General features: G+C 38.2%; 1 protein-coding gene across 1 annotated transcript; it reads left to right on the top strand.

The window, feature by feature from the left end:
- Positions 1–42,555: 42,555 nt before the first annotated feature.
- On the top strand, positions 42,556–71,416 carry LOC126714175 (myosin-17-like). Its single transcript, XM_050414201.1, has 39 exons — positions 42,556–42,917; positions 44,465–44,593; positions 44,875–45,018; positions 45,591–45,736; positions 45,808–45,964; positions 46,102–46,160; positions 46,666–46,825; positions 46,934–47,083; positions 47,165–47,301; positions 47,397–47,543; positions 47,748–47,849; positions 47,922–47,979; positions 48,072–48,173; positions 48,368–48,405; positions 48,677–48,803; positions 48,885–49,055; positions 63,269–63,400; positions 63,535–63,644; positions 63,793–63,853; positions 64,575–64,752; positions 65,354–65,559; positions 65,731–65,850; positions 65,959–66,057; positions 66,182–66,403; positions 67,095–67,234; positions 67,747–67,864; positions 67,956–68,006; positions 68,101–68,181; positions 68,282–68,452; positions 68,609–68,764; positions 68,860–69,069; positions 69,575–69,712; positions 69,797–69,867; positions 69,989–70,088; positions 70,168–70,224; positions 70,329–70,385; positions 70,488–70,568; positions 70,661–70,743; positions 70,850–71,416. The coding sequence occupies exons 1-39, from the start codon at positions 42,915–42,917 to the stop codon at positions 70,971–70,973; spliced, it is 4,596 nt and encodes a 1,531-aa protein (XP_050270158.1). The 5' UTR covers positions 42,556–42,914; the 3' UTR covers positions 70,974–71,416.
- The last annotated feature ends 673 nt before the right edge of the window (positions 71,417–72,089 follow it).

Below are 72,089 nucleotides of genomic sequence, written 5' to 3'. Positions count from 1 at the left end.
TCTCTTCTCTGCACCTCTTCTTCTGCTTCTTCCTCTCTCCTTTGTATCTTTTCTTTTTGTTTATGTGGTTAGCCTTTAGTATAGGCTTATTTGAGCTCCTTCATTGTACGTTGTACGTTGCACCATTTCTTTGTCTTAATAAAAGATAATTATGTTTCATTCTAAATATTTTTCTTTTCTACAGTAATTACTTTGTGAATGGATGTATTTCATGTATATTTTTCTTTAATAATGCTTAGGGCAGGAAACCTTGTAACAAAAAGATATTAATCTGAACTTATTGAGACTATCAAATATAATAATACCAACAGATAGGGAATTAAACTTATGAGACTAACCGAGACAACAGCTGAGTGTTTTATAATGCGCGTAAGGTAGTCATCCGAGAATGAGAAACCCAAAATAAACCATCCAAGAAGGTTGCCGAGTAGTGGGGAACTTTGGCTGTATTTTTTATAACACCTGGTCTCTGATTCGAGAACTGAGGTACGGTTGTACCGGGCCCCAACACATTCGCATTAGCTCCCTTGGTATTGAGGATCCGAGGATAGACCGGGACTTCCATTCGGTCTAGGGATTAACCCAATTATCAATGGGTAATCCTTTCATGGGACAGAGCCCGTAGGCCATACAACGTCCGGGTGGTGTCCAAAAATCAGTATTTTCCTTCAAAGTAGTTTTTCTTTGAAGTAGTATTTCCCTTGGTTCTGTCCAAAACTTGTAGTTTTTCTTTTAAGTAGTTGGTTTCCCCATAGGCTTGAGTCCGAGGACCATACAAGGCCTTGGTTTTGTCCAAAACTTGTAGTTTTTCTTCTAAGTAGTTGGTTTCCCCATAGGCTTGAGTCCGAGGACCATACAAGGCCTTGGTTCTGTCCAAAACTTGTAGTTTTTCTTCTAAGTAGTTGGTTTCCCCATAGGCTTGAGTCCGAGGACCATAAAGGTCTTGATTCTATCCAAAACTCGTAGTTTTTCTTCTAAGTAGTTGGTTTCCCCATAGGCTTGAGTCCGAGGATCATACAAGGCCTTGGTTCTGTCCAAAACTTATAGTTTTTCTTTTAATTAGTTGGTTTCCCCATAGGCTTGAGTCCGAGGACCATACAAGGCCTTAGTTCTATCCAAAACTTGTAGTTTTTCTTTTAAGTAGTTGGTTTCCCCATAGGCTTAAGTCCGAGGACCATACAAGGCCTTGGTTCTGTCCAAAACTTGTAGTTTTTCTTTTAAGTAGTTGGTTTCCCCATAGGCTTGAGTCCGAGGACCATACAAGGCCTTGGTTCTGTCCAAAACTTGTAGTTTTTCTTCTAAGTAGTTGGTTTCCCCATAGGCTTGAGTCCGAGGACCATACAAGGTCTTGGTTCTGTCCAAAACTTGTAGTTTTTCTTTTAAGTAGTTGGTTTCCCCATAGGCTTGAGTCCGAGGACCATACAAGGCCTTGGTTCTATCCAAAACTTGTATTTTTTCTTTTATATCATTTTTTTTTTTTTTTGAAGATTAGTCCCTCGACCAAGGTGGGGGGCGTTAGCTTGATATTGGAAGCCCCTAGAGCTGCCCATGCCATTGACACTGCGAGGCGTAGCCCCTAGCGAAAATTTATGTCGGGACAACAACAGCGTGTTGCTGGAAATGGAGGAGCTTTCGCAGACCCTTGTTTAACAGAGGCTTGACTCCGCCACCACCTATGCCAACGCGCGAGCCTTCCCACAGACAACGCCAATTGTGGGGACACGATTATTCACGACCCAAGAATGACATTGGGCTCGTATGTAAAGGGCCCGAACAATATAATTTGTAGAGTGTGGGCTTGAAAGGCTGGACCTTGGTCACTGGACAGCGGTTTAGTCGTGGTTTTTATGGAAGCTCATATGAGGGTGGACCTGGCTTGACTGGCAAAACTTTTCTTCAATGCGACCTATGGGGTTTTTGTCCTCGGACCCTATCCGAGGAGCTTAGTGTTCTTCTTATTACCCCTATTTTAGGACCTTTTCCTCTGGGCCGTCCCCCTCCCCCCTGGTTCTTCTTCCCTTTTATACTAGTAGTTACTTCCCTTTCAATGTCCACGTGTAAGTTTTACTTTCTGGAATGGAGACCTGTCCTATCAGCCCATACCTAAAGTGGTTGGGAGTAGACGTAAAAGTTGAATAGCATGGTGAAGAGCATGGGCCTGTCAGACGCAGAGTTCTTTATTACAGTATTGGCAGCTTTTTCACTTGTCCTGTCCCTGCATTAAACTCGTCCTTTTTCTTTAGGTGTCTTGTGAGATGCTAAGCGTGAGATCATCCTCGGTCACATCCTTGGGCCTTTTTGGGGCTTTCATTATGCGTCCTCGGTAATAAGTCTCCTCAACCTGAGTCTTGGGCCCTTAATGTAAAGTGGGCCGGGACCACAAATTCCCCAACCCCACAACAACAATTCTACTAAATGACAAAACCCTACAATTTTGCATAGAGGTAGTTTTTCACCAAAAATAAATTGCGTTATAAAGAAACAAAAGAATTGTATCTAATTAGTTTAGGATTTCCAAATAATCTCTTTCAATGTTAATTTTATATATAGCCATCGCCTACTAGGTCCAAATTTCTAAGAATAATCAAAATATAATATGCTATTACTTGTAATAACGGTCCCACATTATACTACAACAACAACAAGAACAACATCTCTGTATTAAGATGTTTTAAGGATACTCGTTAAGTGTAGGGACAATCATTTTCTATCACTGAAGTGGACAAAACTCAAGCAATTTGTGATTTGTTTTTATATAATGAGCACCTGCCCGCGATGACCCATTGTCACTAGACTCACAAGCAGCACCAAATTTTAGTTTCGATGGTCTTGATGTTGAAGGTTTATGAGAAATTTTGCACAGTTTCTTGTAGTAAAACTAACAGATTTAACCCAAATATTATTACAATATTGCATTTATGCCTTTTTTTTCTTCATAATTTATAAAAAAAATAAAATAAATAAATAAATAAATAAAAACTTAATAAGCTACCAGGTCCACAAAAAAAAGGTTATTAGGTAAACTTCTGTTTTTTTAATTACACATTTGGTCTTCAACCGTGATCTTATGTTTTAAAATGGTATTAACCTTTCTAATGTTTCAATTTAATCCTTAATTTTTTAAATGAGAGTAACAAAGGTCCCTTGAAAAGTAAGATGTGACAAATAAAACACTAAAATCAAGCACAAATATGAAAGTGAATCCAATGGCAGCTGATGAAAGCACTAATGTCTTTTTTTTTTCTTATAACTCAATGTAGATGTTCACATTGATGCTCTTAAAATGCTAAAAAAATAAAAACAACAAAAACTAAGCTTTATCAATGATGCTATAGTTAAAAAAAAAATTAAACAAACTTTTTTTTTTTTTTTTTTCATTCCAACACCTCCCTCTCAATTGAACCAAACACTCCCAAAGCCTTTCTTCTCTTCACTCTCGCCTATGGGTTCGTTGAGATCATCATTTGGGTGGGTGGGTTCATGGTGGTGGGTCGGTGTGGGTCAATCTTGGGGTGAGTCGTTGCTAGAGTGGGTTTGTTGGTCCATGGTGGTGATGGTGGTGGGTCAGTGTGGGTCGTTGAGGTTGTCATAGGTCATTTTGGGTTGAGATTAGGTTGTAGGGTGGTGTTGCTCCATGGTGGTGGTGGATCGTTGATGGAGTGGGTTGTTTAGTCCATGGTGGTGGTGGGTTGTTGGGGTGGGTTTGTTGGTCCATGTTGGTGGTGGTGGGTTGTTGTTGGGATGGCTTGTTGGTCCATGGTGGTGGTGGTGGGGGGTTGAAATCAGGTTGCTAGCTATGGATGTTTATGGTAGTGGCCGGAGCTAGTTGTGAGAGAGAAAGAGACATAGATGAAGTAAAAAGAATAAAAAAAATATAAAGAAAGAATATTTAAATGAGAATATTAAAAAAATAGAACTATTGATGTTGTATTTATGGTAAAACAATGTGTTAAAATAGAGAAAGTAGCTTTTTAAATTGTTAAAAGTTAATTTTTTTAATATCACTGTTGTTAATGCTCTAAACATGTTACTTTAATAGTGTGTCTAAATATATTTATTTATATATTTGTTTTTGAACCATCACTTAGCATTAGCGTTTGATTTTAGCATTTTGACTTGCCACGTCATACTTTTCCATTCACTAGTAGATGGCAGAGATCATACCCACATTTAAATGGTTAATGAATAATGACTAAATTGAAATATTTGAAAAGCTCAATATCATTTTGAGACATGGGACAAGGGTTGAGAACCAAATTAAATACTTTTTGAAAGTAAATTTTGATTTGGAAGAACTAGGCAGTTTGAACAATTCAATGAAGTCATCTTGCTCCTGTCTTTGTGCTTTATTTAAGGGTAATTTATGTGTAAATTTTATTATTATTTTTTTAATATATATATATATAGCAATCCTCCATTTTTTATTTAAAAGAAAAGAGAGAGAGCAATCCTTCAATTTTTTATTTGAAAGAAAAATGGGTTTGAGAGGATGGGGATATGACTTGGATAGAAGCGACCAAAAAGGGAGAGAAAAAGAAAAGGGGGGGCTTCAATTGACAAAGATCATGTTATGGAGAATCTCATGGTTCCAATAGGAAATTAAGGATCACACTGTGCTTCTAAAGTCCTCCCTATTCTGCTATTTAGTATTTACAACAAAATGTGGGAGACAAAAGAAGAAAAAAGTAATAAATAATAATATAAAATGATATAACATAAGGTAATGAAACTTAAAATGAAAGAGATTAGGGGGTAAAAATTGTAATTCTAGTTTATCTATCTGTTACAAAAATATGAACTAGTTAATGTGTGATGTGTCCAAACCAATTTGTGCTCGGTGATGATGTTGTCATCGCTGATGTTGGACATGGAAAACAGATTATGTGGGCCTCATATCTCATTTGAAACACTAGTCTTCACGCCGAGCCTGCACTGCACCTTCCTCCACCCTTCATTCCCTTCAACTCGTGTGTGAAACTAGAATGGTAACACTACCTCATTCTCCAAATCTTTTTCTTCTCTCTCAATGGTCGATGGATAAAAGATATAAGGTAGACCCTCACATATTGTTGTAGACTAGAATATTAATACATCGGTTAGCTTATGCTATGCTTATGTAGTTATATACAATGAAATGAATGAAAAGAAATATCAGTTGTGTCGTGTGTGACTCCCGTTAAATACGAAAGTATAGCTTGGGCAACCTCCAACCTGTTTCCTCTTCTTTTATATATTAGAAAGTGTGGACCCAGCTGAAGAAGGCCTTCTATTTTGTATGTCCAAAACTATATAGAAAGGGAAGGGTGTGTGTTTGCAGAGAACAAATTAACGAGAGGAGAAACAATGATGAGGAAGCAGAACCCAGGTGATCAATCGGTGGTGTACACCAAGATGGATGAGCCAGAGAAGGTCAAGGTGGTGAAGCTGAGCCCAAGTGAAGAACTTGCCTCGTTTCAATTCAGGTTCAACAAACCAAAACATGCCGTTGCCAGTGTCATTCCAGCCAAGAGGAGGTCTGTGAAGAGAATGATGTTTGATGACTTTGTCCAATTTATTGCCAATGCTCTCTGTCCTCGCAATGGGCCCAATGGTAGCTCCTTCAAGAAGACTAAGACTAAGATTGTATACCCACACAAAACATAGCAGCTTGGATTAATTGTCCATGGTTTCTCTCTTAGAACCTGGGCAATTTGTGTTTTTGAGGCCCCCCCATATATATATAGAGGTATAAATAATGTTTTTGTGATTGGATACTCTTCTATATCTATCTTATTATAATATAGTATACAAGATTTGTGGCATTTATTACATGAAATGAATTATCTATGATTCTATGGGGCACACTGTTCACCTTTCTATTTTGAATTTTTTCCTGATTCGTTAAGTGGGGTCTTTTGTAAGTTCACGTTTTCAAAGCCGTCTATGGATCATGCGAGTTATTGTTGTTGGTGAAAGAGGTACACCAGAGGGACCTTTGTTTGGTTCCTGGGTTTTGGTAAAACGGTTGAGGATACCATTTTCAGAGAGAGAGAGAGAGAGAGCTAGCCGTAGAGTTTTTGAAGGTATTTGAAGGGCTAGTGGGTTGTCTGTTTTTCAACTGTCAATAATTAGGAAATTACATTTTCTTTTGGGTTGGAGAGGTTCTGTTTGAAATTGGAAGGATTCAAGCTTATTACTTTAAATTTGCATACTATTTACTTGATTCTGATTCTGGAGTTGTATGTATACTTTAATTTCCAAAATTGAAATTCCAAAATTATTATCAATCATTATCAGTTTAACTAGGACCAATATTTACGCAAAGTTACTAATGTTGCAGCGAAGGTGGATGCAGTTAATAATGGTTGATGTATAAGAGTTTTCTCGTTTGCCATACTAAAATCAAAATTAACAACAGTTAAATTGTCATCAAAAAGACTCAAAACGTATACATCACATGCTGTGGTCGTCAAGAGAACTTTTTAAAAGTAATTATTGAAGGGGATGCCAAAAAAGTTAATATAGATGGAGTTTAGATGGGAGATAAAGAAAATAGTTACCATTAAGTTCTTTTTAGCTTGAGTTAATACTTAATTAGTTAATAGTTAATAAGGACAAGAATAAGGTGGATGAGTGGATCACTTTTAGTTAGGTGGGGCTTTCCATTGTAATGTACAGTTCAGCTCGGCCTTGACCGCTTCTTAGTGATGAAGGCCATCCTTGAAAATCAATCCTATTATTTGGCTTGTATGCTTTATATGTTTTGGGTTAATGGAATTTTTCTTCAGAACTATTTAAAAAGAAAAAAATGTTATTGATGTTGAAGGCAGAAGATTTTAAAAGAATGATCCAAAAAGTTAAGAAGAAGAAGAAGGAAAGGATTGTAAAAGAAATCAACTACCCCCCTAGTTTTCCATCAATCTTGGTCAGGGTGTCCGTTTCACCAGTTGAAACCCCCTCCATGGCCGCACTAGATTGATAAATCTCTAACACCTCATCCCTTCTTCCAACATTTCCATTCTTTTTTCTCCTCTCAATGTTGTGAAATTATCATGCGTTTGGACATGCTTATTTTTGTAAGTTTTTTTTGGTCAAACAAGATTTTTTATTTTCTGAGAAACAAAAACACACACACAATGGAGGATTTATGAAGTTCTAACATAAAGAAATACCACAAATTTCATTCAAAATTTAGATACAAATTTTTAGATGCTATACATTAAGTCTCTTATTAAACTGAATCATGTTGTTACATTTACCTACACACACAAAAAAAATGTTTATTTTTTTCTAAAAATAATTAAATTTAACCATGTTATTCATTTATCAGTAAAATTGCATAGTTAAACTTAATTAAAGCACTCTTCTAAAAATTTAAAATTAAAACACCTAACGAAATGTATCTAAGACTTAAAAAATGTTAATACCATAAAAAGCTATAGCTTCTCTTTTGAGATACCCACGGCCACAAGTAAGACAATTGTTCCTTCACACACACAAGTAAGACCATTGTTGGATTTATATGCTTAGAGCATTCCCATCAAAACTCCTAAAATTTTTAGCATTTAGCATCTAAAAAACCAACTTTGTAACATATAACACATCACTTTAGAATATTATCATCAGATGTGTCAAATGCCAAATAACGCGTTAACTGGAATCAATCGTTCTGTATCAATCTTTATCTGCTGAAACGCTGGGTAGTAAAAGAAGTCAGCAGAGCTCCCATTATCCACAAGGACTCGATGAGTGTTGTAGTCCCCCGCCCGTATACTAACCACGAGCGCATCATTGTGTGGGTGGTGGAGACGCTTGGCATCTTCCTCTGTGAACCCAATGACACGGTTGTTGATCCATGCCATCTTTGGGACGAAGCTCATCAACTGGACGTTCTGAACCACCCGTAGGTAGGCTTTGCATGCCTTCTTGGACAAGTCGGATGCTATGGTTCCCCCTACGATCATTCTTATGTCTCCTATTGGGGGTCCGAGATGCTCGTTTTCTCTCTAGGCAGGTTGTCCTTAGGGCTGGTCCGTCCTTTCCTTACCAATAAACCTTTGCAACTTCCTTTGCCTGATAAGAGCTTCTATTTGCTGCTTTAAGTCATAGTAGTCGAATGTATCACGACCGTGGTCGCGGTGGAAACGACAGTACTTGTCTCTGGACCTCTTACTAAGGTTCAGCTGGGTGAAGCTTGCGAATCTTCCGATGGGAGGCTTAGAGCGTCTATCTCCTGTCCTTGCTATCTTTCACCCACTGTCCTGTCATGATTCCTCATGTCCTTCTCTTTTCTTAGGCTTCTATTTGCGAGCCAGTAGTGTGTCTTCCACGTTCAAGTACTTAGTAGTTCTGTAGAGTACATCCAACATAGTCTTTGGGTCGTTTTTGTATAAAGAAAACAGAAACTTATTCTTCCGTAGCCCATTGGTGAATGCGGCCACAAGTATCTTGTCATCGATTTCGTCAATCGAAAGCGCCTCCTTATTAAAGCATATTATGTAAGATATCAACGTCTCCTCCTCCCGCTGCTTGATGTTCATCACGCATGTAGTGGACTTCTTATACCTATGCCCCCTATAAAGTGTGAAGCAAACTGTGCGCTCAGCTCCTTGAAGATACTAATAGAGTTAGGTGTCAGTCTGCTAAACCATACCCTTGCAGGGCCTTTTAACGTAGTTGGGAAGGCTCAACACATGATCTCATCCGCCACGCCCTGCAAGTGCATGAGGGTTTTGAATGACTCCAGGTGGTCTAAAGGATCCTTTGATCCGTTGTAGACTTTTACCTATGGTATACGGAACTTCGGTGGTAGGGGGAATGAAGTGACAAGTGCGGTAAAGGGCGAGTCCGTCCTATGGACTAATTTGTCAAGGTCGCTTAACACCCATCCTTTAAAGGCATTCATCATGAAGTTCATCCTCTCATTCATCATCTGCATCTCTGCGACTATGTGTGGTGGCACTGTTTTTGTGACAACGGCTGGTATCTTGTTGCTCCTATCTGCTTGAGGCGTGGCTGCCTTCCAGTCCCTATCGGTCCTTTCTTTCGGCACTGGAGCCCTCTTGCTCCTCTTCGTGATTGTTAGGCCTCGCATCCCTTTGGCGCAACTGCTCCTCTAGGTCATGGTTCTGCTTAGTGAGGTGTTCTCCTGCCGCAGCTAGTGTCTACACTTGTCTTTCAAGGGCAACGACATGTGGTTCTTTGTTATTGTTGGTTGCCATTGAACGAGTAAGTACCATGCAGCTTTTTCTCTTGGAAGCGTTAGCAATCTAATCTCTTTCCCACAGACAGCGCCAACTAATGATGTTGAAATTCGTCAGCAAGCTGCGCAGTCCTTACGTGCTCTAGAAAAAACCTACACAACAAAGAAGAAAAGAAAAACCCTACAGAGAGCACCGGTGTGGTATCGGCCAAATACCATTTGAAGGTCAAGTTAGAGAATGTTCACAACTCTATAGTGCTAGAGCTGGGGAAATTATGCATACCTCGGTTTCTGGGGGTTTTGGGTTTTTATAGTAGTGTAGAACCGACCTTGGTTTTCTTGGGCAAAAGGATGTTTTCCTTACGGGGAAGATCCTAATAAATGTACGTATTTCATGGGATTCTTCCCATATAAGGATTCCATTGACTAGAGTCAATCGTAGGGCGCAAGATATTTCCCTTTAGAACTCCTTCGAGCTTACTCAAGCTGTGTTGGTGTCACGTGGCCTTACTATCCGTCAGTCCCGTGTCCGTATACCAAAGATCCATCCACTATGGGGAACCGTCCATCGTGTGAACTCTCCGTCCGACACCTCAGTTTTATGCGTTTTAAAAACCCATTATCTTAGCACCGTCGCCTATGGCAAACTTGTTTGGATGAATCCATCTACCTCGATTTTACCCTCTTCAACGCTGTTAGTCTAACAGTGACAGACACCTTTTATTGGCGGAGATGAAAGGGCACTAAAGCTAAAGTGGAATGCCTGACACGGCTTCAGTGAATATGGTTGTTCAATACTTCGTTGCCTTCGGTGCAATTTCAATCTCTATAAAAGACGTGTCAGATGCCAAATCCACTAAAATGTAAATTCAGTTAACGACACTTAGAGCCTGTTTGGGTAAGGTGTTTCCGTAACTCAATTCTCAGTTTCCATAACGCATAACTCAAAAATGGTGGGACCCATAGCAAAAAGGTTGTTTGGCCAAACGATAACTCTGTTTCCATAACTCTGTTTCCATCACTCAATTCTCTGATTTTTGAGTTATGAGTTATGGAAACTGAAAACAACAAAAGGCTGTTTTCAGTTTCCATAACTCATAACTCAATGGCATTTCCGTAAATAAACACACATGAGGGACCCACAGCCGCAACTTTTGACCACCTTTTGACTTTTTTTTTTTTTTTTTTTTCCTTTTTCTTTTTCTTTTCTGGGTTGGCGTTGGCTGTTTGTTTTGTTTGTCTTTTTTTTCTTTTTTTTTTTTTCTTTTCTGGGTTGGCGTTGGCTTTTTTTTTTTCCTTTTTCTTTTTCTTTTCTGGGTTGGCGTTGGCTGTTTGTTTTGTTTGTCTTTTTTTTTTTTTTTTTTTCTTTTCTGGGTTGGCGTTGGCCTTTTTTTTTTTTTTTTTTTTTTTTTTTTTTTTTTTTTTTTTTTTTTTTTTTTTTTTTTTTCTGGGTTGGCGTTGGTTTTTTTTTTTTTTTTTAAGTACCTAGACTCACCAAACTTAGTGAGAAAAAAAAAAAAAAAAAATCCCAGACCGAACAGCCAACCCAGGAGGGAAAAAAAAAAAAAAGAAGCTGCTAGTGAAAAAAAAAAAAAAAACACTGTACCGTGACAGGTGTGGGCCCTCCAAATAGTGTGAAAAATAGTGAGTGATGAAAACTGAGTGATGAAGGTAAACGGATGTGAAAAATTGAGTGATGAGTGATGAGTGATGAGTTATGAGTGATGAGTGATGGAAATTGAGTGATGGAAATTGAGTGATGAAAAATCCTTACCCAAACAGGCCCTTAAGTTCTTGTCAAAGGACTCAACATGTATGCATCACATGCGGCAGTGTCGTTAAAGAGAATTTTTCAAAAGTAATTTTTTTTTTTTTGGATAAGTTAAGAGAATTTTTCAAAAGTAATTATTGAATGGGATACAAAAAAAAGTTATATATTAGATTAGGTGGAAGATAAATAAAGCAAATAGTTGATAATAACGTCACTTGATCCCCATTGATATATTGTAATTGATAATAAAGCAAATAGTTCTATTGAATTTTTCTCGTGATGTATTGTAATTGTTTGGTTTTTCTGCTTTCATTAATAAAGTTTTGGGCCTTTTGGCCCCCAGGGCGGTTATCTCCCAAAAAAAAAAAAAAAAAACGTCACTTGGTCCTCCCCTTACCATTTAATTCTTTTTTGTTTGAGTTATTAGGGACAAGAATAAAGTGTCCAGCTTAGTAATGTAAGCTTATAATTAAGTTGGCATATAAAGATAATTGAAAATATAGTAAAATTGGTTTGGTTGGTATTTAATGGTCTACTGGGATGAATTTGACTTTAGTTTGTCCTCTCCCATCCTTGGATTAATGGGCAAGTACTTATATGTTCAATAATAATAACAACATTAATTGAAATAAAAATAAATAAAAAGAGAAGAAGGAAAAAAAATAGAGTAAGGTGTCTCAACTTTTAGTTAGTTGGGCATTTTGATTATAATGTTGATGTTTCAGTTTCGCCTCAACTTTTTCTTTTTAAGCACTAAGAGCATCCACAGTAGTGGAGCTAAATATTTAGTTATTTAACTCCACCAAAAATTACTTTATCTATTTTACCTATACATATACTGCAACAGTGGATCTATTTTAGCTTTCAACAAAATAAAATAATATAAATATCACAATAAAATATTATAACCACTGCAATAAAATAATAAATTCCACTACCCAAAAAAACCAACCACAACCACCTCTACCATCAGCCACTGCCACAACCACCACCACCACCACCACCACCAGGAAGAAAGAAAAAAAAAAAAAAAAAAAACCAAATCACCAATCTTTTTCCATTGCCACAACCACCACCAACACCAGCAGTCCATAGCAGGGAAAAAAAAACCCAAATCTCCAATCTTTTTTGTCAGCCACGACCACAACCACAACCACCACCACCACCACCAGTCCACAACAAAAAAAAAATTATAAAATAAAAATTATAAAGTTCTTGCCCATGCTAACAATTATACTCACACACACAAAGCTGAGAGAAAATTTAATTAAATTTTAATTAGAATCTATTTTTGCGCCATGTATCTCATCTAAGTTATATATATATATATATATATATATATATTTTGGTCAAATGAGTTAATTCGATATAGAAAACAAGGAATACAATATAAATAAATCATACATGATCAAAGATCTAACTCTATATATAAGATTAGAAAAAAGAGAAAGTTTTAATGATTTTACTTTTATGAGTAACTTAAAATAATTCAAATTTATAAATCATTTAAGTAATACTATGAATATGTACAATTCGCTACTAACTAGGTAAAAACACATATATTATATATGTGTGTATATGTGCATTAACTACAATTGTTTTTAATTGTACTCATTCATATGCACAAATTATAAACTAGTTCTACTAAAAGACAAAACCCAACAATTTAGCAAAGGAGGTAGTTTTTCACCAAAGATTAATTGCATTATAAAGACAATATCAAACCTATAAAAACTATTGCACTTATCAAAAAATACATAAAAAATCGAGATTGACACTGAAGGTAATGGTTCCTAACATTATGTTTAGTATTTAGTAACTGAAAAAAAAAATAGTATCTAATTAGTTTAGGATTTCTAAATTATCTCTTTCAATGTTTTAGAGCCATTGTTTCTCAACAAAAAAAAAATAATAATAATAATGTTTTATAGCCATCGCCTTCTAGGTCCAAAATTGTGAGCTAGAATAATCCAAATATAATATGCTATTACTAGAAATAACGGTCCCACATTGTACAAGAAGAAGAAGAAGAAGAAGAAGAACGTCTCTATTTTAAGATGTTCCAAGGACACTCATTAAGAGTACGGACAATGCATTTTCTATCAATCAGTGAAGTGGACAAAACTCAAGCAATTTGTGGTTGTTTTTATATAATGAGCACCTGTCTGCAATGACCCGCTGTCACTACCAGCACCAAATCTTAGTTTCGATGGTATTGAAGTTGAAGGTTGAGAAATTTTGCACAGTTTGTAGTAGTAAAACTAACAAATTTACCCCAACTATTATTACAATATTGAGTTTATGCCTTTTTTTTTCTTTAAAAAAAAAAAACCAGTAATAAGCGCTTCCATGCCCACAAAAAAAGGCTATTAGGTAAACTTTTGTTTTGTTTTTTTTTTTTTTAGGTAAACGAACCTTTGTATTTTTAATTACACATTTGGTCTTCAACCGTGATCTTATGTTCTAAAATGGTATTAACCTTTCAAATGTTTCAGTTTAATCTTTTTAACTTTTTAAATTAGAGTAACAAAGGTCCCTCGAAAAGTATGATGTGAGTATGTGACAAATAAAACACTTGAATCATGCACAAATATGGAAGTGAAGCCCGAGTGGCAGTTGATGATGGCACTAATGTCTTCCTTTTTTTAACTCAATGCAAATGTTAAGAAGGTTTCTAATGTGTTACATAGTGTCATAGTGTGTGTCTATATATATATATATATTGATAACCTTCAATATATTTCAAAAGCAACAAGAAAAAGACAAAGCATGAACATCTTCCTTACAAGCTGAAGCCACTGAGGCTGGAAGATTGCCCGGATAGAAAGAAAACGAAGAACAGGACAGCTGTGTGTACTTTGCCGCTTCATGAGCAGCAGCTGCGTTTCCACTTCTTTTAACCCAAAAAATCAACTAAATGTTAGACACCAAAGAAGTGGAAATGCTGCTGCTGCTCATGAAGCGGCAAAGTACACACAGCTGTCCTGTTCTTCGTTTTCTTTCTATCCGGGCAGTTTTCCAGCCTCAGTGGCTTCAGCTTGTAAGGAAGATGCTCATGCTTTGTCTTTTTCTTGTTGCTTTTGAAATATATTGAAGGTTATCAATATATATATATATTTATTTATTTATTTAACTGTCACTGATGCTCCTTGTTAGCATTACTGTTTGATTTTATTATTTTTGTTTGCCATATGGCCCATATCATACTTTTCTTTTAGTGAGCATTTTTACTGACATTTAAATGGTTAATGACTTGAGTTGAAATATTTGAAAAGCTAAATACCTTCTTGAAATATGGGGTGGTAAAGGTTGAGAACCAACTTAAATATTTAATTGAATATTTTTTTTAAGTAAATTTTGATTTAGTAGAACTATGCAGTTTGCACGATTCAATGTAGTCATCCTGCTCCTGCCTTTGTGTTTTATATAAGGGTATTTATTTGTAAATATTTTTATTTAAACCAAAAAAAAAAAAAAAACTATAGCAATCCTTCAATTTTTTAATGAAAAGAAGAATGAGTTAGATAGGATGGGGATATGAGTTGGATAGAAGTGTCCAAAAAGGAGAGAAAAAGGGAAGAGGAGGGCTTCAATTGACATAAAGATAAGGGTAAAATACTATTTTACCCTAAAGATAATGTAAAGGGGTCTCATCTCTCATTGTTGATGGTTCCAAATTTCCAATAGGAAAGGATCACATTTTGCTTTTAAAGTCCTATCTATTCTGCCATTTACAAATTACAACAAAATGTGGGAGATAAAAGAAGAAATAAGTAATAAGTAATAATATAAAATTATATAACAAAAGGTAATGAAACTTAAAATGAAAGAGATTAGTGGTAAAAATTGTAATTCTAGTTTATCTATCTATTACAAAAATATACAACAATCAACAGCCCTCTTAGTTTTTTCCTCCAATATTGGACATGGAAAGCATATTTGTGGGCCTAATCTCATTTGAAACACTAGTCTTCACGCCACGCCTGCAACTTCTTGCACCCTTCCTTCCCTTCTATTTGTGTGTGAAAAAATTGTTAACACTACCTCTTTTCCACCATTTTTTTCCTTCTCTCTTAAAGACTAGTGGTACATAAGTTGCTTAGTACAATGAAATATGTTTCAGTTTGTGGTGACGTGTGAGACGCCTGTTAAATTCAAATATAACTTGGGTCCGGTTAATGTATGTCCTTAGGGTACACATTGAGCAATCTATTTTTGGATACATTTTCTCAGAAATTAAAAAAGTTGTCAATACTTTTTCAATTCCTGAAAAAAAAAATTTCCAAAAAAGGAAATTATTGTATGCTCTTAGGCCACACATTAGCAAAATCCATATAACTTTCGCACCCTCTCACCCTTTTCCTCCCTCTTTCCTCTTCTTACCTATCTTTTTTATTCTCTCCGTCATGCTTAGCAAAAAAAAATACATATCTTTTCGTCATTGTGACGCGGCTTGTTGGCCTTCTATTTATATGTCCCAATAAGACTTGTGAGTGTGTTTGTAGTGAACAAATTAACGAGAGGAGATCGAGGCAATGATGAGGAAGCAGAAACCAGGTGAGTCGGTGGTGAAGCTGAGCCCAAGTGAAGAACCTGCCTCGGTTCAATTCAGGTTCAACAGACCAAAACATGCCAGTGTCTTTCCAGCCAAGAGGAGGTCTGTGAAGCGAATGATGTTTGATGACTTTGTCCAATTCATTGCCAATGCTCTCTGTCCTCGCAATGAGCCCAATTGTATCTCCTTCAAGAAGACTAAGACTAAGACTGTATACCCACACAACCCGTAGAAGCTTGGATTAATTGTCCATCTGGGCAATTTGTGTTTTTTGAGGCCCCCCCAATATTTACCGCTAGGTATAATAAAGCTTTTGTGGTTGGATATGGTTAATAGTTAATACTTGGTGATGACGTCGAAAACCGTCACCAATGGGTCACACCGTACTCGCGACTCGAATCGAACCTGCACGACGAAACAAACCAAAGAATCCTTCAGAGAAGCACCGGTGTGGTGCCGGCCGAAGGCTCTCCGACGGTCAAGTTAGAATTCCTTTGTTTTTACTTTGTGCGTTAGAGAGGGTTCATAAAAGCATACCTCGATTTCTGTGGGTATTACGCCTTTTATAGTGATAAGGGGTTGACTTTCCCTTTTTGGTTCCCACATCTTTTCAATGTGGGACTCTATTCCCAATTCTTCCAAACGTGGTGAGCAAGGATTCTCATTACCGGACCATGGGCCCTTGCTGCATCAGTAGTGATGGGCCTTCAAAGCTGGGACCATACTTACGCAGGCCCAAGAGACCCAATCCGTCAGGCCCATTAGGGTAAGCCCATCATGCCCAATATTTTATCATCTTCAGTTGCCCCCTTCACCCCAATGATCCGTCACCTTTAAGGTCAAAGGATCAGTGGGGTGACGGTCCTTACATATGGCTATGACGGATTCATGCAAAATAGAACGACGGTCCCAGCTGGATCAACCCGTCAAAGGAAGAATCATCAAGTTGACGGATACATGGCGGGTACAAATCTGTTGGTACGTACTGGCAGGTTGTCAGCATTTATTAAGCATGCCACGTGTCACTCTCTGAATGGTCGTTGTATAGGATCGAAGCGTCGCTTCGTCTTCCGTGCACTTCCTATATATATAAGGCGCCTTACTCTTTCATTTTTCAATTTTCACTCAGAAAACACTTGTCAGAGCGAAGTCGTCAACCCTGTCAGAGCAAAGCCGTCAACCTTATCAGTGCACTCCATCGAGGACGAATACTTGCTGATTACACCAACCGTCACCTATCCTCTGCCGAGTTCGGTAAGTGCTTCTATTTTACTATAGTCAAGTTACATTTTCGTCAATGCATTGTTGTTAGGCTTTCCATACCCGTCAACACTTTCAAACCCGTCGGTCTTAGGTTTTATTGTCAACTGTAGGAAATGTCTAGTGCGTCAAGTAACCAGTCGGTGGTTCGTGATGGGACGGAATACGAGGATGTATACCCGTCCGGTCATAAAGACCAAGAGAGCCCCGGCGAAGATAGGAGTCCGTCTGCCTCCTCTTCGTCCTCAACAAATGAGGATGTGGAGATAGTCGAAGTAGAGGGTTCCGATGATGACGGGGATCGACCACTGGAGTCCGTCGTAGGCGCTGATGGACTAAGGCAGTTCATCATGTTGCCAGAGTGGACTGTGCATAGGTTTACATCCGTCATCAGGGAGAAACATTTCAGCACCTTCAGGACCAACTTCCAAATCCCAGACTATGTCTCCATCCGTCTACCATACGGGTCGGAGAAGTGTTATTACGAAGGGGTAGACGGTGTAGGAGTGTACGAGCAGGCATTGAAGGCTGGACTTCGATTCCCGCTTTCTACACTTCATAGGGAACTCTTGCAGTATCTGGGGTTGTCCGTCACCCAGATATCCCCTAACGCCTGGAGGGTCTTCATAGCCATGGAGATCCTTTACAGTGCAATGTCAAACGGGGAAAGGAAGTTGACGGTCCGTGAATTTCTTCACTGTTACCGTCCAGACGAGATCTCGGGATCAAGGGGGATGTACAGTTTTGCCAGTCGGAGCCCCTTGCTGAAGGTGATCTTTGAGACCCCAGACTCAAATAGAGACTGGAAGAGTCGGTACTTTTTCCTGGAGGGTGACAGATGGATGAACCATCCAGGGGAGACGGATTACATGCCCGTCGACACAACTTGGGCAGTTATAAATCAGACACGTATGCCTCCGTCTAAATTTTGTACTGCCTTTCACATCCGTCCAGTTATATGTGTATATCTTGATCATTTTTTCTTTGCAGGTAGACGGCGCCCTCAAGTCAGCCTCGAGGAGTTTAGCTTTCTTGAAAAGGTTTGCAAGAAGACTACGCCGGAGGAAAGGACTTGGGCTAAGTTGGTGAATCCGAGGACCATTCACTAGTACTGCGACGGTCCTGAGCCCACCCCAGAAGCAATAAGATACGACGAGCGCGTTCATAAACGTAAGCCCGTCGACTTTACTTTGCCATTTACTTAGCTTTATTTTGTTTTAATTTCATCCGTCATTATTTGCAGAGATGGAGGACTCAAAAAGGAGAGCTCTGATCAAATCCCAAGCCGTCAAGAAGAGGGAATCCGGCGAGGTGGTTCCTAAGGTGTCGGCTTCAGCACCTAAGAGGAAACCAACATCAAAATCTGACCGTCCATTCAAGCAACCAAAGGTCTCACTTGAACCTGTGGTTGGTTTAATGGCTGAGGGTGTCAAGACCGTCACTCCAGCTAAGAAGGGGACGGGTAAAGGACTGATGACGGCCCCAGAGGGTAAGCAAGAGAGACCTCCTTCCCTTCTCCGCGACGACTCCAAGTATGCATTGGAGAAGCTGTCGTCCATCATCACGGCAGAAGACTACGAAGATCTGGGAAACCATTCGACGGAGGCCATGGGGGAGACGGGCCTCTTTGCCGTCGCTCAGGTTGGCTATGTCAAATAAGTTTTTACACTTCTTTTTTCTCTTTTTTTTTATTTACATTATGTGACGGTCTCTTTTCTACTCGCAATCCTTGGTCATGATGAAGGGTCTACTGGACCGGTGTCTCAACCGTGAGAGTGCCTTGGACCGGGTTCGCGCAAAGGCAGAGCAGACGGAGGAGGAGCTCGGACAACTCCATCAATGGAGGTCCAAGATGGAGAGGAAGCTGGAGCTTTCTGAGAAGGTGAGGAAGGAGCTGGAGGAGAAGACGGCCACTGCGCTGACGGCCATAGAGAATAAAGAGGCGGAGATCAAACAACTTAAAGTTGAGATCCGTCAGGCGAAAGAGGCAGCCGTCGAGGAGTATCGATGCTCGGAAACCTGTTTGGGCGAGCTGTCGGACTCCTTCCTTCAAGGCTTTGATGACTCTCTCCGTCAAGTCAAGAAGGCTTATCCAGAGCTGGATTTGACGATGGTCAAACTTGAAGATCAAGCCCAGACTTCTGCCCTCCCCGTCGCCTCAGAAAATACGGAGGACCTTTTTGGCGACGGTGCTACTCAAGGAGACGGAGATTCCGCCCCGTCGAAGGATGTCCCGGTTACTGAAGAAAAGAAAGATTGATGCATATGTACTTTATTTTGTGAACAATCCGTCCTTCCTTTTTATTCATTTTTTAAGACAATCCGTCCTTTTTAATTGTATTAAACATTTGCCTTTGGGGGCTTTTTGCTTAATGTTCAGATATGCTTTTTACAATTGTTTGGTATTTTGTCTAAAGCTCCGTCTCCCTTCTTGAGGAAGGATTTTTTGTGAGAATATTTCTGTGACAATCCGTCCGCATTGTAGACTTATTTATCTTGTGTTGATTGAGCATTTACATCGTTTAGAATTTTCCTTCTCCGTCTGTTTTGAGAGGTTTATTAGTAGAACCGTCCACTTTGTGGCGTTGTACATCAATTTTAAATAAATCGCGTATTTGATGGACTTGTAAAAAATTTTAACGTAGTTAACTTCCGTCCACTTTGCGAGCACGCTCGTCTATTTTTTCAATATCTTAGTGATCTGTCCACTTTGTGCACTAATTTCATCACCTTAGTGATCCGTCCACCTTGTGGACTCAATTTTGCGTCCGTCCATACTGTGGCATCCGTGTAGGGTGATCCGTCCACCTTGTGGACTTAGGGTGATCGCCTCTGTGGGATGATCCGTCCATCTTGTGGACCTCATATTGTATCCGTCCGTCTTGTGGACTTAAGGTTATCATCCCTGTAAGATGATCCGTCCACTTTGTGGACTTCATATTGTATCCGTCCATCTTGTGGACTTAAGATTAACATCCCTGTAGGATGATCCGTCCACTTTGTGGACTTCATATTGTATCCGTCCATCTTGTGGACTTAAGATTATCATCCTGGTGGGATGATCCGTCCATCTTGTGGACTTCATATTGTATCCGTCCCTCTTGTGGAATTAAGGTTATCATCCCGGTGGGATGATCCGTCCACTTTGTGGACTTCATATTGTATCCGTCCCTCTTGTGGACTTAAGGTTATCATCCTGGTGGGATGATCCGTCCACTTTGTGGACTTCATATTGTATCCGTCCATCTTGTGGACTTAAGATTAACATCCCTGTAGGATGATCCGTCCACTTTGTGGACTTCATATTGTATCCGTCCATCTTGTGGACTTAAGATTATCATCCTGGTGGGATGATCCGTCCATCTTGTGGACTTCATATTGTATCCGTCCCTCTTGTGGAATTAAGGTTATCATCCCGGTGGGATGATCCGTCCACTTTGTGGACTTCATATTGTATCCGTCCATCTTGTGGACTTGAGATTAACATCCCTGTAGGATGATCCGTCCACTTTGTGGACTTCATATTGTATCCGTCCATCTTGTGGACTTAAGATTAACATCCCTGTAGGATGATCCGTCCACTTTGTGGACTTCATATTGTATCCGTCCATCTTGTGGACTTAAGATTATCATCCTGGTGGGATGATCCGTCCATCTTGTGGACTTCATATTGTATCCGTCCCTCTTGTGGAATTAAGGTTATCATCCCGGTGGGATGATCCGTCCACTTTGTGGACTTCATATTGTATCCGTCCATCTTGTGGACTTGAGATTAACATCCCTGTAGGATGATCCGTCCACTTTGTGGACTTCATATTGTATCCGTCCATCTTGTAGACAATTGCAATGACAGACATTCGAGTAGAAGATCAAAATTGCATCTGATTATAAAATGCGTAAAGGAAAAGTGCCTGCCCCCTTGGGCTTAAAAAAGGCACGACAATATTGTAGCAAAAATTGTTAAACCGTGCCAATAAAAGTTAATAATGCCAAAAAGTCTTAAAAGAGAAACTGGTTGTCGTGTCGCTATCACTGGTAGTATTTCCTCAAGTGCTCGGCATTCCACGGATGTGGTAGCTTTTCTCCGTCTATTGTCTCCAGGTGGTATGTCCCTTTCCTTTTCCACGACGTAATTCTGTAGGGTCCTTCCCAATTGGGGCCGAGTTTTCCCTGTGTAGGGTCTCTAGTTGTACCCATGACCCTCCTGAGTACGAGGTCTCCAACTTGGAAGCTTCTTTGTCGGACCCGGGAGTTGAAATGTCTGGACATGCGATCCTGGTATCTAGCGATCCTCTGTTCTGCTGCCGACCTGACCTCATCTATAAGGTCCAGTTGTAGCCTCATGGATTCGTCATTCCTTCCCTCGTCGTGGTTGTGAACCCTGTAGCTTGTGAGCCCAACTTCCGCTGGGATGACTGCCTCGCTCCCGTAGGTCAGTCGAAACGGTGTCTCTCCTGTCGGAGTCCTCGCCGTTGTCCTATACGCCCACAGTATGCTTGGCAATTCTTCTGGCCATATGCCCTTTGCCCCCTCGAGCCGAGTCTTGATAATCTTTAGCAGGGATCGGTTTGTGACCTCAACCTGACCGTTAGCCTGAGGATGGGCGGGTGATGAGTAGTGGTTTTTTATTCCTAGCTGTGTGCAGAAATCACGGAAGGGGCCGTTATCGAACTGCCTCCCGTTATCTGAGACAAGGACTCTAGGAATACCAAACCTACATATTATGTTCCGCCAGACAAAACTTCTAATGTTCTTTTCTGTAATGGTGGCCAAGGCTTCTGCTTCTACCCATTTCGTGAAGTAGTCAATACCCACTACCAAGAACTTCAACTGCCTTATCGCCGTTGGGAAAGGTCCCATGATGTCCAATCCCCACTGAGCGAACGGCCATGGAGCCGTTATGGGGGTTAGCTCTACAGCTGGCTGTCCGATAAAATGGCTGAACCTCTGGCATTTGTCGCATCTTTTAACGTAGGACTCAGCATCCTTTTGCATGGTCGGCCAGTAATACCCAGCTCGTAGCAGTTTGTGCACCAACGACCGCGATCCAGAATGATTCCCGCATATTCCTTCGTGTACTTCCCTCATCACGTAGTCTGCCTCTTCAACCCCGAGACATCTTAGGTAAGGACGGGAGAAACCTCTCTTGTAAAGAATGTCTTTTATCAAGACGAACCTTGCCGCTCGGACTTTTAACTTTCTTGCTGCCTCCTTCTCTTCAGGCAATATCCCGTCCTTTAGGTATGAAGTTATCTGCGTAGTCCAGTTTCTTTCGGAGCGTATCTCCTGCATATTGTCGGGGTCTATTAGCGGAAAGATTTGAACAAAGGAAAGCACATTACCCGGTGTTATCATATGTTCTGCTGAAGCGGCTTTGGCTAGCCGATCAGCGGGCTCATTGTCTCCCCTGGGGATCTGGACGAATATCGCTTTCAGCCCGTCGACTCTAGCCCTCACTTGATCAAGATATCTCTTCAACCTTTCCCCTTTGCATTCATAATCTCCGTTTACTTGGTTGGTCACGACTTGAGAGTCGCAATGTACGACCACACTTTCAGCTCCGGCGGCTTTGACTAGGTCAAGTCCTGCTGCTACCGCTTCGTATTCTGCTTCGTTGTTGGTAATGGGGAAGTCGAGACGGACCATAGATTCAATCTCGTCTCCTTCAGGTGACAGCAATATTATGCCGGCTCCTCCAACTCGCTTATTGGATGATCCGTCGGTGTAGATGTTCCACTGGGGGGGTTCTTCTGCCCCCTTGTCCGCGTCATGCGTAAACTCTGCTATGAAGTCGGCTACAGCTTGTCCTTTAATGGCCACACGTGGACGGTATTTGATGTCAAACTCACTCAATTCTATTGCCCACAGCGTCAGTCGACCTGCGGCCTCAGGATTACTTAGTGCCCTTCGCAAGGGCTTGTCGGTCATTACGTTCACGGTATGGGCTTGAAAGTAGGGCTTGAGCTTGCGAGCCGCCGTGACCAACGCAAAAGCGAGTTTCTCCATAGGTTGGTATCTTTCCTCGGCACCGCGGAGCGCCCGGCTGGCGTAGTACACGGGCTTCTGTGCCCTGTCCTCCTCTCTGATTAAGGCCGCGCTGACGGCCACAGTGGAGACGGCCAAATAGAGGAAGAGCTCTTCACCTGGCTGCGAGGGGCTCAGTAGAGGAGGTGAAGATAGATAGGTTTTTAACTCCTCGAATGCTCGTTGACACTCGTCCGTCCACTCGAATGACTTTTTCAATGTTCGGAAGAAAGGTAAACATTTGTCCGTCGCTCTCGACACGAATCTATTCAATGCCGCTACCTTGCCGTTAAGGCTCTGTACTTCCTTCACGTTTCTCGGGGGGGCCATCTCCATTATGGCTCGGATTTTGTCCGGGTTAGCTTCAATCCCCCTTTGAGATACCATGAATCCTAGGAATTTTCCTGCCGTTACACCAAACGCGCACTTTCCTGGATTGAGCTTCATGTTGTAGGATCGGAGTGTGCCGAATGTTTCCTTGAGATCTTCCAAATGGTCTTCCTCCTTCCGGCTCTTCACCAGCATGTCGTCGACATAAACTTGGACGTTCCTCCCGATTTGCTGTGCGAACATCTTGTTCATTAGTCTCTGGTATGTTGCCCCTGCATTCTTCAGACCGAATGGCATTACTTTGTAACAGAAGAGACCTTGACTGGTTACAAACGAAGTCTTCTCCTGGTCGTCCTCGTGCATGCGGATCTGGTTATAACCCGAGAAAGCATCCATGAAGCTTAGCAATTGGTGTTGAGCCGTCGAGTCCACTAGGATGTCGACCCTTGGAAGGGGATAGCTATCTTTGGGGCATGCTTTGTTAAGATCGGTGAAGTCCACGCACATCCGCCATTTGCCACTCGTTTTCTTCACCATTACCACATTCGCCAGCCAATCGGGGTAGTAGACTTCCCTGATGAAGCTTGCATCTTGGAGTTTGCGGACCTCTTCCGCTATTGCTTGGTCTCGTTCCGGGGCGAATACTCTCTTCTTTTGTCGGACGGGTGGAAACGAGGGCAACACGTTCAACTTATGTACCATGACCGAGGGATCGATTCCTGGCATATCGTCATGGCTCCAGGCGAACACATCCTTATTGCTTCTCAAGAAGGCCACGAGCTCTTGGCGGATTGCGGGTTTTGCAAGCGTTCCGATCCTGGTGGTTCGGTCTGGATTGGAACCGTCGAGAGTTATCTCCTCTAGCTTCTCTGTAGGTTCTGTCGTCGTTCGGTGCTCTTCTATGTTCAAAGCCTGGATCTGGTCTTCCACCTCCATCATAGCTACGTAGCATTCTCGTGCGGCAATTTGACTTCCGCGTAGCTCTCCTACCCCATACTCTGTTGGGAACTTGATCATTAGGTGGTATGTTGATGTTGCTGCCTTCCACGAGTTGAGCGTGGGTCGCCCGATAATAGCATTGTAGGCTGACGAGCAATCGACCACCAAGAATGTTACGTTCTTGGTGATTTGTTGTGGGTAATCTCCTACCGTCACCGATAACGTGACTGCGCCCAAAGGGAAGATTCTACTCCCTCCGAAACCAACGAGCGGGGCGTTTGTTGGTATCAGCAGCTCCCTATCAATCCTCATTTGTTGGAACGCCGGATAATACAAGATGTCGGCCGAACTACCGTTGTCGACCAACACTCGGTGGATGTTGTAATCGCCTGCCCGCAAGGTGACGACGAGGGCATCGTCGTGTGGATGGTGTAGGCGCCTTGCATCCTCTTCCGAGAACCCGATAATAGGGCCTCCCCTTCTTGCCATCTTTGGCACTGTGCCTGCTAATTGGACATTCTGTACCATCCGAAGATATGTTTTGCGAGCCTTTTTTGACGATCCGGCCGCACCTGTTCCTCCAATTATCATCCTTATGTCCCCCAATGGGGGCCTTGGTCGCTCGTTCTCTCGGCGGGGTTGTTGTTCTTGTGGGGGTTGATCCGTTCTCTCCTTACTGACGAACTTCTTCAATTTCCCTTGTCGGATAAGGGTTTCGATTTGTTGCTTCAAATCATAGCAGTCGGCCGTGTCGTGACCATGGTCACGGTGGAAGCGGCAGTATTTGTCTCTGGACCTTTTGTTGGGATCACTCTTCAGCTTTCCCGGAAACGTCAAGGATCCTTCGTCCTTAATCTGCATTAGGACTTGGTCTATCGAGGCGGTCAACGGAGTGAAACTTGTGAACCTTCCGCCCATTGGTTTTGGGCGTCTCTCCTCCCTTCGATCTCCCATCCGTCCTCTCTTTCGCCCCTGGTCCTGTCGGGGGTCCTCTTGTCTGTCCCTTTTCTTGGGTCTGTCTTCACGGGCTAACAATGCGTCTTCAGCGTTCATGTACTTGGTGGCCCTGTAAAGCACCTCTGACATGGTCTTTGGGTCGTTTTTGTATAGGGAGAACAAAAACTTACCCCCCTTCAGCCCGTTCGTGAATGCTGCCACCAATATCTTGTCGTCGGCTTCGTCGATCGTGAGCGCTTCTTTATTGAAGCGTGATATGTAGGCCCGTAACGTCTCCTCCTCTCTCTGCTTGATGTTCATCAGACAAGCCGTGGATTTCTTGTACCGATGTCCTCCAATGAAGTGTGTAGTGAACTGAGCGCTCAGCTCCCTGAAGGTGCCGATGGAGTTTGGTGTCAGCCGGCTGAACCAAATCCTTGCCGCGCCCTTCAGGGTTGTAAGGAATGCCCTACACATAATTGCGTCCGCCACTCCCTGGAGGTGCATCAGGGTCTTGAAGGTCTCTAGGTGATCGAGGGGGTCCTTGACTCCGTCATAACTGTCCATGCTCGGCATGCGGAACTTACTCGGCAGGGGGAAGGAGTTGACGGACGCCGTAAATGGCGAGTCAGTCCGGTTGACAAGGTCGTCAAGATCGCTAGACACTCGCCCCTTGAGAGCGTTCATCAGGACTTCCATCTGTTCCTTCATCGCCTGCATCTCTGCGATGATGGGTTGTGGAGCTGTGTCCGTCACTGAGGGGATGCTAGCGTCCCGTCGCACTTGTTTGCTCGGGGCGTTACTCTCCTGTGGTCCGTCATTATTTCTCCTTTCCTCACTGTTCCCTTCTTGATCTTCTCCTTGGCTATTCACGGCTGCACTCTTTTGATTCAGCTGTTCCGTCAGGTCGTGGTTTTGTTTGGTGAGACGCTCCACAGCTGCGGCGAGCGTCTTGACCTGTCTCTCAAGGGCAGTCGTAGGAGCTTCTTCTTGGACGTCATTTGTGGTTGCCATCGAGCGCGTGAGTACCATGTAACTCCTTTATCTAGGAAATGTTACCGTACCCGGTCGTAGTTCCCACAGACGGCGCCAACTGATGACGTCGAAAACCGTCACCAATGGGTCACACCGTACTCGCGACTCGAATCGAACCTGCACGACGAAACAAACCAAAGAATCCTTCAGAGAAGCACCGGTGTGGTGCCGGCCGAAGGCTCTCCGACGGTCAAGTTAGAATTCCTTTGTTTTTACTTTGTGCGTTAGAGAGGGTTCATAAAAGCATACCTCGATTTCTGTGGGTATTACGCCTTTTATAGTGATAAGGGGTTGACTTTCCCTTTTTGGTTCCCACATCTTTTCAATGTGGGACTCTATTCCCAATTCTTCCAAACGTGGTGAGCAAGGATTCTCATTACCGGACCATGGGCCCTTGCTGCATCAGTAGTGATGGGCCTTCAAAGCTGGGACCATACTTACGCAGGCCCAAGAGACCCAATCCGTCAGGCCCATTAGGGTAAGCCCATCATGCCCAATATTTTATCATCTTCACTTGGTATTCTTCTATGTCATTTCTTATAATAATATAGTATACAAGATTTGTGGCATTTACATGAATTGGATGATCTATGATTCTATGGGGCACACTGCTCACCTTTCTATTTTGAATTTTTTCCTGATTCGTTTTGTACTTAAGTGGGTGCTCCAGAGGGATGGTGTTTGGTTCCTGGGTTTTGGTAAAACGGTTGAAGATACCATTTTCAGAGAGAGAAAGAGAGAGCCGTAGAGATTGGCAGTCATGGCATTTGGAGGTATTTGAAGGGCTAGTGGGTAGTCTGTTTGTCAACTGTCAATAATTAGGAAATTACATTTTCTTGTTTGTGACCTTCTTATGATGTTGTTCATGAAGAGTTTTTGTTTGAATTTGGAAGGATTCAAGCTTATTACTTTAAATTGGCATACTATTTACTTGATTCTGATGCTGGAGTTGTATACTTTAATTTCCAAAATTATTATCAATACTACCATTATCAGTTTAACTAGGACCAATATTAAGGCAAAGTTAGTAATGTTGCAGTGAAGGTGGATACAGTTAGTGGTTGATGTATAAGATGTTTCTGTGGTTGGCTTGGTTGCAGAGGGTTTGCCACACTAAAAAAGTTGATTAATACTAAAATTAAAATTAACAACACTTAGGGTGTGTTTAGATAGAACTTATTTTGCTGAAACTGAAAACTGAAAACCGAAAACACTGTAGCAAAATAATTTTTAAATGTGTGAATAGTACTATGGGACTCATTTTTAATGAAAAAATTGATAAAAAATGAAATTTGTGGGTCCGTGAACAGTGCATATGTGCACTGTTCACTGCAGAATGTCAACTTTTGCGGTTACTGTTCATTGAACAGTAACCGCAATACTCAAGACGCGTGAAAAAAAAAGGGAGCAAAACGCAGCTTGGAAACGCAGAAGCTGAATACAAACACACACTTAAATTGTCGTCAAAACACTCAAAAACGTATACATCACATGTTGTGGTCGTTAAAGAGAATTTTTTAAAAGTAATTATTGAAAGGGGATGCCAAAAAAAGTTAATATAGATGGAGTTTAGATGGGAGATAAAGCAAATAGTTGATGATAATGTGTGGATTAGTCCACCCCCACCGTATCATTAAGCTCTTTTTAGCTTGAGTTAATACTTAATTAATTAGTTAATAGGGAAAACAAGAATTAATAAGGTGGATCACCTTTTAGTTAGGTGGGCCTTTTGACTGTAATATTGATGGTTCAGTTCGGCTTGACCTTTCCTCTTAGTGGTGAAGGCCATCCATGAAAATCAATCCTATAATTTGGCTTGTATGCTTTCTATGTTTTGGGTTAATGGAATTTTCTTCAAAATATTTAAAAATAAAATAAAAATGTAATTGATATTGAAGGCAGAAGATTTTAAAAGAATGATCCAAAAAATTAAAAAGAACAAGAAAAGGATTGTAACAGAAATCTAACATCAATCTTGGTCAGGGTGTCCATTTCATCAGTTGAAAGTTGAAACCCCCTCCACGGCCGCACCTTCTTCCAATATGCCTCCTCATCGTCTCATTGCTAGATTTGCAAAACACCTCATCCTTTCTTCCAACATTTCCATTTGTTTTCTCCTCTCAGTGTTGTGAAATCATCATTCATCCAAACGTTTATTTTCGGAAGTTTATTTTATTATATTAAATTTAGATACAATTTCTTATTATATGTTATGGAGTTATATATTAGGGCTCTTATTAAATTGAATCATGTTATTGCATTTACTAACACATACACAAAAAATAATTAAATTTAACCATATGATTTATTTATTAATAAAATTGGATGGTTAGATTTAATTAAAGCACTCTTCTCAAAACCAAATTTAATTTAAAATTAAAACACCTAAAGAAATGTATCTAAAACTTGAAAAATGAAATATAGTAAAAAACTATATATCTTCTCTTTTGAGATGAGTAGAACTCATGTACGGTTACCCACTATAAAATTAACAAATGATTGAAATATTTGGTATGTGGTAGTTTTTAACTAACGTGACATCCCCGTTGGGTATAATAAACTCGTGCACTTTTCATGACTCTAACAAATAAATTATATTCTCTCTCTTATCCTATTCACCATCTCCAAGGCTCCAATCTTCCTACTCACCAACTTTCCCTCAAGGTTGAGTAAATAATGAATTGGAAAGTGTAGACATAGGACCCTTCTGTTCTCACACTCATCCCCGAATATAGGTTCAATAAACCAAAGAGAAATACTTGTTTAAAATCAATCGGGTCTTCAACTCACGGTTTAAATTGTTTTCACACTTGTGTTCATGTACACACTTATATGCAACAATCACCTCTCTAAACCATTTAAAGCATGAAAGCCAGTGATGGATTGTCCAATCCACTATGTTCTTTGTCCTTGCAATAAGGACAATAGTAGCCCCTTCAAGAAGACTAATAGCAACAACAGATTGTGTCCACGGTTTCTATTTTAATTAGTAACTACCTAGCTAGGCACTGTGTTTTTTTTAGGCCCCACAATATTATATATAATGTTCTTGTGATTAGACATGGTTAATGGTTAAGTAGTCTGTCCTCTTCTATGTCTTTCTAGTAATGTAGCATACCTTTATGGCATTTAAATAAAATGAATCATCATATATGGCCAATGGGGCACACTGGACACCTTTCGATTTTGATTTTTTGCCTTGATTCGTTAATAAGTACTAAATTATGGGTCAGTCATGTGTAAAGCTCACGTTTTCAAAGCCGTCATTGGAGAAAGAGTTGTTGCTGCCTAGGTGAGCACGATTGACGCGACAAAACAGGTGACGGTTTTCGGTTTTCGGTTCCATTGTTTTTGGTAAAGCTGTTTGGGGTGCGTGTTTGAAGGGCTAGCTGTATTGGCATATTGCCTTTGTTTTTACTTTTTATATTATGAATAAATCTCGTGCCACGTGAAGTAGCATAACAAATATCACAATTTATTAATATGCCAAGTTGTAATTGATAGAAAGTTGTTCCCACATAGACCCATTATCAGCCCTCCACCAATAACAACTCAACACATAGACAAGTTGTGTGACATTTGTTGTGTCATTTTATGTGGCACAAAACTTATTCTTATATTATAGGCAGGCAATTTTTTTCAACTGTCAAAAATCACGAAATTACATCTATTCTTGACAGTTGGAAATCATCATGGTTTCCTCCCCATTGTCCCATTCTTACTACTTACTAGCTCCTCCAAATTTGATGATTTTGAAAAGTTACAAATCATTTTGGGTGTTTTTGAAAGTTAAATGTGAAATCTTGAACAACCGGCTCTCTTAGTAACTCAACTGTTTGACTACTTATAATGAGTATTTCAGGTATTGGGCTCGAGAGCTGGTGAGAGAGAGAGTGTAAAATTCAAGACTCTCTCTCTAAATAGAAACTGATTTCATTGATCTCAAAAAGAGTACAATCCAATGAATATAAATTACTACCTCTACCCCTATATATACAATTCAGAAGAAGCTAAAAGAGAAAAATAACCAACTCCTAATTTGGTGGAAAACTCTGTTACAAGCTTAACTCTCTCTCTAATTAATACACGTGCAATAACCACTCTCTAACTAACTAATCCAGCTGGCAACATTTCTTGAATTGAATGTACAAAATGATCATAATAAGGCACTGATTCAATCAAGTCCCTCAGTTCCTTGTTCTCCAATTCTGATTCTGCAGTAGCTATATCAGTACTGCTACTCTGCCTAGCATGTGGCAGCTTCCCCTGATGTAGACAACACCTTTGCTTGTTATTTTCAACAGACAGAAAGAGAGATATGAAAATGAGAAATCTCGAACTGGGTCACTTTTGTTGAATAATTCTTGTCACATTTATTAATACTACCATTGTGAGTTAAACTATGATCAATATTATGGCAAAGTTAGTAATGAATAATGATGAAGCGAAGGTGGAGTGCAGCAACGCTTGTAATTGTTACAGTGAAATTAACAACACTTCATTCTGGTCAAAAGGTATACATCACATGCTGTGGTCGTCAGGAGAAAGTATTCATTGAAGTTTGAAAGGGATGAAAGAAATTATGAATAGAGTGGAGTTATAAAGGCTTTTAAAAGTCTTAGATGGGAGATAAAGCAAATAGCTGACAATAATGTGGATTGGTCCACCGTGTAGGGACAAAATCAGGATTCAAACTTACGGGGCCAAAGTTGACCAATTCTTTATTCTATCCACATTATAAGTTTTTTTTTAGAAATCTATTTATTCTTTTCACATAATTCTATACCTAATAACTTCATAATGCTATATGTGAGGGAGGATTTTGTTCCACACCCCGCAAGCTGTTTGTCCTCTTTGGGGAGCCAAGCCCGCAAGGTTTTGTTCTCAGTACCAAGTGTGGGGTTTGAGATTTTTGGGGTGCTTTGGACCCTGTGACACCCTAGTCCCACATCGGCACTAGGGTGTCATAGGGTCAAAAGCACCCCAAAAATCCCAAACCCCACACTTGGTACTGAGAACAAAACTTTGCGGGCTTGGCTCCCCAAAGAGGACAAAAAGCTTGCGGGGTGTGAAACAAAATCCTCCCCCACACTATATATAAAAGATTCTAAAAAAAAAATACAAAAATTGTAGTTAAAAGTTTAGATCCATGTTTAGTATTACATTAATAAAACAACTAAAATAATGGTTAATCAACATCATGCACTAATATTCAGCGAAAAAAAGGCTAAGACAATTATTGGTGTCTTGGTTAAGGATTTTTTTTTTTTTTTTTTTTATAATTACTTGGTTAAGGTTGAGGTAGCATAAAAATGTGAGATCTTTTCCTTTTAAAAATTGTCATTTTGAAAAAGTAGTAAAAAAAGAAAAGAAAAAGAGATCTGTTAAACAATCACGTGATAATGAACGGTAACTTTGAATCTTCAATTACTTAAATAATAAAGTTTTTCCCATCACTACATTAATTTAGCTAAGGCACAAAGTTTATTACTTATAGACTAATCACACACATGCTCTGGTGGCAGTTTAGGTAAGGCACAAAATAATAAATTGTTGTTGTTTCACACGTGTATTACATTTATGCATGCATGACAAGTGTGTCCCAAAGTTAATAAAACATTAAAAATTAATAAAATTCTATCATTTAAAAAAAAAAATCTATAGGTTGTGTTAAAGAGTAACAGCTCTTTAAAAAAATAATATTTTTTTTCATGGATTGAGTTAAAGACACCAACTGATCCAAGTTGCTTGTGACACTAATTGGTGTATGGATGGAGTAATTAGCAGCATAGGAGTTGTCTCTGTAACTATGGTGGAGTTATTTGAGAGGGACAAAAAGCTCTTAAATGAGAGGTAGAAATTTGGTATAGATTATTGGGTTTTTGTGATTTGTTTTGCTAGGATTTATAATTGATTTGTTATATATATATATATATATATATATATATTTTTTTTTTTTTTTTTTTTTACTTAGACCGTGTCCAAAGATTTTTTTTATTATTTGAATATGTGAATTGTTTTATAGATCTTCCTTGTTGTCTGAATTTGTAAATTGTCCAAATGTTTAGCTAAAAGTTTTTCTTGATATTCTTGGGACAACCAATCAAGGGATGATTTGATAATTTTTTTCATTTTTTGTTTCATGGGTCAGCTTGTAAATTGTTTGGAAGAGGAGGGTCAAGTATATTAATTTTAGAGCCAAAAAAAATTTTTTTTTTATGCTAATATATATATGTAGGGGTAAAGGTCCAAAATCATATATTGGGCTTTGGGCTTCACCCAGGGCAATTGACAAATCCGAGGAGAGGCAAATGGTTGTTAAAGGGACTCCCAGTTAAAGCCTCATAAACAGGAAATACATGAAAGATGATCCGAGGAGGAATACCTCCTCGAATGCGATGGATGTAGCTCAAATGCGTACTCTAGCAATTAGAGGACCCCTCCGAAAGGCTCTAGCGATAGGAATGTGCCTTATAAACATATGGGGAAGAAGGAAATACAAAATATCTAAGGAAAAGCTGCTACCACCGCATTAAATGCATTGCAGCTACTTTTCTGGCTGCATTTATGTGGAGAGGACCTCTGAACAGTGCTGTCTTGGCTATCACAACTCACAGAAGGCTGAAGAGGGGTGTCTGATGGGACGGGCACTCAAGTAGGGACTCAAATGATCAACAAGTGTAGGATCAAGATGGCTCAAAAAGGGCTATATAATGTGAGAGACCCCCATGAGATGGGAAGGGGGGAAAAAGAGAGAGAAAACACTGTAGCAACCTAAATTGTCTCAATATCCGACTGTAATCAACATATACAATTGTAACCTTCTCGGACTGAAAGTCCATTGACATCAATATCTCTTATTTGTGCTTTGCTGTCATTTAATTCAGGACTTGCCATTGTAAAACTCATTAGGCCCTAGTTCTTCAATCCATTCTCTACAAATTCATTGTATCGGGCCCCTTAGACCAAGACTCCATATTTTGGGCTTGGGCCTCAAATTGTGTCCCTACAATATACTGGATAATTTTTTTTCAAAGGTTTAGGGGGGGGGGGGGGGGGGGGGGGGATGGCCCCCTCAGCCCCAAGGTAGTTCCGTCCTTGGGTCCACCCTCACCTTACCATTCAATTCCTTTTTCGTGGAAAAATCATGTATAGGTCGGTTCCATGAGTCTCATGTTTTACTGACATGTGAGTCTCACATATGTATGCACCAATCACTTGAGATATTTTCTCATTTTTTGCAAGGTTTAATGGGGACAAGAATAGGGAGGCTGGCTCACCTCTTAGCTACGTGGGCTCTTTTTGGTTGTAATCTGTTCAGTTTGGCCTCGTTAATTAGGTGGTGAAGGCCATCCATATATGAAGATAGACATGTTTGGTTTGTCTGCTTTCTCTGTTTTGGGTTAGTGGAATTTTTCTTTAGAAACATAAAAAAATGTAATCCATGTCGAAGTTAGAATATTTTAAAAGAATGATCCAGAAAATCAAAAAGAAAAGGAAAAGGGTTATATATAAGAGATGGTTTTCCTTAAAAAAAAAAAAAATTGTTGGAGAATTTTTATGCCTCTTGGGTTAGAAAGGGAATTGCAAGGTAAAAGTAAAACTTCATTTGTTAAATGAAATGTTGAAACATTGATGTGAGATGAAAATGTACATGAAATATTAAATTATGATAACGACAACGATGGTGATTCTTTATAATAGATAACTCAGCTAAAACTTATGAGTTGTAATGTATCAGGTATTCACCTACATATTTCCTCCCATTCCAAATAAAAATGCAAACAGTTGATCTAAAAGCATGCATAGTAATATAGTATAGCTTTACAATTTAATTTAATTTTTTTTTATTTTTTTTTTTTTTTGGTGGGGGGAGGGGGGTAAACGTTAAAAGCTCCTAAAAATAAAATACATTAAAACAAAATCGGCTCAAATTGACAACCAACCATTAAAATATGTTCAAATCTTAATTCGATTTAATGAGGTGAATCCAATCACCTCTACAAATACAAAGTGCACTCGGAAGACATTTTCAGAATGCCTAGGTGCTTGATGTGTCATACTTATACCATCAATTTTTATATACAGTAATAGTCACCTTATTAAACTTAAAATTGTCTATACAAGTTTTAAAGAAATTTTTTCTTTCATATCTTTATTCTTCTACATCATATATTACTTTTATAGTTGCAGATCTAAAAAAATCATATGAAATTGGGGGGATGGGGATTTCACTTCAAGCATACAACTAAGTGCCAATGAAAGTCATTTCAGAGAGAATTGAGAATAGAGGGTAAGGGGAGAAGGAGAGGGGAGGGTAATAGTTATCTCTTTCCCTTATTTTTAAATGGTTTAAAATTTAAGAATGGGAATTATAATAATAATAAGTGTGAGAAAAGGGACTTGATATCAATTCCCTTTGTTTTTAAGAGCATTCTCATTTGATAATGATAATGACTAAACACCCATAAATGCATCGCACATCAAGCTCAACACTTTAACATTCACAAATAGCAAATGAATAGTAATTCAATACCTCCATTGAGTTACTGTTCATCAACAAAGTTATATATATATATATATATATATCAATTTTCATTCTCTCTCTTGATCATCTTGATGTATTTTTTGTATATGCTTGTTCGATATGGTTTTGATCTGTCACCGACAAGTTTTATGGATATGGTTGGGTTTGTTTGATGTGGAATTAAAAGTATATATATTTGGAGATTAAAAAAATAATATTTAAATGAAATAGAAATAGAGTATTAAAACTAGTGTAGTTGTTTATGAATAGTAAAATAACAAAAGTAGAGTTGTTTTTAAGTCAATCTAGCTAAAATTGCATTGAGCCTAATGCTAATGTTGATGTTTTAAAATTACATTAGTGGAGGATAGGGAAAGTGAAGGGTCATATACATTGACAATTATGATCCTTGTTTGCTATTATTATAGAAATAGATATCTCTCGCATCTTCCTCCAAATTCCCTCAATTTTCTTAAACCCTTCCCCCTCTCCTTTAGAAAAATCCAAACTATTTCATTAAACCCTCCAAATCATCTTCCCTTTACTCCCCCCCCCCCCCCCCTCCTTCATCCAAGACACTCTTAAGTTTCAAATAAAACTCATTAAACCGATAAGTTTACATTTACGAAAGTCAAAAAGTGGATTAGGCCTGAGTGTTTTTTTTTTTTTTTTTTTTGGTAGTTTTGTAGTTTTTTCATGAAACTAGCATTACTTATGTTAAGACGATTATATAACCTTAACAAACTTAGCTCTAAAGCTACTTAAAATTAAAATCGCAATTTTTAAACGTTTTCAAATATATCTTTTTACCTAGGGTCCGTATATATTTGCAAATTTGATTATATTGCGTTTAACCCTGTGTTTAGATGGAGAGAGATGAGTGAAAAAAAATAAAAGTGGTTAGAATATGCTTAAAATTAGTATATGTCGGACACCTTCCCCTCTCACCTTACCTCATTTTCCTCAATTTCAAACAGACCCAAGAATAAATCCTTAAACCTTGAAATTCTAAAACAGGCCTTAACCATAAACTTCAAACACTAAACCCTTTCTCAATAAAATGACAGTAAAGGCACTTTCTTCATTGATTGATGCTCACCTCATTATGCTTGCATGAATATTGAGAGTTGGATTTAAGGTTGATGTCATAGGTTGCTATTGAATCCTATTAAGTTTTAAGCAATCTGTTGGCCAAAGGCCACGAGAAATGCTTCTCTTAAAAAAAATGGTTTGCCTAATTTGTTGAATTTAAGCATTTATAAAAATCAACATTAAATGATGTTTGAGTCTTTATTGGAAGCTGAGATTTGTGCAAGGTATATGTGTCGGTTTAACATTTTTAGGCTTTTCATACTTATTTTTGCACCGTGCACTTAACATGAGCTCATTGGTCCCTCTTGTGTCCCAAGCCCATTTGATAGACTAAATTAGCCCAAGATTAGTGCGAAATGACAACTGTACCCTCCAGTTCACATCTCCCTATTATAGTATTATCCCATGTGTTGGGTCTTTCCTCTTACGTATGAGCTTGGTCCGTAGTCCACACAGCAGAAGGAAAAAGGTATTGCATAATTCTTGGATTAAATTTTAATGCTCCGTTTGTAAAATATTTTCAAGTATTTGGAATGATAAGTAAAAAATTTTCAAACAAACCACCAAAATCGGTGGCTCATCCACCAAAGATGCTAGTGCCAAAAGTCCAATGAGTTAGTGACCGAACTGCCGGAATGGTGGCTCCAACAACCATTGTCGGAGCGGTGTCTTCGATGGCTGGACAACCATCACCAGTGGTCAAAACGGTGTCTTTGGCCATCGGACTGCCAACATCAATGGCTAGAATAGTGGCTTCAGTTATCAAATCTCTGACATCGGTTGTCGGAGTGATGGCTCAAGTTAATAGACTGCTGACATTAGTTGCCCAACCCATCGAATTGATGACTTATTAGCCATAGATAGAGAGGAGAAGTTAAAGATAAAACTTTTTATATAAAAAATTACGGTCAAAATAAAATATTTTACAAGTTTGACCACACTTTACATGCAAATAAAAAAAATTACTCCAAACCTCAATTAAATTGTGGTGGCCGTGGGCCTTATGGGCCTGACAAGGCCACTTTTCCTAGTTAAGCCTCACCACCTGAATTATTTGATCTTTGGGCTGGGCCATGTGGGCCCTCAATTATGCCATTCTTGTGTGTTGCAGAGGCCAAACTCAAAGTCATGGGCTAGAATTTTTCTGAGCCCATTTTTTGAGTTAATCTCATAAACCACCTTGTCGGGTCTGGTTATAACTTGGACTGGATTTTGTCAAAGATTGCTCTGGTGGGCCTTGGGCTTTTTTGCATTGTTTCCACCCAAAAAAAAACCCTTTAACAATGTGTCCTCCACCTTTCGGGTCTTTACTCTGCTGTATTCAAGAACCAATTGTTCTTTGAGCCAAAAATTTTCCATCATACCATATTGAATTAAACAATATGTATAGCTCAGACACCTAGCCTGCCTATTCATTCTAATTCTGATCCCTAGTTTTCTTGTGGTTTATGTTTAGAGGCTAATTTTAATGTATTTAGTTTTCATAAAACTTGGTCTGAGCTCGATTATTTTGGAAGGTTATGCCCTGTGGCTTCAACATGAACTATTAATTTCAAGATCTCTATTGTCTAGTACTTTAGTTGGGGTCTGTAGAAAGGTCAACACTCAACATGGTATCTGTGCAATATTCTACTACATTGAACTTAACACAATATAAGCACATGCTCAAAATTTGTTACATGTCCACAACTCCACATTGTGTTAGGTTCAATGCAAACGAGCACTGAATCCAAACCTTGTTCATCATAGAAGACATCAATTTCCAACTAGGTAGTTTATTAGTAGATTGGTAGGTGTCCTCTTGGGCAAATTAACTGGCGAGCACTCCAGCACATTATGTTGGTAAGGGCACAACTTTAGGAGAAAGAGTCCTCTTTTTCTTATATCGGGAAAAATTTGTACTATCTTTAAATCACTTAAAACAAAAACAAAAAAACTTACAATCACTTTACCATTCCTTATGAAACAAACATTTTACCAAAATATTGAAATGAATTTGTGTCTGTTTAATAACAATTTATTTTGTTTTTTACTAGAAACTTTTTGTTAAAAATACTGTAAATAAAATACAACAATTAAATAAAATAAATAGGTGACTCACGTAATGTGGGACCCTAAAAAAAAAAGTAATATATTGGTTTATAAGTGCATTCCAAATGAGATTGTGTCTAACTTATTTAACTAGGTTTTAACTTTTAGTTGTTATGTATAACTTTTTAAAATCCTACTTTTTTTTTTTTTTTTTTTTTTTTTAAGTACATTTTAGCACATTTTGGCCACGAAGAAAAGAAAAGGAAAAAACTAAATAAACTGATTTCAAAACCGTCAGGCACACTGAACACACGTTAGCAAAGTGGACTTGCTCAGCTTATAAAGTCCAACTTGGTTAAAGTTAAAACCTCAACAAATCTAAACAATGGGGTGGCGCCACGTATTGTTTTGCCGTCGAATTTTCGTTAGTAATAAGATATGCCTTGCTGTCTGTGAGAGGAACTAGGGATGATTCTGTCATTTTCGTGATATCCGAATCAATTGTCTGTGCCGACCACCGCCCACATGCGCCGAACCTCGTATTCTCTGTTGCTTTTGTGTTTTTTTAGTGCGTGTTCATATATTAATAAAAAATAAAAATTATTTTACTATTCAGTTTATTTTTATTATTATTCATAGACCCTATTGTATTTATTGGTATTATTTATGGGTCTAGCTATACTATTTCAACTAACTTTTACCTTTATTTATAGTACTTTCAGCAATAAGTTTTCAGTTTCAGCAAAATAAGCAGTATCCAAACAGATCCTTATTTAAGATTCCATGGTAATAAAAAGTCATTGCATCTAATCACTCGAACCCAAATGTAAACGACTCTAATTTTTCGTTTTCTTCTTCTTTACTATTATTATTATTTTTTTAAGTTATTAATAATAATATTTCAAGATTTCTTACTGTGGGGGCCGGTTAGTTGCTAAAATTATTAAAGTCAAGTTAATTGGGCCTGTGGCCCATCCGAGGACGTAAAATTGTCCGAGGAGACCCATATCAGGTTGCAGGGGTAAACAATCGAAAGGAAGAGTAGATATCACGTAAGGTGAGTTCAGTATTCGTCCGAGGACAAAATCCTTCTCGGCAATATGAGTCCGAGGACGACCAGAATGTCACCTTGTTGCAAACGTACTTCGGAGCTACGTTACCACTAAAAGTGTGATATGGGACCAAGGGTAAGAAAGAGAAGGCAAACAAATATCTATAACAACAGCTGTCTCCGCATTAATTGCCTCTCAACCAACTCTCTGGCCGCATTAATGTGGAGGTGATGCCAAAACAATAATGAAGCAGCCTTACAGCTGCTAGTTGGAGGTTCCAAAAGATGTTAGATGGGACAGAAAGAAATCCCCTGAACCCAATTTACACGTGTGTGGTGAAGATGATATGAAGAAAGCAGTATATAACATGAAAGAAAGCATTGAGGAGAAGGATCGGAACATCAAAAAGATAAAGAGTACTTAGAAGAAAGCCTGAAGAACAAAAGAACTGAACTTGTTTCAAAGGAAAAATTAATTGTTATATCAGTGCTAATCCATCTATAAACGTGTGATTTAATCATTTTTCTTTTAGAGTTTACCTAGTTCTTGGACACCCACGCTTTACAAATTTTATTGTTTGGGCCTTTAACGTTCGAACTCAACAAACCAATTTGGGGTCGCTACAAATTGAGTCTTTACACTTACCTATTCAAGCTATTAGAACTCTACCACACCACACCCTTAATACAATAATCACTCTACAAGTATAAGTGCTTGTGAAGTGTGGGGACAAGAGTTAAGGTTTAAATCTCTAAGAGGGAGCTTCACATACATAGAATTTCTATCTTTCATTAAAAAAAAAAAAAAAAAAAAAAAAAAAAAAAAAAACCCTCTAAAAAAAATTGCAGTATTTACATTAAATGTGTTACAAATTTTAGCTTTTACTAACTCAAAAAATTACTTTATCTATTTTAAATATCTCATTTTACAATACACTAAACATCAAATACTATTCTTTTACTACTTCATTTAAATATTCTTTCTTTTATCACTCAAGTCTCTCTTCCTCTCCTTCTCAAAAAAAAAAAAAAAAGTCTCTCTTCCTCTAACTTTAATTTAAATAATATTTGTTGTGTGTAGTTTACCATAGTTAGGTGTTAAAAATTGTAATTTTTGACGCATTTGATGTAGTGAGTATTTTAGTGTTTTAGCTATTCTAGCACATTTGATATGAAGGCTTACAAACAAAGCCATTATGGAGTTTGATCCCCATCAGCTCCATGGAACATCCATAAGAAATGCCATTAGATCCGACGGTTCCAAATCAAAGCATATGAACTCCTTTTTACAGTTCAGGTTATGATTAATTTGGACCCACCCATATGAAATTTAACTCTCATAAACTCATAAGCAATCTATGTGGTTTGATTTGCACGATCTTTCTAATTGGATTTTGATCTTGACATGATAGTGAGATTGACAAACTAAGGGCGTAGTGTTGCTTTGGCATAATCATTTTATTCGTTTGTTTTACTTAAAATATACACTATGCCAAAGTGTTTTTTTTTTTTTAAATAATTTTTAGAATCATGCAAAAGTGTACTTTTACAGTAAAAAAATTATTTTTTAATAAAAATTATACATAAATAAGCTAAATAAATTAAAATGAACAAGTGGATTATTGGCTCCACTGATAGAATCTTTTATAGTTAAAAAAATTGAAATTCTATAAATTAAAAAAAAAGTTAAAAAAAAAAAAAAAGCACTTAATAAATGTGGTCTGAGCGTATACACAGGAAGTCTCTTGCGGCCAAATATTCAGCTAAAAAAATTTAGGCGCCAGCGAATCGTGGGGGATATCAGATTGTAATGTCTCCAAAAATTATTGCTATTTCTTTCTTCTTCTTCTTCTTCTTCTTTTTTTTTTTTTGGATCGGAAGTATTTTATGGTCTCAATGTTTTCCCAGCTTCAGAAATGACCTCCTGAATCAATATATTTACAGATACGCCCCATACACTTGAAGAGTCTGATAAATCAAATCAGCAAGGGAAAAAAAGAGAGGAAGGTGAATAGATGGTTAAAAATTAATAATAATTAATGGATGGATAGTTTCTATATTGTACGTAATTCTTAGGTACTTCCGGATCACAAAAAATAATGTTTCCTCTTCTCACATTCATGATGGAGTCCACTTATTAAATTCATAGTAGGGTCCATTATGAATGTAAGAAGAAGGAGTACCGTTTCTCTATACTTCGAAAGTACCTAAGAATTTTCTCTGTATTGTTAATGACTTTTCCTGGTTATAGAAGATTGATTAAATAGAGAGAAAATGACACAAATAAAGAAAGAAAAATGATTAAGCAAGGATTATATTAAAAAAATAAACACGAAAAAAAAAAAGAGCCTCGATTGCAATGAGAGAGAAAATAAAGAAAGAAAACCTTGAGGCTTGTGTGCCCCTTCATTAAGTTGCTAAGGTCATGACTTTATACGTTAGAATTTGACAAAGCTGCTCAAAGTGGTCTAATCAAATTAAACAATCACGATACAATAAAATACTAGTAAAAACATTCATTAAAAAAAAATACTAATAAAAAGGATACCTAAAATTACAAATAAAATACAGCAACTTACTTGATTCAACCTTTACAAAAAAAAAAAAAAAAGTGATATAGAATAGAATCGTGTCCCCTACAAATAATATAAGGATAGTAAGGGGATTATGCATCGCTCATATATTGTAATTCTCTATACATTAAAAAAAAAAAAAAAAATTCATTAGTTTCATATTGAAGTATGATATTCTAAGATTTGAATGCTAATCCTATGCTTCTCCTTCTTTTGATCATCATGTCCCCCCTTTTTTAGGTCATCATTTGTTTGTGATGCACCCATTTTTTCAACCCACCTTTTATATTGATAAAACCATCGTGCCCTATAATGTGAATTGTGAAATTCAAATACAACCCTAAATGGATAAACTTTTTTTTTAATCTCATTCTTTTAAGGTACAACTATATTTTATTTTATTTAAAGCAAAATACTAATTGAAATGCACTGATAGAATAAATGAGGATTAGAATTCAAGCAATTTGTGTGAAGGAGGTTAAACAATATCATTGAAACACGACAAAACTAAGCTGTGTTTGGTTAGACTGAGATTGATTTTTGGAAAATATTTTTGCATTTACGAGTGTTTGGGGCGACTAAAAATGTTGTTTAATCTAAAATTGTTTTTTGACCGACCACAAAATAAAGACATTTATGTTGGAAATTGGTTTATGCTTTTATTTTCCACTTTCCACTTCACCCAAAACTCATCAACCAAAACTCCACCTCTCACCCCTCACTAACACTCCTGGTCTCTAATGGCCAACCATCACCGCTGACCATCAATCCTCAATCACGATTTTTTTAAATTTAAAATTTTAGTTTTTTTCTTATATATGTGCTTGGGAGATGATAAATATGTTTTTTCATAGCATTTTTAAGATTATAACCAAACATTTGAAAATATTTTTTGTCGAACCAAACACAGTTTTAGCTTTTTAGGCAATTACCTATCTTTTTTTAAAAAAATTTTATGAAAAGGCAGTTATCTATCTTCCTCTTTAAGAATGAAAAAGGAAAGGACAACCACGTAAATAATAGCAAAGGTTAGGCTCAAAACACAACCAAAACACAAGAAAAGCACATTTTAGTACCTATATACAATTACCTCATTAATGTCGGTTTAGGACAACATAGAGTCATAGACCAAGGTTTGTGGAGACCACGAATGTCCAACCAGACCCACCACCCTTCCTCCCCTCTAACTCAGAAAATAAAATAAAAAAATTTAAAAAGTAGGAAAAAATTTTAGAGAGAGAAAGACACAATAGCTAGCAACAACTTTAGAGAGAGAGAGAGAAAGAAAGAAAGAAGGAAAGAAGGACAGAGACAGAGAAGCTCAAACTTGCTTTTCACATATATATATATAAGCATCCAAACCTTCATTTCTTGAAGAGAGAGAAAACATAAAAAGCTTTTGAGAACAGGGCTAAGAAAATCAAAAACAAAAATTTTCTCTTGAACTTTGTATTCTTCTGATTATCGTTTTCTTTTTCTTCTTCAGCTTACGTTGTAGTTTTTGAAAGTTACAAGTCCGATCTGACTCACTGAGTTCAGTTCTGTGTTCGACTCGGTCCTGCCTCGGATGAGTTAGAAAGGAAGATCGCTTTCTTACAAATCGATATCCATGGTAACTAAACAATATATATATATATATATCTGATTTTTGTTTCGTTTTTGCTGATTGGTTTTGTTTCTATGACTCATTGATTGGCTGAGTTGAATCGGAACTTAAGCTTGTAGTTGAAGTTATTGATGTTATTATTATTATTATTATTATTTTTTTGTTAATTTTGTTGTGATTTAGAACTTTGATAATTCTAGTAAGTATATAGTTTAGGATTTCTTTTAATGGTTTTTTAAAAAATGAAAAATAAAAAAAGGGCAATGTATGACTAAAACTATGTTGAAAAGTCATTCCTGTTTCATCACCTGCATTGTCTAATTATAGGTTTTATACATACTTAGTCAAATTTGAGTACATAGCAATTACAGTAGAAAAAAATCCCATCAAAGAATTGAAGAAAACACACTCTAATTATAGAAAATGAAGTGATTGAATCACCAAAGGAGTTTATAAATGGTTGGTTGGAGTATAATTTGGTGATTGTTATAGTGTCTAGTGATTGGCACAAGTTCGAGGTATTGAATTTGTAGTGAATGCTTGTGAGTTCAGCTTTGCCGTTGGCACACGAGATTTGTTGAACTAAAAATCAGGGAGAAAACAGTTTTAGGACTGGAGATAATTTGCTTAAAGAAAATATGGGGTGGTGATGGTTGTGTGATAGTGTAAGGATTTTGAGTTCAAGTTGTTTCCTTTTGTAGCAATTTTTGATAATTGATAGTAGGATTGCCACTTTTTTTTTGCTGAATTGTTGGATTGCCACTGAACAAATAATTGCAACTTAAGACATGGAACCCTTGGGGAGTGGCGGGTAGTTGGTGATAATGTGAATGTGAGTTTGGCTTCATGGTACTGTGTCAGTGGTGGAAAATGAAATAGGGGATGCCACCGCGGTTACTGTGATAAGGTTGCTACATTAGTGAGTGTGGCGATTGTGACCGGTGTTGCTAGTGGCTTGCCTTTCCATGTAATCTGGGTCTTTTAGATTGTGAGTGTAATACTGTCAATTTATTTTGGTTGTCTCACTTCCTTAATGTGTTGCAAGCCTGATGGAACATTGTAGCAATTAGAGAGTTGTTTATTGACAAACAAGGTCAAGTATTCATGGACTTCCAGACCATCTTTCTCATTGATGTAGAGCCTGACCTAAATATTGATATATGCTGGGGAAATTCTTTTGTCATTAATAAGTTCTTCATGTGATCCTTCTATGCATGTTCATAGATTTGTGATATTGTTCATCAATTATTAAGTACTTTTTTAAAGTACTTTATAAGTTTATCTTAGCCATATTAACCAGTTTCCACTATGGATACATTTAGATTTCAATTCAAACATTTTAGGGGATTAATTTTTGCTCTTTTGCAAAGAATGATATGTCAAGGATTGGTTGATAATTTAGAACTCCAGTTCATGTTGCTTGTGTCGACTCTTTCTTTATGCATGTACATTGCATAACAATTTTATTTTATTTATTTATTTAAAAATTTTCTTTCAACTATTGTTCCTGTTGGATTGATGTTCCTTACATCTATGCCGTGCTGTTTTTGTAGGCTGGACCAGATAACATCATTGTAGGTTCTCATGTATGGGTTGAAGATCCATCACTGGCATGGATTGATGGAGAAGTCCTCCGAATCAATGGTGAAGAAGTTCATGCACAGACCACAAATGGGAAAAAAGTGAGTCAGACAAGCTTATCTGTTTCATAAATCTGTGTTACTTAACTTTGGGTTACAAGTTTGTGCAAGGCATCTGTTCCATAAGTTGAATATTGCATGGTTAGCGTCAAATTTACTGGTTTCTAAGGCAAATGGTACCCATTAATTTTTAATCTTGTGGTTCGTCTATAACTTAAGTTGCAATCTGATATGATGTTTGTCTTCATATAATTTGATATTGCATAAAACAAAATATTATATAGTGTTTTGTATTTTTCACTAACTGGAAAAGATGATTGCAGGTTGTCGCAAATATTTCAAAAGTGTTTCCAAAGGATGCCGAGGCTCCTCCTGGAGGTGTAGATGACATGACAAAGCTTTCCTATTTGCATGAACCCGGAGTACTGCATAACTTGGCAACCAGATATGAACTTAATGAAATATATGTAAGATATTTAAGATCCCCCACCCCCTTTTGTATGCTAATGTACTTGCTAGAATTATAGTTAGGTGATTAAACTCACCATTTCTTGAGAGATTAGGCTTTTCGGACAAACGGTAATTTAACATAGTATCAGAGCATATAATTCTAAGTTTGATCCTTGTTTCCTCCACTTTACCTCCCATTGAAATTCCAACGTGAGGGAGAAGTGTTAGAAGTACGTGGTTAAATGATTAAATTTACCATATCCCAAAAGCTTAAACTTTTGGGACAATCAGTAATTTAACATGGTATCAGAGTAGGAGATCTTGAGTTCGATCCCTGTCTTCACTCTACCTCCCATTTAAAATGTTAAATTCCCACTTGTTGAACCCCCACTTATTAAGGGGAAGTTTAGGCCTACAAGTGAGGAGGAAAGTTAGAATTATGGTTAAGTGATTAAATTCACAATTTCCTGAGAGCTTAAGCTTTTGGGACAAATGGTAATTTAACAATACTAAAGTAGATTTTGAGTCAAATGAAAGAAGAAAGTTGCAGATAGTCTATTTATACTATTTTTTAAACTATCTTTTCCAGACATACACCGGAAATATCCTGATTGCTGTAAACCCATTTCAAAGATTACCACATTTGTATGATACTCACATGATGGAACAATATAAAGGAGCTGCATTTGGAGAGCTAAGCCCTCATGTTTTTGCAGTTGCAGATGTTGCATACAGGTACTTCACATATTTTCTTATATACGACCTTTTTTCTTGCTGCTATTGCCTTTTATACTTACATTTAACAGGGCAATGATCAACGAGGGAAAGAGCAACTCAATTTTAGTTAGTGGAGAGAGTGGTGCTGGTAAGACTGAGACAACAAAGATGCTTATGCGGTATCTTGCTCACCTTGGGGGTCGATCTGGAGTAGAAGGGCGGACGGTGGAACAACAAGTTCTAGAAGTAAGAATACAATTTTTTATTTATTTTTTGGTTACAATTTTAGTTCCTAAAACTGAAAGCTTTGATAAATTTCCATTAATTTGTAAAGGATGGAAATATTTCCTCACTTGGTGTTTTTGATTGTTTATCTTTTGCAGTCCAATCCAGTTCTTGAAGCATTTGGTAATGCCAAAACGGTTAGGAACAACAACTCAAGGTGGGTAATTGCTGTGTAAGACTTGTCAAGATAATCATTGCTTTAATACACGTTCCTTGCTCACCAGTTTACTTCCGTGCAAATGCTGTCGAAAGTGGGATAACTAAAAATACAATTATAATAAAATAATATATATTAAAAGTCAATGCAAAGTCAGAGGTGCACTTCATTACATTAGTATGTGAGATCAGAGTAAGGCTTAGATAAAAAAAGTCTATATACATCTGTCTTCCGCCCACCCCCCAACCAACCTCTTTTTCCCTGAAACAGTGCTTGGTGAAAACATTGGTGGTTGAATCAAATGGATTGAGGGTCAGTTCATGATTCAATTGTTCTCACTGGCTGGTCTGTTTGAGTTCTGGTGATATTCTGCACTGCTTATTATTTTGAAACATTGTCCTAATTGAGTTATAGTACATTATTGTTCATGAATGTCGGTTGTTTGAGTTTTAACTTGTCCGGAGGAGCTTATATTCCTTGTGTTCACCCTGGTATCACAATGCAGTCGTTTTGGTAAATTTGTTGAGATCCAATTTGACAAGAGTGGAAGGATATCTGGGGCAGCCGTACGAACTTATTTGCTCGAAAGATCTCGTGTTTGCCAAATTTCAGATCCTGAAAGAAACTACCACTGCTTTTACCTTCTCTGTGCAGCACCACCGGAGGTACTCATGTTTTGTTTTGGGAATGTGCTCATGTTCTCAAATCAAGTCTTGAGCATATGTTAGCCCATGCCCGTATTTATAAGCTAATGTCATTGCCTTAATTTATAGGACAGAGAGAAGTATAAGTTGGGAGACCCTAAATCATTCCATTACTTGAATCAATCCAACTGTTATGCACTGGATGGAGTGGATGATGGCCATGAATATCTAGAAACCAGAAGGGCTATGGATATAGTTGGAATCAGTGAGGAAGAGCAGGTCAGTCTTCCCACTAGTTCTAAGAAGTATTTTGTGCTTGCTATTGCATTCATTTGATTTGTAATAATTTTTTCTATTCAGGTGGCAATTTTTAGAGTTGTTGCTGCAATTCTGCATCTTGGAAATATAGAATTTGCAAAGGGACAGGAGATTGATTCTTCTGTCATTAAAGATGAAAAGTCTAGATTCCATCTTAATATGACAGCTGAACTGCTTGAGTATGCCCTGTTTAATCTATTTCTTCATTTGTGATTTATATTAGTGATTGTTTTTTGGGAGTCCTACACCTTTATTGACTTTTGTTGTATGGTAGGTGTGATGCCAAGAGCTTGGAAGATGCACTGATTAAGCGTGTAATGGTGACACCAGAAGAGGTTATAACAAGAACTCTTGATCCTGTTGCTGCATTGGGTAGCAGGGATGCCTTAGCTAAAACCATCTATTCTCGTTTGTTTGATTGGTAATGGGATTTCCCTAGCATTGCCTCTGTGTGTGTGTGCGGGTGTGTGCGCACGCATGAGTGTGCACGTGCCCCTGCATAACATGATATAGTTGTCAACAGGAGTACATGAAATTCACATGTTAAAAAGGAAAAAAAAGAAGTGTTTTGACTCCTGTTTGCCCACAATTTGAGTTCTAACAAGTTTTTCATCATCATCTACAGGATTGTGGACACGATTAACAATTCAATTGGGCAAGATCCAAACTCAAAATCCTTAATTGGTGTTCTTGATATATATGGGTTTGAGAGTTTTAAGCATAATAGGTAAGCCACTAAATTTAAATATTTCTTGCAATGGATATATCTTCACATCTGACAAATTACTCTATCGAATAGTTTTGAGCAGTTCTGTATCAACTTTACAAATGAGAAACTGCAACAACATTTCAATCAGGTTTGATAATTCTTGGCATTGTTCATGATTCTTATTTTGGATTCGATTTCAATTCTTGCTTAATATAGATTGTGGTAATTGCATATTTGTAGCATGTCTTCAAAATGGAACAAGAAGAATATACAAAAGAAGAAATCAATTGGAGTTACATAGAGTTTGTTGATAACCAAGATGTTTTGGATCTGATTGAGAAGGTACATTATCGTCTTCTAGCTGCATTGTGTTAGTTTGTGTCATTTATACTCATATGAAGAATATCATTTGCTTGACACAATTTGTTTGTTTCTCATACTTGCTATCAATTGCACTATGTTTCTTTACAACCATATTTCACATTTATCTGGTTCTTTTGAAACATTGCATAACTAGGTTCTTCAATCTTTTGCAGAAACCTGGAGGAATTATTGCACTTCTGGATGAAGCCTGGTAAGCAGCTAATTATTTCAATTTACTTTAGCCATCATTGCTTTTAAGTTCAGTGGGCCTGATATACTGCCTGTGTATAATTTTTGTTGTTGGGGGGGGGGGGGGGGGGGGGGACGGGGGCGCATTGATTTTCTTTATTTTCAATACAATTTTATTTACTTAACTATCACTTCTTAAGAATTAGGTGAAATCTGAACACACTTCTAGTAACGTTTGCATAATTCAAATTCATTCTTTTTGTTCTCAACGTTTCTTTGATTGCTTCACACAGCATGTTTCCTAAATCCACGCATGAAACATTTGCTCAGAAGTTGTACCAGACATTCAAAAACAACAAGCGCTTTATCAAACCTAAGCTTTCTCGTACTAGTTTTACCATATCTCACTATGCAGGGGAGGTAAACATATTTTCTCTGTTATAAATGTTCTATTCTCTGTACTGCAATATAAAGTTCACTGAAATATTTCAAATTTTCCAGGTAACTTATCTGGCTGATCTGTTTCTTGATAAAAACAAAGACTATGTGGTGGCAGAACATCAGGATCTGTTGACGGCATCAAAGTGCTCCTTTGTGGCAGGTCTATTTCCTCCACTTCCAGAAGAATCATCAAAGTCTTCCAAATTTTCTTCCATTGGTTCTCGCTTTAAGGTATCATTATTCTATTCCTTTCTGAGCAACTAGATCAAGAGAACATGTGAAGTGTTGGTTAACTTATTCTGCCAAAGTATAAGTGCCTTATGGTCGATCCCATTTCAGGGTTACATTGAATCAAATTGTGATCCATAGACAAAGAAGAAAAATGACTAATGACCCTGAAATGGAAGTCTATGCTATTTGACAAGTAATTCAGCTAGCCCAAAGGTAAAGATAATTTGAGTGCAGAAGAACATGGGCTAGCAACTCGGGCTCTATACAGACATTAGAACAATGCCAAACTAAATAGAAAGTCATATTCAATCCCTGTCCAAATGATTATTTCACAGATTAGAACCTCTGCCTCTGGAAGTATATAGAATTTAATAATACTAGCAATAAGCCCATTCAATGCACGTTATTTTATTTTATTTTATTTTATTTTTTTAAGAATAATACAATGTGCAGTTTAATTGGCAATATTATGTAAACTAAATAAACTGTTTGAATGATATAATTGAAATTGAGAAATAGAATAGACAATAAAAATCAAAGAAAAAAATTTATTTTAAATTAGATGGCAAAAACAGTGTAAGACTGAGTATTTGTCAAAACCAAAAATTATGAGAGATAATTAAAATTAAAATTTAAACAATGAAACTTACTGTCAGTAATTAAGTTTGAATCCGTGTACCATTTGAAAGTAGTTGGAACTTTGTTAATAAAATTTTACTTCGAGCAAACTATGTTAATAATTTTAAGGCGTAAATGCATTTTTAGTTCCTATATTTTGGCTTTTTTCCATTTTAGTCCCTACATTTTAATTTTACCACTTGTAGTCCCTAAGCCAATTAACGCGTGACATTTTAAGTCCTTACCGTCACCCAACTAACAGAAAAAGCTAACATGGCTGACGGCACATTAAAATAATAATTAAAAAATCTATTTTGGCATTAAAAAATGCCACATCAGCATCTAAATTAAAAAAATTAATTTATTAATTTTAATTAAATTTAACACAAGAACATCAAACCCAAAAATAAACCTAGCAACGACATCAAACCCAGAATCAAGGAGCAAACCCAAAATAAAAGAACATGAACATCAAACCTACAAGGAAAAAAAAAAAAAATGAACATCACCAAATCAAAGAGCATGAACAAGAGCAAACACAGGAAAACCCACATGAAACCACACCCAAACCAAACCATCCAAATAATAGAAACCCAGCAAAGCACCCAACTCATCCACCCCAAACCAAACCATAATCAAAGAAATTTTGAATACCACAAGAAGTTAGTTGGATGATGTTTGGACAAAAATCTAGTTTCTAGTGTTAAGGTACATTGTGCTTCTGTTAAATTGTGCTTCTGTTAACTTTCTGCATGGGGGGGGTTCGTAGTTTCATCATTGAGTCCAAATTTTTTCAGTTAGTAGTAGAGGAAGGGGGTCGTTATTTCTTGTTAAGGATTTTTGAGAGGGGTAAATTCTTTATGAGATCTGTTTTTATGGGCAAGAATGCAGCACAATGGTTGATGTTTAACATTGAACACCTTGTCGTTGGGGAGAACTCCAAACAGTTTTTTACTTTTAGAGAAGGTGGCACTGCTTTTACTCTTCAATGGAGCTCTAACTCCTCTGGTCAGTTCTTGCTGTTGACTGAACTCAAAGCTGGTGGGCCTAGGAGGTCGCTTATTATTCCGGAAGGCAAAGAGAGAAATGGTTGGAGGGCTTTTGGTCTGGAACTAAGAAAATTGTTGAACCCTTCTCATTATGCGGTGGGTGGAAAAGGTCTTCCTAAGTTCATTCCTCAGGTGCGGAGGCATAACTTGGAGGATCAATATTCTAGAACCTTTGCTGAAGTTGTGCAAGGTTTTCACGGAAGAACAGAGGTAAGAAAGAATCTAAAGCAACTAGGATTCACAGCTAAGGGGAAGGTTACTCATTTAGGAGAGGAGAAAATGGAGTTGAATCTGAGAATTGCAGGGGCAAAAGCAGGGGCTTTTCCGGTGGGTAAGTCTGATAAGAAGGAGGTGGTGGGAGGGGTGAGGATGGAGCAACGTATTAATGAGGTGGTAGAGGTAGGTGAGCAAAATCTGGCAGATAGGATACGTTTCCCAAGTCCAAGTCTGTGTTTGAATTCAAAAGATTATGAAAAGGGGAGGAGGAGTGAAGTTAGGAGATCTTGCTGGACAGGGAGAGGTCTTGTCGTGGAGGTTGATGTGACAGGGAGGAGGCGGGTTTTCTGGGTTAGAAAGAAAAGAGGAGATATGAAGATCAGAGGGGATGTACGGGCAGGAGATTGGAAATGCAATGAAGAAGCTTCTAAGACCCTTAAATGGGTTCCACGGGGTACAAACCAGGCTGCAATTAACCCAGCTTTAGGCCTAGGTACAAGCCCAGTGGTGACCGAAGCTGGTGTGGGCCACTTTCAGTCAGTTTTCTCAGGCCCAAGTCTTTTTGAAGTGGGTGAGACCTCTCTGACTGGAAAAGGATTATCAGCCCAGCCCCCATGGACACTGGCGCACCCCAAGATCTTCTCCCAGTCTTTCGATCTCGAGCCAGTAGAGCCGGTCCAGTGCGCAGCAGTCCCGTTGGTGGCCGACGGCCCATTTTCCGCCGGCACCAGCTCCGACGAGCCTTGGTTACCCAGTACCAGCTCCGACGAGCCTTGGTTACCCGGTACCAGCTCCGACGAGCCTTCGGTTATGGCCGATGGCTCCTCCGCTGCCGGAACTAGCGCCGTCGTGCCTTCGCTACCACCGGGCAAGGCCGCCGGAACCTTTTTCGTTGGAAATAGCTCCGATGATCCCATGGTGACACCGGGTAAGTCAATCAAGGGGTTTTCCCGGCCACCGGTTGAATGCTTTTTAGCTGATTTCTTCTTGAGCTTATACCGGGCTGGGCTTGTGGTATTGGGTAACAATGAGGGGGATAAAGGTGGCTGGGAGAGTTATGCCATTGTTAGGACGGAAGCTATCCTTGATCTTGAGAAACCCAGTCTGGCAGTGATACCCTCAAAGACAGTGAGTGTTGTCCCTGGGGTGAGTGCTTTGGCAGTGGAAGGTTTGATTAGTCCAGACATGGGTTTGGGAGGAGAGGAAAGTTTATCTATACCTCTGTTGTCTAACACTCCCTTTGGATTACCTTCGTCAGCTGTATTGAATTGTGGTAATGAGACTGTGGAGTGTGAGAATATGTTGGATATTTCTAGATGGGTAAAGAACAGGCTCCCTAGTTTCAGTAAATTGGTGGGGCTGCCTTTGAGCCGACATGAGGATTTATGCATTGCTTTGTTACAAAAGATTGAGAGGGAGACAGAGGCTGCCAAAGTGTTGAACAGGAAAGTAACAGCTTCTAGAAAAGTTGTCATCTATAAGGATAAGGGGAAGAGAGAGCTGAGGAATTTGCAATCTTCGGTTAATTATGATGGCAGGTAGTGTGCTGGCTGCTGAGCTAATTTATCAGTTGGGGAATTTATGTCTTTATGAATTTAAAAATTCTTTCTTGGAATGTTAGGGGTCTAAATGACTTTCGGAAACGTTCGATAGTGAAAAATTTATTGCGTGAGTGGAAGTGTGATGTAATCTGCCTTCAAGAAACTAAGCTTTCTGGTCTGGACAGACAGATGGTTGGCAGCCTGTGGAGTTGTCCTTTTGTGGATTGGGTGGCTTTAGATGCAGTCCAGACGGCCGGTGGGGTGTTGTTGATGTGGGATAGTAGGGTTTTAGAGAGGTTGGAGGTTTTGGTGGGTTCTTTTTCTGTGTCTGTTCGGTGGCAAGGGTTGGGAGACGGCTTCATTTGGGCGTGTTCTGGGGTCTATGGCCCAGTTGATAACAATGCGAGGGGGCTAATGTGGGACGAGTTGGTAGTTGTTCACCATTTCTGGAGCGTCCCTTGGTGTTGTATCGGGGATTTTAATATTGTTCGTTTCCCTAGTGAACGGTTGGGAAATTCTCGTCTTACTCCGGCTATGGAATTGTTTTCAGAGTTCATTGAGGATCTTAATTTGATAGATTTGCCTTTGGAGGGAGGGAGCTATACTTGGTCTAGCGGATCAAATCAGCCCTCGATGTCTAGGTTAGACAGAGTTTTGGTGTCTTCCGATTGGGAGGAACATTATCCGGATGTGATTCAACGGATTTTACCTCGCCCTATTTCAGATCATTTCCCAATTCTAGTGGAGATAGGGGGAATGGCGAGGGGGAAAAGCCCTTTTAGGTTTGAGAATATGTGGCTAAAGACGGAAGGGTTTACTGATAGAGTGCATTCTTGGCGGAATCGGCATTCTTTCTCAGGTACTCCTAGTTTTGTGTTTGCCAAAAAGCTGAAGGCTTTGAAAGAAGACATCGTTCAGTGGAATCGGTTGGAGTTTGGTCATGTCGGACGCAAAAAGACTCAACTATTAGAGGCTTTGAAGTTATTAGATGCCAAGGAAGGGGAGTTTGGCCTCTCTGATGCAGAGACATGTGAGAGAGTTGCGGTGAGATCTGAAGTTGAGAAACTTCTCTCCTTGGAGGAAATCTCTTGGAGACAGAAATCAAGGATGCTATGGATTAGGGAAGGAGATAATAATACGAAATTCTTCCATAAGGTGGCTAATTCCCGTAGAAGGTTTAATCATCTGAGTTTTTTGGAGGTGGATGGGGTGATTTATGAGGAGGAATCCGAGGTGGCTGCCCAAGTAGTAAATTTTTATAAAAATTTGTATCAGGAGACAGAGGAGTGGAGGCCTTTTGTGGAAGGTTTGGAATTTGATCAGATAGATGGGTCGGAGAGGGGTTGGCTTGAAAGGAGATTTGAGAAGGAGGAGATTCTTCTAGCTGTTAATGAGCTGGCTGGAGATAAATCTCCAGGTCCAGATGGTTTTTCTATGACTTTTTTCCATCATTGTTGGAGAGTGGTGGAAAGTGATGTTCTAGCAGTTTTTGAGGAGTTCTATCATCATAGTAAGTTTGAGAAATCTTTGAACGCTACCTTTTTAGCCCTTATTCCTAAGAAGAATGATGCTTCTAATATTCGAGATTTCAGGCCTATTAGCTTGGTGGGGAGCTTGTACAAGATCTTGTCTAAGGTTTTGGCAAATCGATTGAAACGGGTTTTAGATCAATTGATTTCTGAGTCTCAGAATAGTTTTGTGGGAGGTAGACAGATTCTTGACTCAGTTCTTATTGCCAATGAGTGTGTTGACAGTCGAGTAAAGAGTAAGATCCTGGGGGTGATTTGTAAGCTAGACATTGAGAAAGCTTACGATCATGTGAATTGGGAGGCCCTTCTAGATCTTTTGAAGAGAATGGGCTTTGGGGAGAAGTGGTGTAGATGGATTCGCACTTGTATTTCTACTGTCCAGTTTTCTATTTTGATTAATGGGGCTCCAGCTGATTTTTTTGGGAGTTCGAGGGGATTGAGACAAGGAGACCCGCTTTCTCCAATGTTGTTTTTGGTGATGATGGAGGTCTTAAGTAGGATGTTGAAAAAAGTTGAAGGTGCTGGCTTGATCAGGGGTTTTAAGGCTGATGGGAGACGGGGTGAAGGGGAATGTGTCTCGCATCTTCTATTTGCGGATGATACTATCCTGTTCTGTGATGCGGAAATAGAGCAGATCCTTCATGTGCGGATGCTTCTCCTTTGTTTTCAGGCTGTGACAGGTTTGAAGGTTAATGTCTTGAAGAGTGAGATGGTTCCAATAGGGGAGGTGAATAATGTCCATACCTTGGCAGAGATTCTTGGTTGTCGGATTGGGTCTTTGCCTATGACCTACCTTGGTATGCCGTTGGGGGCTTCCCATAAGTCCCCTTCTATTTGGAATCCTATCTTGGAGAAAATTAATAGGAAGTTGGCCGGGTGGAAGAAGTTGTATTTGTCAAAAGGAGGTAGACTGACGCTTCTTAAGAGTACGCTCTCTAGTCTTCCTACTTATTATTTATCTCTTTTTACTATCCCCTCGCATGTGGCTAATAAGATTGAGAAGATCCAGAGGGACTTCTTGTGGGGGGATTCGAAGGTTCATTTGGTGGGGTGGGATAAGGTGTGTGCTCCTAAGGCTAATGGAGGTTTGGGGATAAGGAAGTTAACTACTTTTAATAGAGCCTTATTAGGAAAATGGTTATGGCGGTTTGGGGTTGAGGAGTCTCGTCTTTGGAGGAGGGTCGTAGCTTTGAAGTTTGGGGTAGAGTGGGGGGGTTGGTCTTCCAAGCTAGGCAGGGGTGTTCATGGATGTGGTCTATGAAGAAGTATCCGAAAAGGTTGGGAGGTTTTTAGCAAATATATCCGGTTTGAGGTAGGGGCGGGGAATAGAGTGAAGTTTTGGACAGATCAGTGGTGTGGGGACTTACCACTCCACCTATCCTTCCCGGTAGTGTATGGGATTGCCACTAATAGAGAGGCTTCTGTGGCTTCGTCTCTCGAACGGTTGGGGACCGAGGCTCGAAGAAGCTGGAAGGTTCTTTTACTTAGGGATCCTAATGATTGGGAGACGGGAGATGTGGTTGATTTCCTTCACACCTTGGCTTCTAGTTTACCTCAATCTGAGCAAGGTGACCGTATGATATGGAAATTGTCGAAGAAAGGAGATTTTAACATCCGCTCGTTCTACGATAGGCTTCGAAGCCCCTTGCCTATTATCTTTCCTTGGAAAGGTATTTGGAAGGTTAAGGCTCCTACGCACGTCTTGTTCTTTGTTTGGACTGCTTCTTGGGAGAAGATTCTTACAGGGGACATTCTGCGATGTAGAGGCTTTGATTTTGTTGACTGGTGTGTTATGTGTCGTTGTAATGGGGAGACGGTGAATCATTTGCTTCTCCATTGTGAAAAAGCTTATCAGTTGTGGAGCTTGGTGTTTAGATCCTTTGGGATTTCTTGGGTCATGCCTAGATCGGTTGCAGATATGCTTTTCGGTTGGTGGAATTGGTTTGGAAAGCACTCTTCTAGCATTTGGAATTTAGCTCCGTTGTGCCTAATGTGGTGTATTTGAAGGGAGCGAAATTGGCGGACTTTTGAGGACAGGGACAAATCCGATGACCAATTGCTTGCTTATTTTTGTGGTTCTCTATTTGATTGGTCTAGGGCTTGGGGACTCACCTCTAGTGACTCTCTCCCTTTGTTCCTTAGTTCTCTCCTTTGTATTTAGCTCTTTGTTGTTTTCCGTTTGTTTTCTTGTCTTTTTCTTCTTCTTTTTGTTTCTTTCTCTGTACTCTTTGCCCTACCTTATGTTTTCATGGGGTAGTTTCTTGAATATACATCTTTCTTATTTATCAAAAAAAAAAAAAAAAAAAGAAGTTGGTAACTTAAAAAACAAAAAGAAATTTCAAAATGTGAAATTCCTAGCAAACGCCAAAACCAAATCTCCAGCAAACCCCAAACCCCAACCAACGAACCCAGTTGAACCCATCACCCACCAACATCTCTTTCTCTAAACCCAGATCTGATCAAACCTAGTCAAACCCACCAACGATCACCGATCAAAGCCGAGGAGAAAGCATAGATCCCGGCAAACCCAGTCAAACCCAGCACCCACCATTTCTTTCTCTAAACCCAAATCCAAAGAGAAAGTCGAAAGAGAGATAGAGATAGAGATTTTGATCTGAGAGAGAGAGAGAGAGAGAGAGAGAGAGCTTTGTTTTTAATTTTTTTTATTTAGTGGCGGCGACGACGACCATGAAGTCGAAGTCGTAGTCAAGGTGGGTTTCTGAGGCATGAGATTTGGATCTGGTACTGGTATGATCCGAATTTGAATCAAATAAGAGAAAGGGATTGGGTGGTGATGGACTTGTCTTCTTGAGCTCCATTGGTGTAGATGCGACCATTAAAAGATCAGATGGTAGAGAAAGGAAGGTGGGACCATTTGGATGGCTTGGCAGGGATGAAGATGATGTGGGAGTTGAAGAGGAGAGAAGGGAGGGAAGGGTTGGAACTTGGAGCCAAGCCAGGAGAGTATGAGAATGGGTTTGTTTTTCTTTGGAGTGAAATGGAGAGTTTGTGTTTGGAGGTTGAGGGAGTGAGCTTGGGATTTGAGGAAGGAAATGGCGAAGGTGTAGTTTGGGTTTGGCTGGGCTGTGTAATTGTGTTGATTTGATGGCAACATTGACTATTGAGAGTAAGCAAAGGAAGTTTGAGAGTAAATGGTTTATGTTTGTTATTGTGTTTTTTGTGTTTGTGATCTTGTGTTAATGTTTAAATTTGAGTTTATGTTTTTTGTATTTAGTTCTAGGTTTGTGCTTTATGTTCTTGTGTTGATGTTTAAATCTGTGATTGTGTTCTTATGTGTTCTTGTTCAAAATAAATTAGATCTAAAATTGATGTATTTTATTGTTTTTAATTTTGTTTTTTCTTTTTTAATTTCATTAAAATTGATTAATAAATTTTTTTATATTTAGAAGTTGACATGGCATTTTTTTAAATGCTAATTAAATTTTTTTATTATTTTTTAATTGGCCACGTTAGCATTTAATATGCTAGCAATGCACCCAGTTTGCCACCTAAGCAATTTCTGTTAGTGGGCTAATAGAAATGACCAAAATGGAACGTGTTAATTGATTTAGAGATTAAAAGTGGTAAAATTAAAATGTAGAGACTAAAATGAAAAAAAAAAAAAAACCAAAATGTAGGGACTAAAAGTGCATTTACACCTAATATTAATATATTTATGGTGCTTCACATCACAAAAGCACATAATATGACATGTAACACTTAGGTTAAGCCACATAATGCAAGCACAACATGTATGACCCAACTTTTGCTAATAAAATAAAAAATTATGGTACATGATTAAAATAATTTACGGGTGGGGTTGTGTATCCATGGTATACTCCTTGGGCCTGGGGGTGGATCCGGTGGATCCAAAGGGCCCTACCTTGATGAGGTTCCACGTCATCAAAAACAAAGGAAATTTTTAATTTTTTTTCTTTTTCTTGCTTGGGGTTTTCCTTTGTATGCTTGTACTAGGGTTGCTCATACTAGGGTTGCACATCTTTGCTCTCTTTATTTATTTAATTTTTTTTTTTCAATAATGAATTTTCTTACTTATCAAAAAAAGATTTCTAGAAACTTTCGGTAATAGAATTCTAACTGGAGCACTATTTTAAATTGCTTGAAACTTTGATAATAGTGTTACCTTTAGAGCAAACTATGTTAATAATTTAAGTGTACTTATAATGCGTCACATGGCAAAAGCATGTTGTACGATGCATAATTCTTTTATTGAGCAACTTAGCACAACCACATTTTCTAGGACACAACTAATATTCTATAGTATATGATATTATATGTATTTGTGCTTTGGAAAGGGGGCATTTGCAATATATATATATATATTTTTTTGATTACTTACACCGAGTATGGCCACCTAGGGTCTTAATGACATGACATAGGCAATATATTGAAATGGGATACTCTGGTCTCAGAATGCATCTTAGAGAGCTATAATCAATGTGGTTAGTACACAACTAAACTGACATGGAACAGGTGGTTTGATCAAGATCTGATCAATTTTGAAAGCCAAAATTTCTGAAAACTGAGAATTTCAATTTAGTCACTAAATTCTCTATGCCTTTTTTTAGTGTTTGAATGTTTGGACAACGGTTTTGTTGATGGGCTTACTGTTGTGGGAAGCTGAATACAGCAGGTATTAATCACAGAGAATCAGAAAGAAGAATATATAATCTATATAACATCATGCTGGGATCCCTAAGCATAACCCATGGTTCTTAGGCATCATACCCAAGAGAAGGTTCACAAGAGTTCTGCAATAGAATTGGATTTTAAATTTTTTCTTTACTGACCCCAAAATACGGCAATACATTACGTATATGGGCTGCATATGTTTTCTAGCACGCTTGTGAGCCATGTATGACTTGGATTAAGAAGAGATCCAAAAGATGCATATAAATATGATCCAATAAATACCATGGAATAAAACAACAACAACCAAGCCACAATCCCAAATTTTTTGGGGTTAGCTATGATTCTCAACTAATCAATCTAGGTCGGCCACACATATTCTTTAGCCTCAGTCTATTCCATTAGAAGTTGTACTCTTTGATACTTCCTTAATTGACATGTCCTGATTTACTTATATTATTAATTTAATTTTAGGTCTTTTTCTACTTTTTTCTACTTCTTTAACTTGAATCAACTCTCTCTTTTTTTATAGGCGCATTAATCGCACTCCTCTGAATATGACTAAATCATCTCAAGTGACTTTCTCTCATCTTTTAATTAATAGGTGTCACCCGTATCATTAGGCAAAGTTTCTCATTTTGAATTCTATCTTTCTGTGAATTTTCACTTATTTTTCTTAACATTCTCATTAAGCTACTCTCATTTTATGAATATGTTGCTTATTAACAGCCCAACATTCAATACCATAGAGCATATCTGGTCTTATAGCAGTCTTATAAAATTTTCTACGCTCTCACAATAATCTTGATGTGCTTCTTCATTTCATCCATGTTGCTCTTATACTATGATTCACATTCTCTTCAATATTTCCATTTTTATGAATTATTGATCCAAGATATTCAAATCTATCCTTTGACTATTCAATCTTACAAACCCTTCATCTCAATTTCTACTTTTGCTAAATTTACATTCCGTGCACTCTATTTTGGTCATACTTAAGTGAAAGTCTTTAGATTCTAGAGCGTCTCACCAAATTTATAACTTGGAGTTAAATCCCATGGTTTTAAAAACCGAACTGAGAGCCGAACCTTTTTTTTTTCAAAATTCCCAGTTCAACCTGGTTTTTGACCGGTTTTGTCCGATTGTTGACCGGTTTTCACTGGTTTTGGGTCTTTTCCAGGACTGGACTGGCCTTCGGTTCTTGATTCAACCAATCGGACTGGCCAGTCCCCTTTTTAAAACATAGTTAAATCCAGCTCTAGTTTCATCCACTTAAATTATTCCCTATGTTTTAAAAACTGGACTGGACCGGCCAGTTTGACCTGTTGAATCGAGAACCAGAGGCCAGTTCGGCTCCAAAAAAAGGCCCAAAACCGGTCAACAACTGGAAAAACCGGGTTGAACAGGGAATTTTTTTTAAAACGGTTCGGTTCTTGGTTCGGTTTCTTAAACCATGACTATACCATCTGCAAAAATCATATACTAAGAGATTTTCTCTTAAATTGATTTCATGAGTTCATCCGCCACTTGTGCAAAGAGATATGGATTTAATGTTGACCCTTGATGTAAACCTATAGTGATAGGAAACTCATTTTTGATGCATTTGCATGTTCTCACAATAGTTATAGCTCCATCATATATATCCTTAATTAACTTAATATACTTTAAAGGAACTCTTTTATTTTTCAAATTCCACCACTTAACCTCTCTAGAGACCCTATCACATGATTTCTCTAGGTAAAAAAAACCAAGTGAAGATATTTACATGCCCCTATATGTTTTTCCATTAAACTTTTAAGTAATAAAATAGCGTCCATGGTAGGTTTTCCTGACATAAAACTAAATAGATTCTCGCATATTTTTGTTTTGTGTCTTAACCTATATTCAATTACTCTCTCCCAAAGTTTCATGGTGTGACTTATAAGTTTAATTCCATGGTAATTTGTATAGTTTAGAATATCGACATCGTTCTTGTAAATAGATATTAAAGTATTACTCTTCCACTCATTAGGCATTTTGTTAACGCTAAAGATCTTATTGAAAATGTTTGTCAACCAGCATACACCCATATTGCCCAAGTTCTTTTAGACTTCAATGGAGATTTAAACTGGTCCCATGGCTCTTCCCATTTCTTTCCTCAATGCATCCTTTACCTCAGTTATCTTAAATCTTCAAACCAACTTATGGTTTCTATTCTCTATAGGGTGACTTAATCCACTCCAATCTTTCATATCACTTGCATTAAAAAAATTTCAAAATAACTTTTCTGTCTCACTTGTCCGCCACCCAAAAAGTAAATAAATAGATGATTTATTCATCTTTCTTTAGTATGCTCTTCTTTTTCTAATGCTTTTTGATCTTCATTTTTAATGCTTTGGACACCATTTATTCAAGTCAATTGTTTTCATTTTCCTTGTCTTGCCAAGTTTATAAATATTCTTTTCTCCCTCCTTCATCTCCAACTTTTTATATATTTTATCATAAACCTTATATTAGGATCTCGGACAACTTTTTTTTACTTCCCTCTTGGACACCTTATAACACATAGGTAGGCTTATATAACTCTCTCTCTCTTTAATCTAATTGCTGCTTGGACCTCCTTATTCCACCACCAAGTCTCCTTCGTCAGTTACCCCATCCCTTAGATTCTCCAAGTACGTCTTTTGCCACTCTTTTTATAAAAATTAGCCGTATCATTCCATGTCTTATACTTCTTTTTCCAAATTCCACTTGCCCTCTTTGATCATTTTATTTTTGAACATATCTTGTTTCTCCCCCTTCAAATCTCATGACCTAATCCCTGGGTTTCTTTGTCTCATTACTCTTCTTTACCATCTTCTGATACAAATGTCTAGTACCACCACCCAATGTAGAGTGGTTACACTCTCTTTTGGTATCACCTTACAATCTTTACAACATCTACTATCCATTTTTTGAGTAAGAATTAAATATGTTTGATTGATGTTTGTCTGCTTGTGAAGGAATAAGTATGATTCCCTCTTCTTGAACCAAGTTTTCGTTAATATCAAATCATAAGTTGTTGCAAATTCTAGAATAATATCTCCTTGGGCCACTATCTTTTCCAACATGACCTCTCCCCAAATAAAAATCTTTTCCTGGTATGGTAACCCTTGAATTAATTCATCCTTTGTCCACCCAAATTTTTTGCTTAATGGGTTTTTTCAATGCTATTTCAGGAGCATACGCACTAATTATGTTAATTGTCTCTTCTCCCAAGACAAGTTTTATTAACATAATTCTATGCCCTATCCTTCCAACCTCAACAACTTTATTTAGGACTTTTGTCTATAATTATCCCTACTCCATTTCTACTTTATCTCTTCCTATATACCATAATTTATATCATGTATATTCAATTTCTCACCTACCTACTTAGTCTATTGAAGTCATATTTTTCCTTTTCTCTTTCTAATCATTGTATCTACTATTTCCAATAGTTTCCCGATTAAAGACCTTATAATCCAAGTGCATAAGCCAATCCCATCCTCTTGAACTAACTTTTTTACCTGCACTTGTCCATCAAAATGCAGGAACTCTTGCCCATTTTTCATTACGCCCAAGCTCCAATGTAGCATGTTGCTTACAAGGAGTGCCCTAGCTAACCCTTGCCCACTTTTGGGGTCCAATGCAGCGCATTGCTAGTAGGGGATCCCTCGACTTATATTTGTAGTGGATCTATACATAATAGAGTGATTAAATTTTACATTGGCCATCAACATACCACAATCCTCCTATTTCCGATCTTGGGACTGGCCATGAACAAAATATGACACTACACACATACCCATAAAATAAAGCCTATACATAATCAAGACCAATTAGTGAGCTGCTACTACAGAAAGAAATACTAATATAACCTTGCCCAGATGGTTACAATAGTGACCTTAATAACATAATGGGTATGGGAAATCCTATGTAAAAATTTATCCAAGGAAAAAAAAAAATTTTGGGTAAAGGATATCCAAAAATCTAATAAATTTCACTTACATATATCCTAATTGCAGGCTTTTATGTTCTTCCTCACTTTTTTTGGCACATGACATTTGAGGCTTGCAGCTAGGCTGTTTCAAAATAATTTTTTTTGGTATCATGTTCTTGAAGTGCTTAATTTTAAATGGCAATGATACTGCTTTTCTCTATCTCTCTCTCCGTACAAAATTAATGTTTACAGCTTTCAATTTCAGTTCAACATTACTGCAAAAGCATGTACATGTCTGTAGGTGGATTGTGGTCTCGTGTTATCTCAGTAGCATCCACTTCTCTTTTTACTCACCTTTTTTTTAATGGGAATCAATACGAGCAAGGCCGTAAATCTGATCCAAAACTGTGTTTCTTTTTCCTTATAGAGTTAGTCATGTTATAGGAGTAAATTTTTACTCTGCCCGACATGCTACAATTTGACTTGATGAACATTGTCACATAGAGTCAGTTTTCAAAATGCAACAATACTTCTAGATGGACAGTACACAGCCTTTCCAAACATGGTAGATCTAGGGGTCTTGAGGGACTCTATACATAAAGCTGTGTATATGCCTGATACAATATTTTGTTTTCTTACAAATAAGTGAGATGTGCTCTTAAAAATGCAGTTACAACTTCAATCTTTAATGGAGACCTTGAGTACAACAGAACCTCATTATATCAGATGTGTGAAGCCAAACAATGTCCTTAAGCCTGCTATTTTTGAGAACCTCAATGTAATCCAACAATTGCGCTGTGGTGTAAGTATAATCCAACTATACCTTTTGCTTTGTTTTTGTACTTCATTTATTTGTGAAACCTGCAAAGCTTAACATTTTTGTTTTATAATCCTGTCTTCTTAGTAAAATTCATGTGTCATTATTATTTGTTGTAGGGTGTTCTTGAGGCAATCAGAATCAGCTGTGCTGGATATCCTACTCGACGAACATTTTATGAGTTTCTTCACCGCTTTGGTGTTCTTGCTCCTGAAGTTTTGGAAGGGAAGTAAGTGTATATTTTTTGTTTCTAATGGCATCTTGTGTTTCTGTCTGGCTCCATCCCTGCTTTTCATTCTTTCTTCTTTTAACCCTTTTATTCTCGGTATAGTCCACTCTTGTTTTAGAAACAACTCTTATTATTTCTTTGTGAACAGCTATGATGAGCAGGTTGCTTGCCAAATGATTCTGGATAAAAAAGGATTGAAAGGTTATCAGGTAATTCACATATCTCCTTGGAACTCATTTTGATGATGCTATGTAGTGGCTATGGGGTTAGGTTGAGACAAGGAGGCCCTACCAGACCCTGTCTGCCATGGGGGTACTTCTTAGCTCACATGTTCAAAACCTGCATTGGGGCAACTTGGGGTGAGAATATAAGATCAAACCTGGGGCAGATGGAGTAAATACCCATCTGTGTATTTGAATGCACTCCAATATTCTGTCACTAATATCTGATAGCCTGTTCCTTTCTCACATGCACTGTCAAACAACCTGTGGCAATCAGAAATAAACTGAGTAGCAGGGGGAGAATACCTTACAGCAATTGGTCATATGTGCTTTCCTGGTTGTACCTTAAAGGTTTAAAATGTGTCTGTGTTTATGATAAGAATTCTATAGAAAGTTCCAGAGGTATTTGAAATTCTCCAGGTGGGCATGTTTCAACACAAGTTGACCAAGACTGAAGCTTTTCATTAACCTTATGCTGGTAGGAATGTGTCGACGAACCTTGCCCCTACAATAGTTGTCAGCCTTGTCTGGGGAATCTAACCTGGATTTCTAAATACCCATTTAATCTGAAGCACAAATTGAAGTTTCTAACTGCTTGTTACATTTTGTCTTGCTTAGTTCTATGTCAATAAATCATTATTACATGTGATGATGCATTTTCCCATTGGTGAGTTTTTAATGTCATACTTTGTTCAACATGGCTCGGCAGATAGGCAAGACAAAAGTCTTCCTCAGGGCTGGTCAGATGGCTGAGTTGGATGCAAGAAGAGCAGAGGTGCTTGGAAATGCGGCTAGAATCATTCAAAGGCAAAGTCGTACATATCTTGCACGCAAGGAGTTTGTTGCATTACGTAAAGCTGTGATTCAATTGCAGTCGTGTTTGCGAGGTATCGTCAAGTTGTCTTTGAAACAATGCTGATTCTCAAAATCTGGTCATAATTTACAGTGAAAAATTGGACTTTTAACATTTTTTTTTTTTCCAATTTATATGCGACTGGAAAATCATATGTCTTGCCCTTTCTTCTGAGGCCAGATGCCTAACCACCAGACTTTTAAACCACTTTGAACTCAAGCTGCATCTGACCACTTTTTCTTATCAAAGGAGATTAGCTTGTCTGCTTTTCAGTCCTATGTGCATGTGTGTGTTTTGGGGGGGGGGGGGGGGGGTCAATAAGTAAGATGGGAGGCAATGCGTGGGGGAAGAAAAAAAAAAGAATATGGGAATGCAACAGTAAATCACTTATAGTGTATAATGCCTATATAGTTCATGGTAACGTAATAATTTTTTCCAGTTATTCCAGAGAGAATCATGACGGGTTATTTTCCCTTTGTAGCAAAAAATATATACATATATACATCTTGCTGCACTTCACAAATTAATATTCTATTAACTTCTTATCAAAAAAAAAAAAAAATCTATTTACTACTTTTAGCCTATCATTCATGATTCAGATTATAATCAATTTCAATGTGTGCAATTATGAATAGGTATATTGGCTCGCAAACTATATGAGCAATTACGCCAAGAAGCAGCAGCTTTGATGATACAGAAGAATTTCCGACGATACATTGTCCTGAAATCCTACTCAACAGTACGATTGTCTGCAATCACATTGCAGACAGGGTTAAGGGCAATGACTGCTCGCAATGAATTCAGATTCAGAAAGCAAACTAAGGCAGCAATTATTGTCCAGGTCCTATTACCATACATCTCAAAAAATACATTATCTTGGAATGCAGAAAAGGAGATCTTGCAAGTGTCATATGCATGCTGCAAAATCAAGATCTACATAGCATTTATTACCAACTGAAACTTGTTAAAGAATTTAATATTGAGCGGTTGTTCTTTTGTTGGCGGATTGCAGGCTCGTTTGCGTTGCCACATAGCATATTCATATCACAAGAGTCTCCAGAAGGCTGCACTAGTTACTCAGTGTAGTTGGAGGCGAAGGATTGCTCGGAAGGAGCTCAGAATGCTCAAAATGGTATTGAATTCCTTAATGTGTTTCTTTTTGTCTAGTAAGATGTACTGCATCATGCATTGTGTATGAGGAATACATTCAGGTGGTAACCATTGGTGTAAATCCATTCAGGCTGCAAGAGAAACTGGGGCCCTAAAAGAAGCAAAAGACAAACTAGAAAAGCGCGTGGAAGAACTTACATGGCGTTTGCAGCTTGAGAAGCGATTAAGGGTAACTATATTTTTGTTTATATTGTATATCAATACCAAGTATGGTATTTATCTGGATCAATGAGACTATGTGCACCACAATCGACTTGCATTATAATTTAATTTTATGTTGAATTGAATCACAGACTGATTTGGAAGAAGAAAAAGGCCAGGAAATTGCAAAGTTACAGGATGCTTTACATGCAATGCAAATACAAGTAGAAGAAGCAAACGTCAGGGCTATCCAAGAACGAGAAGCAGCTCATAAAGCTATTGAAGAAGCACCTCCAGTCATTAAGGAGACTCCTGTTTTAATCCAAGACACGGAAAAGATTGATTCTTTAACTTCTGAGGTGGAGAGTTTAAAGGTATGCAGTGGTTTCTCCTATGAATTCTTTAAATATTTGGTATATATATTAAAATTTTTTTTTGAAACAATGCTTTCTTAAACTAAAACTGCTTGATTTTAATGTATCTTCATGGAAATGTCTCTATGCTGGAGACACTACAAGGTCCAACTGGTGCATGCTTGAAACTTGAGCTTGGTACATAAATGTGAATTTCATCTGTTATTTGACTTTATTTGAGTTAATCAAGCTTTTCATTTACCTTTTTGTTTGGGATCATTTGAAGCTTTAAAGATAATAAGAACAATAGCTGCAATCTACTTGCGGTTTATTGCTGCTGTACCTTGGTTCAGTTTACAACCATTGGCTTAGAGTTGTTTTAAATTTAACCCTTAGAACCGAAAGAACAAGATGATCATCATTTCACCATTACTTGAATATCATATTATCAATCGTTGTCAAATTTTAATTCTATCAATGAGTGACTTAGAGATGAAACTTGAGGGATTCCCCCTCCCTCCCCCCCCCCCCTTTCCCCAGCAGCAAAAGAGGAAATGCATTACTTAAACCTCAGTTCTTACAACAGAGCTAACAAAAATACTAACAGTACGACTAGAAGCGGCATAGACTAGGTTAAAGCTAACAATAAAGCTACATCAGCTGGGGGAACTTGTGGGAATTACTGACTTAAGGAACCTTTCTTGTTCTCCAGGCTCTGCTACTATCAGAAAGACAGGCAGCAGAGGAGGCCAGGAGAGCTTCTACAGATGCTGAGGCTAGAAATGTAGAGCTGACTAAAAAACTTGAAGATGCAGAGCAAAGAGTGGATCAGCTTCAGGAATCTGTGCAGAGGTTTGTAACTCATGATAAAGGAACTGTCTGGATGTCAAATATTGTTGTTTTAGAGATTACAAACAATGAGCTCCAGACCTGATTGACTCAACCTACCCCTTCTTTTTTCTGTCTTGGTGAAGTTATTTGTATTTTGCTTTACTATGTTGTATCTTTTCCTCTTGGGTAAAACTACTTGTTAACCACATCAAAAGGAGAGAGAAAGAGAGCTTCACCCTAGTTGTCATGACAGTGAAGCGTATCCATCAGAGTTTGTTCATTGCTTATTGCCCTATGCCTGGTTTAAAAATTGTTTCAGTTTGACTTATTTTGTTAGGACTCAACTCCAACCTGGCTATCAATTGTCATTTAGTTGGACTTCCCATTCTCATATGTCTCTAGTCTTCATATATGCGTCTGTATGTGTTCATGTATGCATGCCTTTAATCTCTCTCTCTCTCTTGCTTGCATGGAATTCTTTTTGGATAAAATCTTAAAATGCTTTTGAAAGTGATGTATTTATTATGATTCAGGTTTGAAGAGAAACTCTCCAATTCAGAGTCGGAGAACCAAGTACTTCGTCAGCAAGCACTAACCTTGTCACCAACTGGGAAAACTTTGTCTGCAAGATCAAAGACTATGATTATTCAGGTATGAGTGGAATTGTTGTTATTTATTATATTCCTTGCATTATAATATACAAATCCATAAAAGTATGTGGTGTTATTTCTTGAATTTACAGAGAACACCAGAGAATGGGAATGTTCTAAATGGGGGAGCCAAGGTTGCATCAGTAAGAGGACATCATTCCTTTTGATAATTAATACATTAAAAAATTCTTGGAGATGGAAGAGCAGGTAATTCTAATGGTCTGATACTTATTTCAGGATATGACTCTTGCAATATCAAATGCACGTGAGCCTGAATCAGAGGAAAAGCCCCAGAAATCTCTTAATGATAAGCAGCAGGTAAGTGGCCATAGACATATGTGAAGCAATCTGCACCTCAATGCATATTTAAAATCTAGTCTAGTTTTTCATTTTCTACTTTTTTTCTTGCAATCTGCAGGAGAACCAGGACATTCTGGTCAAATGCATATCTCAAAATTTGGGATTTTCTGGGGGAAAACCAGTTGCTGCTTGTGTCATATACAAATGCCTTCTTCACTGGAGGTCATTTGAAGTTGAAAGAACTACTGTTTTTGACCGGATTATTCAAACAATAGCTTCAGCCTTAGAGGTAAGTCGCAGTTTTGTGGATTTGAAAGATACGTATCTGTCCATTTACCGAGTTACATTCAAGTTTCAACTTTTATATGCATTTGCATTTGAGGTTTTTTTTTTTTTTTAATTAACATCTCACGTTACTAATTCTGTTGAGTTTCTCTTATTGAAGGTCCCAGATAATAATGATGTGTTGGCTTATTGGTTATCTAATGCATCAACTTTATTGTTTCTGCTACAACACACACTCAAAGCAACTGGAGCAGCTAGCTTGACTCCACAACGACGGAGAACAGCAACAGCTTCTCTTTTTGGAAGGGTGTCTCAAGTATGAAGCAATCATGTTAACTCGTATATGTAATTATTCCGGGGTTTTATTTATTATTGTTGTTTCTTATTCTTTTTCCTTCATGTGAATTCTAGGGGTTACGGTCATCTCCTCAAAGTGCAGGACTCTCATCTTTTCTTAATGGTCGAGGTCTTGGTAGACTTGATGACTTGCGGCAAGTTGAGGCCAAGTATCCGGCATTATTGTTTAAGCAGCAGCTTACTGCCTTCCTTGAGAAGATATATGGAATGATACGAGACAATCTAAAGAAAGAGATCTCTCCATTACTTGGACTATGTATCCAGGTAGCTCTTAAAGTTATTTTATTGTATATGTTGCAATTGATATTTCTTTCACTAGACAGTGGTAAAAGAGACTGTAATGGAAGATCTTAAAAAAGATTGTGATTGAAGCAGTCTAATGATGGTTTGGTATGGTGATTATTAGAACCTTTCCTTTGAATCCCTTTGGACCATTTGTTTTTTTCTTTTAATCCTGTGGGAGAACGCCTTACTTCTGTTGTCTTTATTAGATGAAAAGGCAATTCATGACATCCTTAAAGTGTCAGACCGTTGGTCAAAACAAAAAGATTCAGTCTTTTCTTCTGGTTCCAGCTAAGCCATAAGATTGCTTACAACACTAACATGCGTAACCCCATAGACAGCATTATATATGCAAACACTTAAAAAATTGGTTGGGTGCAATCATGCACTTTGACATGCGGTTCTCCTATTTCTTGAGGGAGGGAGTAGCAATTTGGACAAGAAGCAAAGTCTCTTGGTTTTCATTTGTTTTCTCAATATTATGCAGGCACCCAGGAACTCACGAGCAAGTTTAGTGAAAGGACGTTCCCAAGCTAACGCTGTTGCTCAGCAAGCTTTAATTGCTCATTGGCAAAGTATTGTTAAAAGCTTAAACAGTTCTTTGATGACAATGAAAGCGAACTATGTGAGTTCTGCAGTTTCACATGGAATGTATGCAATTGTGTTCTAGTTGGAACAGTATCATCTCTAATGTGGTCTGGCTTCACAGGTGCCCCCATTCTTAGTCCGTAAAGTGTTCACTCAGATATTCTCATTCATCAATGTTCAGCTATTCAACAGGTAGATGCATCCACTCTCTCTCTCTCTCTCTCTTTCTCTCTCATTGCATTTAGCCTTCATTTATTATATATTGTAGTCTCAAGCTGACAATTGACTCCTATAAATTTACTTGCTCCTTCAGTCTTCTTTTGCGGCGTGAGTGTTGTTCATTCAGTAACGGGGAATATGTAAAAGCGGGTCTGGCTGAATTGGAACAGTGGTGCGATGGGGCTACTGAGGAAGTGAGTACTTTGAAAAACTCTGTGACCTTTATTCCCTGAACAATTTTGTATGTTTTACCCAGACTGCTCTTGTGTACAGTATGCAGGCTCAGCTTGGGACGAACTAAAGCATATTAGGCAGGCTGTTGGATTCCTAGTAAGATTCAGTTGTATAAGCCTTTATATCAAATAACTCAATAGTTTTCATTATTTCATATCAGCTTACTAACTTTCTTTCCTTTCAATTTCTTAATAATTCAGGTCATACATCAAAAACCAAAAAAGACTTTGAGTGAAATAACAAAGGAACTCTGTCCCGTTAGTGCCGCCTCTTTTAAACTACTCAAAATTGTACTTTGGTTTACAATTTTTTTTTTTTGGAGGGGTTATTTTCTCAATTTATTGCATGCTTCTTCTTAGGTGCTCAGCATACAGCAGTTATACAGGATCAGTACAATGTACTGGGACGACAAATATGGCACACACAGTGTGGCTTCAGATGTAAATTTCTTAAACTATGTTGTTGCTTTTGATGTTACTGAAAAGTTTTGTTTCTCCAGATACATGCATGTCATGCTGACTTTTTTCTCCAGGTTATTTCAAATATGAGAGTTATGATGACTGAGGACTCTAGCAATGCTGTTAGTAGTTCGTTCCTATTAGATGATGACTCAAGGTACTGTTTTTACATTATCCTCCTTATTTTCACCTGGTTTTCAGTCTCCATTCATAGACTCAGTTTATCATATGGTTATTTATACATTTCATACATATCAATGCAGCATCCCGTTCTCCGTGGATGACATCTCCAAGTCAATGCAACAAATAGATGTAGCCGACATTGATCCTCCTTCCTTAATTCGTGAAAACTCGGGGTTTGGGTTTTTACTTCCACGTGCCGAGTGATGTTCATGATCATGGTTTTGGATGCTCAGATCTTGTTCTCATGGCTACCTATGGGATGTGCACATAAATTGATGTGCTAAAACTTGTGCATATAGGTTTCATTGCTTGTCACCATTCATGTGTATAGTACATACTTCAACCCAGGCAATCCGTCTTGGTGTGATGTCTGGGTCAATTCATTTTTTTCCTCTCAAGTTATATCAACAAGAGGGGAATTTGTCAAGAAGCCATATCACTGTTGATGTGATAATGTGCAATTATATGGGCATTGGTGTCCTGTGACTTCTGCCAAACCGGCAGAGGCCCTTTTTTATTTTTTATTTTTTCATATTCTTCTTGGGTTTTCAGGTCTTGTAGTGGGGTTTTTTTAAATTGTAATTAGCAACTAAAAATGCTTGTCATAGGCCATTATTTGTTGTGTTTGAAAGCAAATTTGTGTTTAATGTGATGAAATATTTATATATATATATATATATATATATATTTTAAATATTAGATAGAATCTTGTCAGACTATCTTAGCGTTACTGAAAATGTTCTTAGCAGTGTTATCTCAGCTTTAAAACCCCTCAAAAGAGTGAGGTTCCATTATAAATAAATAACGAGTTACGGTGGATTTGGCACCAAAGTTGAAATACAATGTGATGCAGCTTAACCAGTTCCACTGATCACTTACCTCGGTCATGTCCTGGAGGCATTGTAGGAAGAGCAATGTTGGACAATCTATTTCGCAGCCTCGGACACTATTTTTAAATCTAATGGTATACAGACAATTTTTTTCTTTACTAATGAGTTGACAAGTTGTCAATAGTAGATAAACTTAAGTGAAAATAAAGACAACTTCTTCGCGTCTTAATAAGTTGGAAAAACGTTTGTAAAAACTGTTTTCAATAGCATTTCTCTTTTCATTATTATTATATATCAGTCACAATAGGTCGACCCTGGTGGAAAGAGACAAAGATAGCATCACTAGATCAAAAAAATAAAAAGCATTAGAATCCTAATGATATCGACCCTAAAGGCTTGTGTGACCAACTTGATGCTTCACTTTGTAGATTTTGGTGGAATCCAAAAGCAAAATCAGGTCCGTACTGGACTCCAATGTCATGGTCGTCTT

This window comes from Quercus robur, chromosome 2, assembly GCF_932294415.1.
Source record: "Quercus robur chromosome 2, dhQueRobu3.1, whole genome shotgun sequence".
In the NCBI taxonomy this organism is placed as follows: domain Eukaryota; kingdom Viridiplantae; phylum Streptophyta; class Magnoliopsida; order Fagales; family Fagaceae; genus Quercus; species Quercus robur.
The sequence above is the reverse complement of the archived record's forward strand: the minus strand, read 5'-3'. Positions and strand labels throughout refer to the sequence as shown.

Bases quoted from the DNA above. Each gene is read 5' to 3' on its own strand.
- LOC126714175 (XM_050414201.1), top strand. The intron at 48,174-48,367 runs GTACATTATCGT...AATCTTTTGCAG, and splicing joins TTTTGGATCTGATTGAGAAG to AAACCTGGAGGAATTATTGC. The intron at 70,089-70,167 runs GTGAGTACTTTG...TCTTGTGTACAG, and splicing joins GCGATGGGGCTACTGAGGAA to TATGCAGGCTCAGCTTGGGA.